The 72,089-nt window shown below is 44.6% G+C and overlaps 1 protein-coding gene and 1 pseudogene across 1 annotated transcript; both read right to left on the bottom strand.

Moving 5' to 3' along the window:
• Positions 1-34,033: 34,033 nt before the first annotated feature.
• Positions 34,034-35,995, bottom strand: LOC115677655 (protein SIEVE ELEMENT OCCLUSION B-like; annotated as a pseudogene).
• Positions 35,996-43,018: 7,023 nt separating this feature from the next.
• Positions 43,019-46,779, bottom strand: LOC115663552 (protein SIEVE ELEMENT OCCLUSION B-like). The gene is made up of 7 exons (XM_030585546.2): positions 46,549-46,779; positions 46,230-46,304; positions 45,443-45,858; positions 45,222-45,313; positions 44,929-45,059; positions 44,273-44,737; positions 43,019-43,792 (listed from the first exon to the last, which is right to left on the bottom strand). Exons 1-7 carry the CDS (start codon positions 46,777-46,779, stop codon positions 43,253-43,255), a joined length of 1,950 nt encoding a protein of 649 aa, XP_030441406.2. The 3' UTR covers positions 43,019-43,252.
• Between the last annotated feature and the right edge of the window lie 25,310 nt (positions 46,780-72,089).

Genomic DNA, 72,089 nt, shown 5'->3' with positions numbered 1-72,089 from the left:
TGGTTTTTATGCAATATTATGTGAGGTGCAGGTGCGTCAGGACTTGAGGTAAGTGCACGAACTCTGTTGGTTGTGATTGGTTGTCGGTTGTGATTGGCTGCCTGCTTAGTGAATTGTGTTGTGATTCACTGCCTAGGGCTTTAGGCTGGTATAGTTGGCCTAGGTCTTTAATTCCCGAGGGGAATTATAGCAGGTAAGTGGGTGGTGTGAATCTTGTGAGTAAGAGTAGTCGAGGTCGAGGTCGAGGTCGAGGTTGTGTAGGTCCGCAAGTTGGAGTTGTGGGGGATTCCAGATGGGATGAGATTTTGAGGGCACTCGAGGAAGTTGGAGTTTTAATGGGAAGGCAGACTGAGCAGTAAAATGCGACTATTGCTACTAATGCTGAGGCCGCTGTTGTCGCCGCCAATGGAAATAACGGGAATGATGGGCATAATAGAAATGTTGGGAATCAAGGTCAAGGGCAAGTTAATGCAATCATAAAGATGCGTCAGCTGGTTGGAAAATATTTGAAATTGAAACCTCTGAAGTTCGATGGTAAATGTGACCCTGAGGCTACATTACTTTGGACAGAGGACTTAGAAAAAGGCTTTTGAGGTATTCGGGTGCACTGATGAGGAGAAAGTGACCCTGGCTATATATCAACTTTAAGGAAATGTAAATGATTGGTAAGAGGGCCCCGAAGTGGGATATTTCAGAGGGCATATTTCCAAGCTGGGGTGTCGTTATCGAGGCCTTCAATGGGAGGTACTTTCAGAGAGTGCGCGAGAACAGAAAATGACAGAGTTTCTTCGGCTTCGCTAAAATTGAATGTCAGTTGATCAGTATGAGATCGAGTTTGTAAGGTTGTCTAAGTACGCACCAAGGATAGTCAATGATCGTGTGGATAGAACAAGGAAGTTCTGGGATGGATTGAAATCGGAACTTTGCAATCAGTTAGTACTCTTGTGTCTTAAGGGATTACAATGAGCTGTATGAGAGGGCTCGATAGTTGAAATGGATATGAGTGATAGGTCTGTCGCTTCTGGATCGTGGTACGCGCCGGTTAGGGACAATAAGAACTTGGGAAGAAGTCTATGACAGAGAATCGGAGATTTGTTCCTCTAGTAAGAAAGAACTTTGGGAAGTCAAACTACGACTCCAACGCCGCATGTCGGTCTTATGGAAAGAGGCATAGGAATGACTATTGCCAAGGTAGAAGTGGAGCATGTTGTGGATGTGGACAGTAAGGTCACCAAGTGAGAAATTGTTGAACCGACAGGTTAGGTTACTAATGCAATCGCAGCGACCGCAGTGGGACATTAAGCGAGAGCTGCCTCGCGGATTTATCGAAATCGACTAAGGACGTAAGGAAAAGTGTATGTTGTGGCCGAGAAGGAAGTGAAGGATGTGCCTTGAAAGTCTAGATGCGTTGTGAAATGGTATTGGGTACAATAGGAGATGATTTTGAAGTTATTACTTGAATGGTCATGTAAGACTTATAATCACTTATGGTGAATAGGTGCAATCATTTTGAAGATTTCTGAATTACTGATGATATTTTTGGACTGGTTTGGAAGGATGAGTATTGCTTAGAAATTTCAGATTTTGTAAAGAACCGGGGTGATTTAATTTGGGAGACTGTTGGATTGAAATTGGAGGGATTAAGCCTCGTCTTTGAGGTGTGGAAAGATAACTATCTTGTGATTAACTCGTTGGTTAAGGAGTCAAGGCTAGAGGACATAGCCGAAGTGTGTAATCTTCCTGATGTCTTTCCTCGGGAATTGCCTAATTGCCACCGATAGAGAAGTGGAGTTTGTGGGTGAATTAGCCCGGGGATAGAACCGATCTTGAAAGTGCCCTATAGGATGTCACTGTCGGAATTGAAGGAATTGAAGGTCCAAACGCAGGAGTTATTGGATAAAGGTTTTATTCGCCGAGTGCGTCTCCATGGGGAGCGCCAGTGTTGTTCGTGAGGAAAAAGGACGGATCCTTGAGGTTGTGCATTGACTACAGACAATTGAACCAGGTGACCATTAAGAATAAGTATCCGTTGCCAAGGATAGATGACATGTTTGATCAGTTGCAAGGTGCATCGATATTTTCAAAGATCGACTTGAGGACGGATTACCACCAATTGAGGATTAAGGAGGATATACCGAAAACGGCATTTAGGACGAGATATGGGCACTGTGAGTTTACAGTAATGCCATTTGGACTAACTAATGCCCCCGCTGCTTTCATGGATTTAATGAATCGGGTATTCAAGGAATTTTTAGATCAGTTTGTGATCGTGTTCATAGATGATATTCTGGTGTATTCAAAGAGTTTCGAGGAACATGAGGTACATTTGGAAAGAGTTCTACGGACGTTAAGGGAGCATGCACTGTATGCTAAGTTTAGCAAGTGCGAGTTTTGGCTGAACCGTGTAGCGTTTCTTGGGCACATAATTTCCGGAGAAGGAATCTCCGTGGATCCGGGAAAGATTGAGGCAAGATGGATTGGCCGAGACCGACGACGATTCATCGAGGTTCAAGCTTCTTAGGACCGGCGGAGTTACTATAGACGCATTTGTGGAAAGATTCTCGGCAATAGCCACTCCATTGACAAGGTTGCTTAAGAAGGAGACTAAGTTTGAATGGACGGAAAAGCGCAAAGAGAGTTTTCGGGAATTGAATATGAGCCAAAGGCGTTGAATGGAATTGCTAAAGGACTATGATTGTGATATATTGTATCATCCCTAAAAGCCAACCGGGTAGCGGATGCCTTGAGTCGGAAATCAAGCATCGCACATTTATTGGTCAAAGAGTGAATTTTATTGGAGGGAGCGCGGAACTCAGAATTTAAGTTCGAGGTAGGACACCTCTCTAGTCTGATGGCGACATTAAGGATTGAACCGGAAGTACAAGCCAAGATTAAGGCGTTGCAGTCTATGGACCCTGAGATTCAGAAGATTTTGGAGATGGATGCACTAAGAGGAAACCGGACTTCCAAGTGTCCGAGGACGGAATTCTTAAGTTTCGAGGACGTTATGCGTGCCCGATGATTGGGGACTTAAGGAAGAGATTTTGTCGAAGGCTCATAGGAGCAATTACAGTATCCACCGGGGCAAAGACTAAGATGTACCGGAACCTTCGTCAACACTATTGGTGGAATGGAATGAAAGTAGACGTAGCCAAGCATGTGGCCAAGTGTTTGACGTGCCAACAAGTGAAGGCACAACATTGTAAGCCTGATGGAATGTTGCAACCGTTGGAAATCCCAGAATGGAAATGGGAACATATCACAATGGATTTTGTAACGGGACTGCCGAGAAGCCAGAGGGGACATGATTCTATTTGGGTGATAGTAGATAGATTGACGAAGTCAGCGCACTTCCTGGCGGTGCGAAAGGACTTCGAGCTAGAAAGGCTGGCAGAGTTATATGTGCGACAGGTTGTTCGTCTTCATGGAGTAATGGTATCAATCACTTCGGACCGTGATCCCCGGTTTACTGCGAATTTTTGAAAAAGTCTGCAATCGGCCATGGGGACTAAGTTGCAATTCAGCACGGCCTATCTTCCGCAGACGGATGGCCAGTCTGAGAGGACTATTCAGACATTAGAGGATATGCTGAGGGCGTGTGTGTTAGACTTTCAGGGCAAGTGGGAAGAACAGTTGCATTTGGTGGAATTTGCCTCCAATAATAACTACCAGCAGAGTATCAGAATGGCACCGTTTGAGGCACTATATGGCAGGGCGTACAGAACACCATTGTGTTGGGATGAAGTGGGGGAAAGAAGTATAACGGGTCCAGAGTTAGTTCAGCAATCGGTGAAAACAGTAAAGGCTATCCGGGAAATGTTGAGAACAGCCCAGAGTCGTCAGAAAAGTTACGCAGACCGAAGGCGAAGGCCGTTAGAGTTTCAGATTGGCGACCATGTATTTCTTAAGATCTCGCTAATGAGGGGACTATCTCGGTTTGGCAAGAAAGGGAAACTAAGTCCAAGGTATATAGACCCGTTCGAGGTTTTGGAAAGGATTGGGACGTTGGCCTACCGTCTCGCCTTGCCGCCGAATTTGTCGCAAGTACATAACGTTTCCCACGTGTCGATGTTGAGGAAGTACGAACCGGATCCGACCCACGTGCTGAATCATGTGGTAATAGACGTGGACGACAGGGTGTCGTACGTGGAGAAGCCAGTTCGGATCGAGGACAGGAAGGAACAGGTTTTGAGGAGCAAGACGATTCCGTTGGTTAAAGTTATCTGGGAACATCACGGGACGGAAGGTGCCACATGGGAAAGCGAGGAGGCGAGGCGACAACAGTACCCCCCAATTGTTTGAGTAGTCAGGTTTGGATTGTAAATTTCGAGGACGAAATTTTTGTAAGGGGGGAAGAGTTGTGACATCCCGAATTTCGGCCCATTTTTGGGGTTTTATAAAACGCGTAATTTGTCAGTGTGCTTATAGTAAAATCTCGCCCGGGAACTGATCACTCCCGGTTATCATTTTAAATTAGAGATTTCGCTAGAATCGCACTCGATCGAATTTGGTCGTTATTTAGAGCCCAAACTTTGGTGTCGAATTTCTCGGAGTTCCGAGACGAATTTAATTGGACGGTGTCGATATTATTGTGGCCAGCATCGCTATTGCCAGAAATATGTGAAAAGTGGATTTTTGACCGGGTACGAATTTGGACTGGTAGACCTCCCTCGTGGTGTGTTTTGGCATATTTTATTTTGGCCATTTTCCTATATTATAATTAGGATTTTCGTGGACCGTGGGATAGTTTTCGGGTTCGAATCGTGACCGTTGGATCGCGATCATTGCTCTCTCTCTCTCTCTCTCTCTCTCTCTCTCTCTGCCGCGCCTGCGCATGTCTGCCCATGCTTGTAGACGTCCCCTCTCCCTTCTTTTCCGCTCACGTCTCCTCCTTCTCTCTCTCTTCTTTTCTTTTCTTTTCTTTTCTTTTTCTTTTATTCCTCTTCTTCTTCGTCTCTTCCGCCCCCGACTCCTGCTTCTTCCACTCTGGCTTCCTGCTTGCTGCTCGACCGCCAAAGCTCGCCCCTGCCCGGCTGCTCGCCGCGCCCCGACCACCGCCGGCCGCCCGCCCGGCGCCACCGCCCCGCCACCGCCGCGCGGGTGACGCCACGACCCCCCACTCTCCTTCTCCCCGCCCCCGTTTTCCTTTCGCTGGACCGAACCCGCCTTGCCCGGCTCAGCCATCGCCGCGTCCGAAGAGGCCAGCTCCGCCGAGCCGCCGACTAGCTCGTCCGCCGCCTCGCCACCGTGCCGCCTCCGGCCGCCGTGCGACCATCCCCCTTCCCCGTTTCTCTCCTTCCCCGAGCTCTTTTTTCCCCCGTCCGGCTCCGCCTCATCTAGCCGCCGCGCTGCGTTCCCCCGCCGCCGCTGCCCGTCCGCCACCACTCGCCTCTCGCCACGCCGTCCGCCCCCAGCCCGCCGAGCCCGCCTGGTTCGCCCAACGCTGCCCAGCTCGGCCTTAGGCCGGATCGCCTCGATCATGGCCGAGCCTCTGCCGCTCGATCGCCGCCGCCGGCCAATGCCCGGCCGGCCGGCCCATTCAGCAAGGCGACCCGGCCATGCAGATTCCACCAGGCCAGCCCAGTCCCAGGCAGCCCAGCCCTAGCCGTGCCCGGCACGTGCCCGAGCTCGCCCGGCGAGTCCGGGACGTGCCCAACTCCTCTCGGCCGTGCGCCGTGTCGGCGCCCATTAGGCCGGCTCGTCGCTCGTCCCGCTCGGCCCTTGGCCCGTTCCGTTCGGCCCGTCGCCCGTCGCCGTCATGGGCGCATTGCCCAGTTTCAGCCGGCCCGTCACCCGGCACGCCGCCCGTCCCATTCCCTTCGCGCGCCCGGCACGTCGATCGGCCACCGCGCCAAGCGCACTGGTACACCGTCCGGCCACTGTGCCCGCGTTGGCGGCCACCGCGCCCGATTGGCAGCGCCCGCCCAGTGATCCGTCTCTTTTCACCGGGCCATTTTGGGCCCGAGCCGAGCGTTTCCGGGCCAAACTTAGGTAAGTGACTTCCTAAACCCTACCTAGTACTTTGGGTATTTTTAGACTTGATTAGGATGTGATTAGTATCGGGTTAGGAATTAATTTAGGCGTGGGCTAATTAGATTGAGTGTTCTTAATTGGTGAATTATTGTGGCGATAATTGTGCGGCTGATTTAGTGATTGACTGAGATAAATATGCCTGACTGAATTGTCGTGGCGCTTGTGGGTGAATTGGATTAATTGAATGTGCCGACTTGAATGTTGGGTCGGTGGGCCGATGTCGGGAGCATGAATTGAGTTGACTGATGTGGCGTGCTAGATTGACATTGGTGAATGGGTGGTGATTGAAATTGATTTATATGACTAAGAGCATGGTGAATTTTGTATTGTGGTGCATGTGCATGAGAAAAGCCCTGGATCGATCGGAGGGCTGAGCCTGAGGCGTGTTTACGCGGGCTGTGAAAGGTGAGTTAGACCTGAGGCGTAGGTTACGCGGGTCATTGGAAAGGGAAAAATGTCCTGAGGCGTGGTTACGCGGGACTGAGCCCGGCTTGATCTCAGGGCTGCCAACCTGAGGCGTGGTTACGCGGGTATGGCTAGAAAGGCAAGTAATGACCTGAGGCGTGGTTACGCGGGTCGAGAGAAATGTCCTGAGGCGTGGTTACGCGGGACTGAGCCCGGCTTGATCTGAGGGCTGCCAACTTGAGGCGTGGTTACGCGGGTGTGGCTAGAAAGGCAAGTAATGACCTGAGGCGTGGTTACGCGGGTCGAGAAAAATGTCCTGAGGCGTGGTTACGCGGGACCGAGCCCGGCTTGATCTAAGGGTGAGCCTGAGGCGCGATGCGCGGGCGTGAGATTGGACTGAGGCGCGCGTGGCGCGGCAGGTGTGAAAGGACCCGGGAGGTCGTGGAAAGTTGTTCGGCCACGTATGCGAGTTGAGTGTGATTGAATTGATTGACGGCGATTGAATGTGTGATTGAATTGGTTGGATTGATTGAGTGCTAGTGTGGTTGGTGCTTGAGTGATTGTGATATGTTATTAGACTATTAATATTGCATTGTCACGTTTAACTAACGTGCAGAGCATGCGTTTGATGGCGAGGTAAGTACAATGACGTGAATTTTATATGTTTTGGGGTACATTGCATGTACGACTTGTCTGGGTACGCATTGGCCTACGTGGGGTATAGGGGGTTGCTTATTGAGACTCGTTCTCACGGTTATTATATAACCATTTCAGATCCGCGATCATGAGTGACTGGAGACGCTGCAAGGGTATCTCGGAGATCAAGTACGGGTCAAGTTGCCCCATATTTTTGTGTGCCCCTCTTTTGTATAGCGAAGTAGGATATCCAACCACTACTCCGTTTTACTGTTGTGTATTTGGAATTATTGTTTTGTGCTATCCCTTCGTCATATTTTACTGCCTGGGTTGTTTTATTTCGCTTCCGCTTGCGTAGTTCGTTTGGGTCGGCGACGCGTCTGGGACGTCGCGTTCAATACGACCGTGGAAGGGTGTCGCGAGCCCGTTGGGGTTCGGGCGTGACATCCTGTTGATCCGGTATCAGAGCAAGGTCAGCTCGATCCAAGTGGTCGAAACCTGGAGTGATAAGGAGCGATGACTTTGGGGTAGTCAGTTAGGGAGTCTTGTGTGTCATGCGTATCCCAGACTGTATGATTGTGATTGCTGAGTGGTTTTTATGCAATATTATGTGAGGTGCAGGTGCGTCAGGACTTGAGGTAAGTGCACGAACTCTGTTGGTTGTGATTGGTTGTCGGTTGTGATTGGCTGCCTGCTTAGTGAATTGTGTTGAGATTCACTGCCTAGGGCTTTAGACTGGTATAGTTGGCCTAGGTCTTTAATTCCCGAGGGGAATTATAGCAGGTAAGTGGGTGGTGTGAATCTTGTGAGTAAGAGTAGTCGAGGTCGAGGTCGAGGTCGAGGTCGAGGTTGTGTAGGTCCGCAAGTTGGAGTTGTGGGGGATTCCAGATGGGATGAGATTTTGAGGGCACTCGAGGAAGTTGGAGTTTTAATGGGAAGGCAGACTGAGCAGTAAAATGCGACTATTGCTACTAATGCTGAGGCCGCTGTTGTCGCCGCCAATGGAAATAACGGGAATGATGGGCATAATAGAAATGTTGGGAATCAAGGTCAAGGGCAAGTTAATGCAATCATAAAGATGCGTCAGCTGGTTGGAAAATATTTGAAATTGAAACCTCTGAAGTTCGATGGCAAATGTGACCCTGAGGCTACATTACTTTGGACAGAGGACTTACAAAAAGGCTTTTGAGGTATTCGGGTGCACTGATGAGGAGAAAGTGACCCTGGCTATATATCAACTTTAAGGAAAAGTAAATGATTGGTAAGAGGGCCCCGAAGTGGGATATTTCATAGGGCATATTTCCAAGCTGGGGTGTCGTTATCGAGGCCTTCAATGGGAGGTACTTTCAGAGAGTGCGCGAGAACAGAAAATGACAGAGTTTCTTCGGCTTCGCTAAAATTGAATGTCAGTTGATCAGTATGAGATCGAGTTTGTAAGGTTGTCTAAGTACGCACCAAGGATAGTCAATGATCGTGTGGATAGAACAAGGAAGTTCTGGGATGGATTGAAATCGGAACTTTGCAATCAGTTAGTACTCTTGTGTCTTAAGGGATTACAATGAGCTGTATGAGAGGGCTCGATAGTTGAAATGGATATGAGTGACAGGGCTGTCGCTTCTGGATCGTGGTACGCGCCGGTTAGGGACAATAAGAACTTGGGAAGAAGTCTATGACAGAGAATCGGAGATTTGTTCCTCTAGTAAGAAAGAACTTTGGGAAGTCAAACTACGACTCCAACGCCGCATGTCGGTCTTATGGAAAGAGGCATAGGAATGACTATTGCCAAGGTAGAAGTGGAGCATGTTGTGGATGTGGACAGTAAGGTCACCAAGTGAGAAATTGTTGAACCGATAGGTTAGGTTACTAATGCAATCGCAGCGACCGCAGGTAGGACATTAAGCGAGAGCTGCCTCGCAGATTTATCAGAATCGACTAAGGACGTAAGGAAAAGTGTATGTTGTGGCTGAGAAGGAAGTGAAGGATGTGCCTTGAAAGTCTAGATGCGTTGTGAAATGGTATTGGGTACAATAGGAGATGATTTTGAAGTTATTACTTGAATGGTCATGTAAGACTTATAATCACTTATGGTGAATAGGTGCAATCATTTTGAAGATTTCTGAATTACTGATGATATTTTTGGACTGGTTTGGAAGGATGAGTATTGCTTAGAAATTTCAGATTTTGTAAAGAACCGGGGTGATTTAATTTGGGAGACTGTTGGATTGAAATTGGAGGGATTAAGCCTCGTCTTTGAGGTGTGGAAAGATAACTATCTTGTGATTAACTCGTTGGTTAAGGAGTCAAGGCTAGAGGACATAGCCGAAGTGTGTAATCTTCCTGATGTCTTTCCTCAGGAATTGCCGGAATTGCCACCTGATAGAGAAGTGGAGTTTGTGGGTGAATTAGCCCCAGGGATAGAACCGATCTTGAAAGTGCCCTATAGGATGTCACTGTCGGAATTGAAGGAATTGAAGGTCCAAACGCAGGAGTTATTGGATAAAGGTTTTATTCGCCGAGTGCGTCTCCATGGGGAGCGCCAGTGTTGTTCGTGAGGAAAAAGGACGGATCCTTGAGGTTGTGCATTGACTACAGACAATTGAACCAGGTGACCATTAAGAATAAGTATCCGTTGCCAAGGATAGATGACATGTTTGATCAGTTGCAAGGTGCATCGATATTTTCAAAGATCGACTTGAGGACGGATTACCACCAATTGAGGATTAAGGAGGATATACCGAAAACGGCATTTAGGACGAGATATGGGCACTGTGAGTTTACAGTAATGCCATTTGGACTAACTAATGCCCCCGCTGCTTTCATGGATTTAATGAATCGGGTATTCAAGGAATTTTTAGATCAGTTTGTGATCGTGTTCATAGATGATATTCTGGTGTATTCAAAGAGTTTCGAGGAACATGAGGTACATTTGGAAAGAGTTCTACGGACGTTAAGGGAGCATGCACTGTATGCTAAGTTTAGCAAGTGCGAGTTTTGGCTGAACCGTGTAGCGTTTCTTGGGCACATAATTTCCGGAGAAGGAATCTCCGTGGATCCGGGAAAGATTGAGGCAGTGATGGATTGGCCGAGACCGACGACAGTTACTGAGGTTCGAAGCTTCTTAGGACTGGCAGGTTACTATAGACGATTTGTGGAAAGATTCTCGGCAATAGCCACTCCATTGACAAGGTTGCTTAAGAAGGAGACTAAGTTTGAATGGACGGAAAAGCGCAAAGAGAGTTTTCAGGAATTGAATATGAGCCAAAGGCGTTGAATGGAATTGCTAAAGGACTATGATTGTGATATATTGTATCATCCCGGTAAAGCCAACCGGGTAGCGGATGCCTTGAGTCGGAAATCAAGCATCGCACATTTATTGGTCAAAGAGTGAATTTTATTGGAGGGAGCGCGGAACTCAGAATTTAAGTTCGAGGTAGGACACCTCTCTAGTCTGATGGCGACATTAAGGATTGAACCGGAAGTACAAGCCAAGATTAAGGCGTTGCAGTCTATGGACCCTGAGATTCAGAAGATTTTGGAGATGGATGCACTAAGAGGAAACCGGACTTCCAAGTGTCCGAGGACGGAATTCTTAAGTTTCGAGGACGTTATGCGTGCCCGATGATTGGGGACTTAAGGAAGAGATTTTGTCGAAGGCTCATAGGAGCAATTACAGTATCCACCGGGGCAGCACTAAGATGTACCAGAACCTTCGTCAACACTATTGGTGGAATGGAATGAAAGTAGACGTAGCCAAGCATGTGGCCAAGTGTTTGACGTGCCAACAAGTGAAGGCACAACATTGTAAGCCTGATGGAATGTTGCAACCGTTGGAAATCCCGAGAATGGAAATGGGAACATATCACAATGGATTTTGTAACGGACTGCGAGAAGCCGAGGGGACATGATTCTATTTGGGTGATAGTAGATAGATTGACGAAGTCAGCGCACTTCCTGGCGGTGCGAAAGGACTTCGAGCTAGAAAGGCTGGCAGAGTTATATGTGCGACAGGTTGTTCGTCTTCATGGAGTAATGGTATCAATCACTTCGGACCGTGATCCCCGGTTTACTGCGAATTTTTGAAAAAGTCTGCAATCGGCCATGGGGACTAAGTTGCAATTCAGCACGGCCTATCTTCCGCAGACGGATGGCCAGTCTGAGAGGACTATTCAGACATTAGAGGATATGCTGAGGGCGTGTGTGTTAGACTTTCAGGGCAAGTGGGAAGAACAGTTGCATTTGGTGGAATTTGCCTCCAATAATAACTACCAGCAGAGTATCAGAATGGCACCGTTTGAGGCACTATATGGCGGGCGTACGAGAACACCATTGTGTTGGGATGAAGTGGGGAAAGAAGTATAACGGGTCCAGAGTTAGTTCAGCAATCGGTGAAAACAGTAAAGGCTATCCGGGAAATGTTGAGAACAGCCCAGAGTCGTCAGAAAAGTTACGCAGACCGAAGGCGAAGGCCGTTAGAGTTTCAGATTGGCGACCATGTATTTCTTAAGATCTCGCTAATGAGGGGACTATCTCGGTTTGGCAAGAAAGGGAAACTAAGTCCAAGGTATATAGACCCGTTCGAGGTTTTGGAAAGGATTGGGACGTTGGCCTACCGTCTCGCCTTGCCGCCGAATTTGTCGCAAGTACATAACGTTTCCCACGTGTCGATGTTGAGGAAGTACGAACCGGATCCGACCCACGTGCTGAATCATGTGGTAATAGACGTGGACGACGGGGTGTCGTGCGTGGAGAAGCCGGTTCGGATCGAGGACGGGAAGGAACGAGGTTTTGAGGAGCAAGACGATTCCGTTGGTTAAAGTTATCCAGGAACATCACGGGACGGAAGGTGCCACATGGGAAAGCGAGGAGGCGAGCGACAACAGTACCCCCAATTGTTTGAGTAGTCGGGTTTGGATTGTAAATTTCGAGGACGAAATTTTTGTAAGGGGGGAAGAGTTGTGACATCCCGAATTTCGGCCCATTTTTGGGGTTTTATAAAACGCGTAATTTGTCAGTGTGCTTATAGTAAAATCTCGCCCGGGAACTGATCACTCCCGGTTATCATTTTAAATTAGAGATTTCGCTAGAATCGCACTCGATCGAATTTGGTCGTTATTTAGAGCCCAAACTTTGGTGTCGAATTTCTCGGAGTTCCGGGACGAATTTAATTGGACGGTGTCGATATTATTGTGGCCAGCGTCGCTATTGCCAGGAATGTGTGAAAAGTGGATTTTTGACCGGGTACGAATTTGGACTGGTAGACCTCCCTCGTGGTGTGTTTTGGCATATTTTATTTTGGCCATTTTCCTATATTATAATTAGGATTTTCGTGGACCGTGGGATAGTTTTCGGGTTCGAATCGTGACCGTTGGATCGCGATCATTGCTCTCTCTCTCTCTCTCTCTCTCTCTCTCTCTCTCTCTCTCTGCCGCGCCTGCGCATGTCTGCCCATGCTTGTAGACGTCCCCTCTCCCTTCTTTTCCGCTCACGTCTCCTCCTTCTCTCTCTCTTCTTTTCTTTTCTTTTCTTTTCTTTTTCTTTTATTCCTCTTCTTCTTCGTCTCTTCCGCCCCGACTCCCGCTTCTTCCACTCGGCTTCCTCGCTTGCCGCCGACCGCCAAAGCTCGTCCCCACCTGGCTGCTCGCCGCGCCCGACCACCGCCGACCGCCCGCCCTGGCGCCACTGCCCCGCCAAGCCACAAGGCTGCTGACGCCACGACCCCCCCCACTCTCCTTCTCCTTCCCCTGTTTTCCTTCGCCGGACCGAACCCGCCCTTGCCCAGCTCAGCTCATCGCCGCGTCCGACGAGGCCAGGCTCCGCCGAGCCGCCGACTAGCTCGTCCGGCCTCGCCCCGCCGCCGTGCCGCCTCCGGCCGCCGTGCGACCATCCCCCTCTCCCCGTTTCTCTCCTTCCCCGAGCTCCTTTTTCCCCGTCCGGCTCCGCCTCATCCAGCCATTGCTGCGCCGTCGTTCACGGCCGCCGCGCGGCGCCGTTCCGGCCGCCACGCGCCTTGCCGCGTCCGCCACCACTCGGCCCTCGCCCACGCCGCCCGGTCCCTGCGGCCGCCGAGCCACTTTAGTTCGCCCTCTAACGCTGCCTTCCTACGCCTTGTTTGCGGGAGTTGCCCGGTCATGGCCGAGCCTCTTGCCCGCTAAATCGCCGCCGCCGGCCGGCCAACGCGGCCAGGCCGCCCGGCCCATCCGGCCAGCCAGCTGACCTCCGTCCGGCCCGCTGACCCTCCCGGCCAGCCCGGTCCGGGCCGCCGCCTAGTCGTGCCCGGCCAGTGCCCGAGCTCGCCCGGCGAGTCAGCGTGCCCAACTCCTCTCGGCCGTGCGCCGCGTCGCTGCCCATTGGCCGGCTCGTCGCTCGTCCGCTCGGCCCTTGGCCCCGTTCGATTCGGCCCGTCGCCGTCGCCCGGGCGCATTGCCGTTTCGGCCGGCCCGTCGCCGGGCCCGCCCGTCCCAGCTCGCTTGCGCGCCCGAGGCACGTCGATCGGCCACCGCGCCGCGCACCGAGGCACACCGTCCGGCCTTTGTGCCTCGTTGGCCGGCCACCGCGCTGTTGGCCCGCGCCGCGCCCGATCCGTCTTGTTCACCGGGCCATTTTGGGCCCGAGCCGACTTTCCGGGCCAAACTTAGGTAAGTGACTTCCTAAACCCTACCTAGTACTTTGGGTATTTTTAGACTTGTTTAGGATGTGATTAGTATCGGGTTAGGAATTAATTTAGGCGTGGGCTAATTAGATTGAGTGTGCTTAATTGGTGAATTATTGTGGCGATAATTGTGCGGCTGATTTAGTGATTGACTGAGATAAATATGCCTGACTGAATTGTCGTGGCGCTTGTGGGTGAATTGGATTAATTGAATGTGCCGACTTGAATGTTGGGTCGGTGGGCCGATGTCGGGAGCATGAATTGAGTTGACTGATGTGGCGTGCTAGATTGACATTGGTGAATGGGTGGTGATTGAAATTGATTTATATGACTAAGAGCATGGTGAATTTTGTATTGTGGTGCATGTGCATGAGAAAAGCCCGGATCGATCGGAGGGCTGAGCCTGAGGCGTGTTTACGCGGGCTGTGAAAGGTGAGTTAGACCTGAGGCGTAGGTTACGCGGGTCATTGGAAAGGGAAAAATGTCCTGAGGCGTGGTTACGCGGGACTGAGCCCGGCTTGATCTGAGGGCTGCCAACCTGAGGCGTGGTTACGCGGGTGTGGCTAGAAAGGCAAGTAATGACTCGAGGCGTGGTTACGCGGGTCGAGAGAAATGTCTGAGGCGTGGTTACGTGGGACTGAGCCCGGCTTGATCTGAAGGCTGCCAACCTGAGGCGTGGTTACGCGGGTGTGGCTAGAAAGGCAAGTAATGACCTGAGGCGTGGTTACGCGGGTCGAGAGAAATGTCCTGAGGCGTGGTTACGCGGGACCGAGCCCGGCTTGATCTAAGGGCTGAGCCTGAGGCGCAGTGGCGCGGGCTGTGAGATTGGGCCTGAGGCGCAGTGGCGCGGGCAGTGTGAAAGGACCTGGGAGGTCGTGGAAAGTTGTTCGGCCACGTATGCGAGTTGAGTGTGATTGAATTGATTGGACTGGCTGATTGAATGTGTGATTGAATTGGTTGGATTGATTGAGTGCTAGTGTGGTTGGTGCTTGAGTGATTGTGATATGTTATTAGACTATTAATATTGCATTGTCACGTTTAACTAACGTGCAGAGCATGCGTTTGATGGCGAGGTAAGTACAATGACGTGAATTTTATATGTTGTGGGGTAGATTGCATGTACGACTTGTCTGGGTACGCATTGGCCTACGTGGGGTATAGGGGGTTGCTTATTGAGACTCGTTCTCACGGTTATTATATAACCATTTCAGATCCGCGATCATGAGTGACTGGAGACGCTGCAAGGGTATCTCGGAGATCAAGTACGGGTCAAGTTGCCCCATATTTTTGTGTGCCCCTCTTTTGTATAGCGAAGTAGGATATCCAACCACTACTCCGTTTTACTGTTGTGTATTTAGAATTATTGTTTTGTGCTATCCCTTCGTCATATTTTACTGCCTGGGTTGTTTTATTTCGCTTCCGCTTGCGTAGTTCGTTTGGGTCGGCGACGCGTCCTGGGACGTCGCGTTCAATACGACCGTGGAAGGGGTGTCGCGAGCCCGTTGGGGTTCGGGGCGTGACACAGAGTATATTTGTCCTACTGGTATAAGTTTTGGGTTTTTTTATCACAAAAAAAAGTGTTTGGGGTATTTGTGTCACAATGAGCAAGTTTAAGGTTTTTAACGACACAAAAAAGTTTGAGCTATTTGTGTCACAGGGAACATATGTTGAGGTTTTTGTAGTATTAACCCTTTCATAAATATGTCTATCACTCGATCAGCTATTACCGTTCATAACATTTATTTTGTGCTGCGCTGCTTATTTTCTTTTTGGTCGTAATTTGCACTTCGTAATAAACACCATGAACATACGGACTTCGCAATGAATGAATATAATTCAGGACCAATAAGGGATGTGAATTTATATTCATCTGGGGTTGACGTAAAGCTTTATATCTCATATTTAATACGGATCTGAATATATTATTTAACGTGAGAAGAATGCAATGTAATGCTATGATATTTTGGGTTGACATAAAAGTCATGTCGATTATAGTATATCCAGATCTAGCGACACCTAATCAGGCATAATCAAAAGCCATTTGTCTCGCAAAAAATGAATAATTTAAACAACATTTTACTAAAATAATCGTTTGTATCGCTAATAAAGATGAATAAACGAAAAGTACTTTTAGTGTCCATTAACTAATTATTTAAAGTGATTTTTAAGAAATAATTTTCCAAATTATTTATTTTTTGCGAAACAAACGGAGCCTCAGATTCTCCTATCGGTCATCCGTTAATTCAAAGCTTGTTAATTTTCTCGTATATAGATATAGATGAAGTCCAGCCATTTGATCTTAATCTGGTCGACATCATTGCGCCTTTGCAAAGCAAGATATCAATGTCCTAAAAGGCCATTCATATTAAAGTCAACCGCTAATATGATAGATCTAGGTCATTGTTTCATATACCTTGATAAACTTATGTTAATTGTTGAGTCACTGATTATGATTATAAACAAACCGAGAGCATCTTTTCACGAGGTTAACTGTACATTATATTCTATGCGCTCCAAATTTCATCTAGTGGAATTTGATTATTTAAAATAGGGCTCCAACCATGGAGATAAACTCGTGGAGGGAAAAAAAATCCACCTATGGAGTTATTAATTTATCGAATGAATTTGTTAAAAATTTCAATATTAATTTTTTCAATCTGTACCATTTATCACCTGTGGACATATTTGACATTTGAGCTAGAAGTTGGAATAGTTTCAAATAATGTATCCATTATTTAATTAGGCTTCATTTATTTTGCGAAAAATGAATGATTGGTAAAATATTTTCATAAAAATGACTGCCTGTATCACTTAAAATAATTAGTCAATGAAAAATATTTTCATTATCGATAATAATATAGGAATATATTTTCTAAATCATTTTCCCCGAAATAAACGGAACTCAGGGTGCGTTTGTTTCACTATAAACTTCATGATAAAGAATAATACTTTTTCCATGGAAATCATTTATAAGGAAAATATTAAGTTTTTATTTGTTTGGTGGTTTAAGAAAAGTGATTTCCTTTTTGCCAAAAGAGGAAGTCATTTTCCCCCAATCAATCTTGTTGTTTTCAGTTCATGAAAAATGTTTTCCGTAGATCGATCATTTTTTCGTCATCCAAACACTGGAAAGTCAGAAAATAATTTTTTGCGAAACAGTTTTCTTAGACTCCATTTGTTTCACAAAAAATGTGACATTTTTGATAAATGTTATCCAAAAAGTCATTTTCCAAGAAAAAAATAATATATTTCGGTGTTTGGCTGAAACCTAAAAATGAATAGGAAAATATTTTTCTTTGTTTAGAAAATATGATTTGATTTTCTTAGAAAAAACTACCCAAAAAAATTGAATTTTTTGTTACATTTATTTTCTTTCCTCCATCCCTGAACTTACTCTCCAATGCCTCATCTAGGGAAAAGTGTCAAAAAAGTCCTAAACATTTTGCATTGGCACCAATTTAGTCCTAAACCTTTTTTTAGTGTCAATTTAGTCATAAATCTTTTGTTTTTGTGCCAATTCAGTCCTTCTGGCTAATTTTGGGCGGATTTTGGTGATGTGGACACCGGCCAGCCTATGTAGCGCTGACATGGATAATTTTTAATAGAATTTTAATTTTTCTCGATTTTTTAATCATTTTTTGATTTTTTTTCTTTTTCTTTCTTCTTTCTTTAACCTTTTTCCGGTGACTGGCCACCCTGGCCATGGTGGGGTTCCTGGCCTCGCCTGGGCAAGGCTACCGTCGCCCGCCACAAGTGAGGCCCGACCAACCCTCGCCCGGGCAAGGCCATCTCGGTGAGGGGAGCCCTCGCCCAAGCAAGGCCCGCGCGAGGGTCGGCCTCGCCCAAGCCAAATCTGGTGAGGCTGGCCCTCGCCCAGGCCACGGCTCCAAGGCGACGCCTGGCGAGGCTACCGTGGCCTGGGTGAGGGCCAGCCTCACCAGATTTGGCGAGGGGAGCCCTCGCCGGGGCTCGCCGAGGCCGCATCGGGCGTCACCTAACAGGGCGAGGGCAGCTCGCCCAGCCATGGTCGATGGCCGGTCACTGGTCATGGGAGGAAGAAAGCCAAAAAGGAAAAGAACAAAAAAAAGGAAAAATAATCATAAAAATAATTAAATAAAATGTTAAAATATTATTACAAATTGTTTACGTCATCACGGACGGGCCTACGTGACACCACCGGCGTCCACGTCGACAAAATCCAACCAAAATTAGCCGAAAGGACTGAATTGGCACAAAGACAAAAGGTTTATGACTAAATTGGCACAAATGCAATAGGTTTAGGATTTTTTTGACACTTTTCCTCCTCATCCAAATCTTGTTTGACTGCGGCCACAACACTCGCTTGGCCGACCCCACCGCCAAGCCGTGTCACGCCCCGAACCCCTACGAGCTCGCGACATCCCCTGCTCCGGTCGAAATGATGTGACGTCCCAGGAACGTCGCCGACACAATCCAAACATCAGAGCCACATGCGGAAGCGGATATAAAAACCCCGGACAAAAATATGACGACAACGGGGTAGAACACCACAACAATCAAACAACGACATCTTCATACAGCACCAAACATACAAACATCAAATTACAGACATAAATACAGACGAACATACTCCGCCACCGTTTTAACAAAAGATCAAGGTCTGGTTAACTTAACTTCCCTATGGGTCAACCCGATTTACACAACCCCTAAAATACCCTAAGGGGAAACTACTGATCACCATCTTCTGATCTGCTCCTGAATCTCTGGCTTGAGCCTCCGGAAATCTTTTGGGCATCGCCTACGAACTCACCCGCAGCTCCCCTGGGCACCAAAGGCAGTTCCCCGGACTTCCAAAAAGAGGAGGCGGACTTCCCAGGTCTACGACTGGGGGTCTGAAATTGTGGATTATACAACTATGAGACGAATCTCAATAAGTGTACAACCCCAATCCCTACGTAGGCACTCACGTACCGCCAGACGAAACACGCACCACTCACAACGTTCAACCAAATCAACAAACACATACGAACCTACCTGGAACTCATTAAGCACATTGCTGCATGTTAGACAATAAGGTAGCCAACACGTCACAGCAAAACATCACAACCACGCGCATGCCTCGATTATAAGGCAAAACCTACTTGGGCACGTCCCATACCATGCCTAGCCGATTTTTCCCCATAATAGAGCACTACAATACGCGATGCACCCACACTCGCACACGAACTCACACCACACGTCACCTTTCACAATCCTCTCACTCGTCTTGCCAAATCCACTCATTCTCAACCCTTCCACCACTACCGCGCCCGCGTAAAACGCATCAGGCCAACGGTCTTCTGACCTCGTCAGGCATCGTCACCCCGTCGGGCCGGGCATCGTCACCTCGTCAGGGACGACATCGTCCCGCGTAAACGTACACGCCTCAAGACGGAATCCTACACACACTTTCCTTCTACCGCGCCCGCGTAAAACGCATCAGGCCAACGGTTTTCTGACCACGTCAGGCATCGACACCCCGTCGGGCCGGGCATCGTCACCTCGTCAGGGACGGCATCGTCCCGCGTAAATGTACATGCCTCAGGACGGACCCTTTTCCCAACCAATCCTTCATTCCAGTACTTTCGTTCCACTCATACCACACTTACACACGGTCAACAGTCGCACGACCAAACATACACACCTCACACGCATTCGTAGCCACGCACCAATTCACATCTCACGTACACTTCACAAACACGCGTTCTCGTCATACGAATACACCACGCGACCATACGCATTTAACACGCGAATTCAATGTGCATTCACACTACCACACCGCCACACCTCACGGTCACATACACACGTCACACAGCCATGCCATATTCAGCCCAACACATAATCCTGATCCAGCCAACAAATCACAAACAACACAATTGATCAATTAAGCACAATCAAGCCATAACAATCCCACTCAATCACACAAATGAATCCCGATCGATCCACAATATCACTGCCCTATCCAAATCTACTAAACCTCAAATTTTCATTGCCAAATCAGTCCGTAACCAACAAATATCCAGCCTCTAAATCAGTCTCCAAACAGTCACAATAATTCCAATCAATTATACAAATTAACTGCGATCGCTCCACACATCACAGCCATCATCGAACCTACAAATCCTCACCAATTTCTTCTTCAAATCAGTCCCCAAATCAGCCCACGACAACCAAATACCAGCCTTCATCTCAGCCCCCAAAACAGCCACATAAACCCCTAAACCGAACCCTAAACAGTGACCGAAATCCCATCAAAATAAATAGTAAACGAACTCCAAAAATTCTAAAATTTGGATATATCATAAAACACATCTTGGTCGACATTTCTTATGAAGAACACGAAATCCGGTTCAATCTACAACCATGCCTTTTTGTCCCTCGAAATCAGACCAAAATCAGTTCGCTCTAACAGACAATTCTGTCCTCAAAATACATTTATTTCAACACCCAAATCACCTTGAAAAGCTTTGAAATTTTTATATGTTATAACCACAAATGTCCCCAACAATTTTTGTGAAGGAAGTATTTTGAAAATATGCCTGGAAAAATTTATAAAAATTCGAACAGATCCGAAGGTCGGGTGAACAGTAAATCGGGCAGTTTTATTTCGGTCCAAAGATGGACTTCCGAATGGCATCAAATGATTTCTAAAAATTCCCAAATTAAAATATGTTATACTTCAAGATGTTGGGAACAACTTTCATGAAAAACACTTCCTCAAATTCAGGCCACATAAGTCACAGTAAAAATAACAAAAACCAGCGACGCAGCAGCAACCTAACTGGAAATCAGCCAACACACACCACCGAGCAAACCAGCCACTAAATTCACCCTAAACCGAGCCCTAAACAAGCCTAACAATACCCGAGGTCCTAGGCGACATTTGGGGAGGTCACTTACCTAAGAAAGGCGAGACGAACGGGCTCAATTGGAGGCTGAAACGGGCGGAACAGCAGCAGCAGCAACACCGGCGGTGATGGGAGGAAATGAAGATGAAGAGAGTGAGAGAGAGAGAGAGAGAGAGAGAGAGAGATAGAGAGAGAGTGAGAGAGAGAAAAAAAAGCTGATCGTGGGGGTTCTGGCCAGAATGGGGAGGAAGAGAGAGAGAGGAGGGTCAGCTGGTCAAAAATAGTGGCCTAGGGGTGCCACGTGTCGCGATCCTACGCGATTTCCCATTTTGCCCTTGATCCGACGGCCCTTATTTGTCTCTATCCAATAATTGAAGGGCAAAAATGTCCAAAGTCCATTAATGCAGCTGAAATTCTAATTTAATAATTCCCAATTCTCCAGTCCAAAATTCGGAATACCCAGTACCGGGTCCAGGGGCAAAACAGTAATTTTTCCGCCCCGGGCCGAAATTCCATTTTTCGACCGTACTAACCAAAAATGTGAGTGGCCAACATAATATGGCGTAGGATTCGTGAAAATAGCCTCTTAAGCCCTCGAAAATCGACTGCAAAGTTCTGGGAATAAAATAATATTATTTTTCACTTCCGAGCCAAAATTCCAATTTTCGTCTGAAACAACTCCAGATATGCGTGGCCACCCAAAAACGGCATCGGCCTCGAAAAATAACCTCAAACGACCTCAGAATCGACATCGGGGTCCAGAGGGGCAAAATCGTAATTTTTCCGGTCCCGAACCGAAATCCATTTTTTTGCAGAAATGGGTGGCCCCAAGGTTGGCCAAGCCAAAAACATCATCGGCCGCTCAAAATTGTCACTTTCAAAATTCTCGATTCCCGGGCCCGAATTCCAAGAAATGACTAGAATTGAACAATCACGACTTTAGCTTATCTCTGGCTAACGGGTGGCTCATTGGGATTACGCGCTCTCGACCCGTGACCGACACCAAGTCAAATCACGTTTAAGTTTACTCTACCCGGGACGACCTCGGTTGTCATATAATTGCGAGGGTCTGTCACTAGTGCCCTTCGGACACGATCAATCAAATAGACCGGTCTCGGTTGGCTCAAAACATTCCCTCGTCAATCCATATGGTCGAAAATCGAACCAAGGTCGAGTTCTTTGGTCGTGCGAACTCAATCCCGTAATAGCCTTACCCCTAAGGTTAGCATCCCGAGAATGCACGGGTCCCGGGTGAGATCTCACTATAGTGCATTGGTCAAATTCATTTCCTAAATCCCGGGAAAAGGATCGAAAATTCAGACTGTTACAAGCCGCCCCTTCCCCCCCTCCGGACTTGCTTCCCTCTTGCAACCGCGCCCTCAGGGCAAGCGGTGCCGGTGAATGCGCAGATTCGCTACCAAGGATCTAGTAGTTCATGAGTAAGTCGGACGAGAACTACGAATTCCTCACAAGGATTAATGGTTTCTCAAGCTCAAGCCTTGACAGATTTGGCGAGCTCGAGCTCGCCCAAGGCCGCCAAGCAAAGATGAAGAGAAGGCGAGGCAGGGGAGTCATCTTCGAAGAGGCAACAGTCAAAGGAGGGAGCTCCGTGGGGGCAGCGAAGAGTAACACGGGGAAGAGATTGGTGAGGCAACTGGATTTCACAGTGGGCAAAGGCGGCAGGGAGAGAAGACGAAGATGGTGTGATCCAAGCTAGAGGCATGGCGATAGAGAGAAGAGAGAAGAGAGAGAATGGTCTCTAGAACGTGGGAAAATGTTTCCTTGACTAATTTATTTTCTAGGAAAAATTTCACGTAAGGGCATGAAGTGAGATCATTTTCTCAAAATAGGGTTTCAAGTAACTCTTGTCTCAAATAAGGGTATGAAATGATCATTTAGTCTCAAATAAGGGCCCGAGTGAGCATGTGCATCTTACATGCCACTTCGAGCCTTTATTATGAACCAAACACCGAAAAATTTGGAAAAGTTTTTTTGAAAATTTCTCTATTTTTAATGAACCAAATGCCGAAAAATTTAGAAAAGTTTTTCCTGAAAGTTGTTTCCCGTGAAACAAACCGAGCCTTATTTTTAACTAATTTTCATCTGCCTACACTAAGGTTAAATCAAGCTGCCCCTCCGAGACTTACTATCGAGGCCATCCTAGGACGACTTAACAAGATCAACAAATTAAAACAACCAAAATGATTTCTAAAATCACGCATCACCATCTATAAAGAGAATTTCACGGGGCGACTTCCACTCTTAATTCGAGAAGTATAACTACCCACTTTCTCAAATTAATGGTATATAAAACAGGTTGTACAAGCTTCATTTTAAACTGGCATTGTATACTTAGTCTATTCGTCCAGATCCTCCACAAAAGCAGGGATAGTATATCCTCTCAAAATAAAAATTCAAGTAAAGCAATTCATAGTTCAGATTAGTACCAAGGGATGCAAAATGTTCGTTCATCTTGGGTTGACATGGAGGACATTCTGATCTCAATTCCTCAAACGTTGCCCCGATTCGCGGATCTGAATATAAATTATTTTCACGTCCTCCATGAAAAGAAAAGAAAACAAAACAATTCAATGTAATCAAATGGCAAATTTGGGTTGACAATGGAAGTCATGTCAATCCTTAGTCATTCAAGTGCGGAAATTACCAAAAAAATCATAAATCTATTACACTTGTATCAATTCAGTCCTAAACTTGTTAAATTTGGCCAATTTAATCTTAAATCTTTTGACAATCTACCAATTTAATCCTTCTGGCAAATTTTGACCAGAAATTACTAATGTGGACACCAGTTGTCCTACATGGCATGATCGACGCTAACATGAACGATTTTTGTAATTTTTTTTTTATTTTCCTTTTTGTTCTTTGCTTTTTTTTCTTGTGTTGTGCCAAGACTAGGCAAAGGGCTGCCTTGCCTGCAACCGACGAGGACGCGAAGGCCCTCAGCGAAGCCATCATGGCCTCAACGGCCGTGGGGAAGGGCACGAAGGTCCTTGCCCCCTCACTTGTGACCGGTGAGGTTACGACGACCCTAGGTGGGGCCTTCGCAGCCCTGCTGACTGCGGGCAAGAGCACGAAGGCCCTTGCCAGATTTAGCCAAGGAGGGCCTTCGCGACCCCGCCTAGGGTCATCACGGCCTCATCGACCGCAAGTGAGGGTGCAAAGGCCCTTGCCCAATCTAACCAACAAGGGTCATTGGTGACCTCGCCGGGACATGGAAAAAAAAAGGAAAGAAAAAAGGAAAAGAAAAATAAAATATTCAAAACATAATAAATTTTAAAAATTACAAAATTATAAAAATTGATCACGTCGCGTCGGTCGTGCCACATTGGACAACTGGCATCCACATTAGCGATTTCCAGCCAAAGTTGGCTAAAAGACTCAATTGGCAAATTGTCAAAAGATTTATGACTAAATTGGTCACATTGAAAAGTTTAGAACTAAATTTATGTAGGTGTAATATATTTAGAATTTTTTTAGTAATTTTCACCTTTTCTATTATTTACTTGGAGTTTCTGAACTCCCTTTCCCATTATCAACTCCTAACGTCTGTCCAATATTAATACTTAAATGCTCGACATCACTTTGCCCTTGCTTACTTGCGTGATGTCAGCGATCGAGTTTGGTCTTTAGTCGTACAAAAATCACCAAGATCGCATCATCGAATCATGAACGCTGTCATCGTGACAGAGTTGCTACATCACAACACCCTTAAGCCTTACTTATTTATCATTGATTTTGATGCTATTTGTTGGGAGCGCACAACGGAAACCAATATCTTCACCTAGAGAGGTCGCCGAAAGGAAGTTTAAGTCCAAGTCCGTCAACATATTCATTTGGACTCACAAGTGATGTTAATTGAAGCAGAATGGATCAATCAAGGCAGATAATACATAATATTAATATGTATTAATCAAGGAAGATAATACACAATCCTAAAAGATATACAAAATCAAGAGAAATATTTCTCTTACAAAAGAAAATTCACAATATCATGTCTTAATTGTGTATGCGCTACGCATATACGTGGAAACTGGTCATATGTGATCAATGACCTTCCCAAGTACATCGGATGAGTATCACATAATTATTGAATACAAGTAATCAAAACCAGATCAGTTGGTAGCCTAATGGTACGGACTAATATTCATAAATGCAAGATTACAGATTCGAACTGGGCTGCTAAGATCCATGAGTCGCAAATCGTACTGAGTTACAACCTCCTTTGTAGTATCAAAATTCAAACATTTGATAGCAAGTGTGCGGCCTTCGAGAGGGAGAGCAGACAATGCTTGTTGAACATACTACAAACTTAGTACTATAGATTAGTGTATTTTTAAGTCACTATCGAGTTTCTCAATACCTTATTTCGATAAATACGTCTAATTCGATGATTTCTCAATACCTGATTTTGATAAATGTGTCCAATTTGTGTCGAGAATTGCCATCCCTTTATTATCGCTCCATCAGCTATTATCGTCCATAAGATTTGCTTTTTGTGCTTATTTTCTTTCTGGTCATATAACTCAAAGCTTGTTATTTTTCTAGTACATACATGAAGTCCACCCATTTGGGCTTGATCTGGGTGACATCGTCGTGCCTTCGCAAGGCATGACGTCGCTGTTATAGATGCCAAAATCATAAAATATGATAGATACATGACGTCCACCCATTTTAACGAATCTTTTCACGAGGTTAAGTAAGTGTACTTTATTTTTGCCAGTCTTACCGGATTGTACGGCATATTCTATGCGCTCTAATTTTCTTCTAGTGGAATTTGATTTTTGAAATAGGGCTCCAAGTCCAACCATGTGGAGAAACTCGTGGAGATATATAACAAAAAATCTACCTGTGGAACTATTAATTTATCGAATGATTTTGTCAGAATTTTCACTATTAATTATTTCAAGCTTTACTATTTGATCACCTATGGACATATTTGACATTGAGCTAGAAGTTGGAACAGTTTAACGCAATGCATTCATCGTTTTAATTAGGGTGCGTTTGTTTAACTGAGAACTTCATGATAGAGGAAAAATATTTTTAAGAGAAATATTTAAATTTTATTTATTTGGTGATTTAGGGAAAGTGATATCATCCTTGCTAGAATGAGAAGTCATTTTGCCCTAAGTTTGATGTTTTCAGTCCATGAAAAACATTTTCTGTAGAGCGATTCGTTTTCCGTCATTCAAGTACCGGAAATTAGGCAACAATTTTCCATAAAACAGTTTTCCTTCAAATAAATGGACTCATACCACAATCTAAACTTGTTATTTTCAGTCCATGGAAAACACATTCTGTAAAGCGATTAGTTTTCCATCATCTAATTACGGGAAAATCGCAAAACAGTTTTGCAAGAAACACTTTTCGTTCAAACAAATGAACTCATAGTTTTAATTAGTATTCATCCTCCTACCACTAAGGTCAAACCAAACTACCCCTCTAAGACCTACTAATTACTATCGAGATCATCCCAGGACGGCTTAACAAAATCAACAAATCAAAACAATCCAAACGATTTCTGAATTCACGCATCATCATCTCATCCCCCCATTTTTTTTTTTGCTAAAAAATCTCATCCCCCTTATACATGTGAGAATTATAACTACCCAGTTTCTAAAATTAATGGCGCATAAAACTGTTTGTATGAGCTTCGTTTTATACTGGCGGTGTATACTTAGTTTTCTGATTCTTCTAGATCCTCCGCAAAAGCAGGGATAATACTTTCTCTCAAAATAAAAATTCAAATGAAATAATTCATAGTTCAGATCAGGACATTCTGATCACAATATCTCAAACGTTGCCCCCTATTCGCGGATCTGAACATAACTTATTTCAAGTCCTCAATGAACAGAAAAGAAAAGAAAAGAAGTCGATTCAATGTGAATGGCAAATTTGGGTTGAAAATGAAAGTCAAGTCGATCCTTATAGTCTTTCTTTTATAAACTTGGAGTTTCTGAACTCCCTGTCCCTTGATCAATTCCCGAAGTCTTTCCAACAATTAATTCCTAAATGCACGGCATCACTTTGGCCCCGCGTACATGCTATGATGTCGGCGATCAACTTTGGTCTTCAGTCATACAAAAATCACCGTCCATGTGATACACCTGCTGCACATGTCATTTTTCTATCGTTAGTTGAATGTGGTTGATTGTTATCCATCATTGTAAGTGTTATTTCACACAGCAAAAGCCTCATACCTTCTCAACTTGAATCTTGAGACCGAACCATACAGCTGCCATTAGGATTCAGGATTTCATTGCTATGCCACAATGCCCACCTTCACTGTTGGTCTCTTTCGCAAAGGCTGCCCGAGACCAGGTGGGTTACGAGAATTCTTCTTTGAAATGTTCACCACACACAAGAACAAATTGGGGGGGCCACCACCAATCTACCTGTCGGCTTTGGTACCTTCACTTCGGGAGATCGCCAAGAGGGAGCCAGTCAACATATTCAGTTGGACTCATTTTCACTCAAAAGTTTAAGTCAATGAGTTTTGAGTCAACTATAATATATTAACTGCTCTAAGCCAATGAGTTTTGGGTCAACTATGATATATTAACCGCTTAACACTATATCAATTCTCCAATATGGGACTTTTCTAACACAACTCATTTATGTATTTAAAAAATAACCCAATAATTGAAAGCTTGAATTGTTTCTCCAACTAAGGACCGAGAAAAAAAGGGGCTTTCAAAGATTGTAGCTGTGGCTTAGCAAAACAAAATCCTACTGGTGAAATATCTTCTTTCCATCATCTCCGTAGAAATTAAAATCCCTTTATCTAGTGTTGCGATTCCAAACTTGTTTTTGAGTAATTTACGAAAGAAAAGATATGTTAGTAATTGTACTCAAAGGCAATTTCTTATTAAAAATTAGACTAGACATAAGAACAACATTTTGCAGGTACTTTTTTGTTAGATATAGTGTGACATTTCGCAATTTCGCTCACTTGGGATTTATGAAATGAATTATTTTATTAATGTACTCGTAGTTAGTTCTCATCCGGAACTAATCATTCCTGGGATACTAACCATTAGGGAAAGGCTAGTGAGGGATCTAAATTCGTACGACTAAAGAAAATTCGATCGTGAATTGACTTTCGACCATGAAATCGTCGAGGTGATATTTTGAACCACTGTTGGCCGATCCAAGGATAGTTAGGGATCAGTTCGCCACTGTCATAGTAATGGATCGCGGGTGATTCTGTCGGACCACGAAATGACTTGATGAATTATCCTGAACCTATACCGAACGATCGTACCCCTCGGATCTAGTAATTGATCCTCGCGATTTTAATGACAACCGAAGTCGTTACGGTATGAATAAATTGCACGTGACTCGATTTAGTATCAGTCACGGGTTGTAAAGGCGAATTTCCCAAAAGCCACCCGTTAGTCTGAGAAACGCTCGAGTTACGTTATATATATAATTTGAATATTGATTAGAGACCAAACCGAGCATCAGAAAATTTGGAAAGTCACGACAAGGCCTTTGGACGACGTTGTAATTGGAACGTACAACTCTGGATTTCTTTGGATTTTTCAGAAAAGTTCGATTTCGACGAGAAACGGAGAAAGTGACCATTTTACCCTTGGGAATTAATAAAGGGTTAGTTTTATGGGCAAAGGGCATTTTGGTCATTTTACCTTCAAATTTGGAAAAGACAATTTTGCCCTTGGACTTTTTGAGAAATTACAAGATTACCCTTGGATATTTTTGGTAAGATTCGATCTGGGCCGTCGATTTCAAGATTAGATCGAATCTGGACCGTTGGATCAAAATGTGAGAGAAGGGCATTTTGGTAATTTACCACTTTGGGTCAAATTACACTATTTAGGTCCAAATGACCATTCTCTCTCCTCAATTTCTCTCTCTCCCCACCGAAAATCTCCCCCCCTCCACCGTGAGCTCTTCCCCTCCGGCCGACCGTCCCTCCCCTCGCCGATCGCCGCCGTCCGTGCGCCCGCCGGACCGCCGCCGTCCGTGCGCCCGCCGGACCGCCGCCGTGCCGCGTCGTCCACGCCGCCGCACCACCACCAACCCTCACCCGCCGTTCTCTCTCTCCCTCTCTCTCCCCGTGTGGCCATGGGTCTCGGCCAAGGCAAGCCGCGCCCCCGCCGTCGCCGTTCTCGCCGCCAAGCCGCACCGCCGTTCGCCGCCATTCCCGATTAAGTGCCACCGCTTTCCGTTCTAGCCGTGTGAGTCTAGAACTCGGTAAGTCGCGCTCTAAACCCAATTTAGGACTTCGGGTATCGACGGGTGATTTTTGGGTGAAATCGGGTTTAAATTATGTGCGAATTTGCATGATTTAGGAGAGGAATTATGTGGCGGGCCTTAGGATTGAATTTGGAAATTTTTGGTGGAATATTTGAGGACAACAGTGGGCTGTGAGTGGCTGTGCAGTGGGCTGTGATGGGCCGATCGGGACGCAAATTGGATTTTTAGAACTGGTAATTAATGGTGAGAAAGTGTCGTGAAGGACCGGAACTGATTTGACGCCATTTGGTTGGAGAAAAATGGCAAATTGTGTGTTTAACGCGTGTTTGATCTACGACTGAATTGTGGTGATTAAATTGAGTGCGTGGTTGTGTGGTTAAATGATTGAAATATGCCTATTGGGTGCACGCTTGGGCCAGACTGATTTAATTGTTAAAATTGGCCATGTCAAATGCTGAGTGAGCATGGATTGTGTGTAATTGATGCGTGTACGGGCCACATGTGATTAGCCAGTTGAGTGTGGTAAATGCTTGTTGAGCATGTGCACGAGTAAGAAAGAAATGTGGTATGACATGTGTTGTGGAAATTGTTCCGTCCTGAGGCGTGTTCGTTTACGCGGGACGATGCCCGGTATTACCGGAAGACTGCCAGCCTGAGGCGTGTACTTCAACGCGGGTTGCGCAGTAGGTGGTAGATGTTGAGCCTGAGGCGTGTACTTCAACGCGGGCAAGAAACATGGCCTGAGGCGTGTACGTTTACGCGGGCCCGGAAGTGTTGTGGAAAGAGGTCGCAGTGTACCTGAGGCGTGTACTGTAACGCGGGTCACTGGCGAGGCATGTGGAAACGAGATAATGAGAACGAAATGAGTGCATGTCATGAGATTTGTACTTGATTGTGATTGTATGTGATATGCCTGCTATGTGATGATTTGATTTGTGTGATTGTGTTTGTGTAATTATCTGGAGGTACGTGATAGCCTAGGTGGGGTTTAGGGGTGTACTTACTGAGATGTGATCTCATGGTTGTCTCAACCAATATTTTCAGAACCCCGACCTGAGCCATGAATCCTCCGCCACCGCCACCCGAGCGTTTTGGGGTGCCAGTGCACACCGAGAATGAGGTTGCAGAATTTCCGATGGGTGATGGAATGACCTGGATTAAGCATACCACAACGGTTTTCGTAGAAGTAGGATTACCTTTATGGGAGACTCATGTTTATACTGCCTGGTTCTTCCGGGATGTAGATGGGGATGAGTTCGGGCCCGTTAGGGGTTTTGATGTTCCGTTTGATCTCGTTGGGGATTGGGATCCGGCTGCCATACCCCCGATAGATGGAGAATTAACCAGTACAGAGGTTAGCTTAGCGCAATCTAGGATGCATCCCGCACCCGCCGCACAAGGATCTTCGGAGGCTGAGCATGAACCCGAGCCCGAAGCATCGCAACCTGAAGCTGAACCAATGGACATAGATTTAGAACCGATCCCCGAGGAAGAACCAGAGGAAGCAGAGCCCGAAATAGAACCCGAGGTAGAGCCTAATGATGAGTCTGAGGAGTGGGAAGAGCCTGTAGGAGACCCGGAATATATACTCCCTTTTGAGCAATATATGGATCCCAATTTCGTGCTTGCGTACAATTTCTTTGATTTTCTAGCTGAGGAGAATCAGAATGAAGTTCCAGCTGAGTCGGGCGACATCAATCACCCGATTGAGATTGAAGCGGAGACGGAGTCTTCGAAGGAGCAAGCCGATCAGGGAAGTTCAGATTCAGATGGCGATGAGTCAGACTCAGAATGGACGCCGAGTAAGGGGCGTAGGGGCTAGCATTAGGGGTTCAGAATGATAGATTTTGGAGAGTACCATTTTTTAGGTCAGAATGCCAGGTCATCAATCTTTTGTATATCGGTGGTTTTAAATACGGTGTGCAAGTGTATGTGATGGCTGTAAACTATAAATGTTTTATAAGTTTGATAATGAAAATATGTTTATTCTCCCTGACTTTCCCAGTTTATATTGTCCGGGTTGATTGTGGTTTCCGCCGTGCGTTAAATATCTGATGATTGTATTGAGGTCGGCGATAATTCTTGGGATGTCGCATAAATCGACCAGTAAAGGATGACGCGTGCCCGATGGGGTTCGGGGCGTGACATATAGGGTACTCACACAAACTATAAGAGTCTTACTGACAACATCTTTAAGAAAATTGAAAATTGGGGCATAAAACCTATAAGTTATGCAAGGCGTCTACAGATAACCAAATTAGTCTTTATCTCAATATGCACCTATTGGATGCAAATATTCTTACTTCCAAAGCAAACGATATACGAGGTTGAGAAGAGGATTTGACATTTCTTATGGGCTAGTGCTACAGTTAATCATGGATCGCATAGGCTTGTGTATTTTGCTCACCTAAAACGGAAGGAGGATTAGGATTGCTCGAACTAAACATATGAAACAAAGTTTTGCTTGACTGCACGTTGTGGAACCTCATCAATCATCCATCCTCTTCCCTTTGGAGTATTTGGGTTCACAACACAAGATGCAGAGGTACTACAATAATGCAACTTGATATTAGAGGTAGTATGGCTTGGAGTTGATAATGTCTCCTTAAATTACAACCTTTTCTAACCTTAGTTATCTCTCGCTCGAGTACTGTGGCCGAGATATATATGACAAACTTAGACATGGGGGACAGGTTGTGGAGTGGTATAACCTACTTTGGAGCAACAACAATAGCAAACACAATTTTATTGGCTAGCTACTTTGTAGAGATAGACTACAGGCATCAGATTTCATAGCCCGTTGGATGACTTTAGTTGATACCCATTGTAACTTCTGCAGGGCTCGTATAGAAGACAGAACACATCTATTCAACATATGAGGCAGTATCCTTGCACAACATGTGATTAGATATTCATTAGGAGGATGGAATGATTAATGATTAGGGCAATAAAAGGCAAAGATCTGGCGGTAAGACTCCTTAATGTATATTTCCTAGCAACCATATATTGCATTTGGATGGACCGCAACCATAGACGGTTTCTAAACAAGTGAACTGACATCCCTATTATCTTGGCTAAGGTGTGTAAAAATGTAAGAAGTAAAGCAAAACAAAAAAATTAGATCTTCCCAAACAAATGCCATATTAGCTACTACGTGGAGACTTCCGACCTTTATCTTTTTGAAATGTTAGCTCTATTTGTAATGTGGGGATGCTCCTAAGCTGTTGTACTTCATCTTCTCTATAATAATTAATTGTGAATAACGGCAGCGATTGCAGTCTTTAATTGTGGCAGTCACCTCCCCATTTGACTAACATTGTCACCACCCAAAGACAAGGTGACCTTGCAGCAGGGGCGTGAAGTGGTCGCAATAGTCATGGAAGGTGACATCCGAGGAACTTATCATTCATATTTTATCTTTAAGTTGTCAATTCAATATACACCAAATACTCAATCAACTATATATAAATTTACCAAGTACTATATCCTTATAGTTACAGCAAACCAAGGATATAAGTGCAAAAAATCCACCAAATATAATTATATATTTCTCATTTCCGATTATATAATTCCGACGACCAAATAGAGCTGCGAAATTCGCTTGTTATATACTTCAATCGAGGGATAGTGATTACTAACATATTCAACTTTCACGGGCTTTGTTAGCATAACAATCTTTGAGCCACTGTGAGTAACAATATATTGTGAGCTACAAATTTTTGAAAGAGTGGACCCCATAACAATTTATAATTATTTTTTAATTTTTTTATGATTCAGAATAGACTGTTATTCTCACTGTAGATTAAAGACTGTCACTCAATCATTTCTCTTTACTACATTTATAGTGTAGGTTTTTTCAAAATTGAACATATAGATTCTGAAATTAGAGAGGGATTGCTCGGGTGACTCACATAGAAAGTTCTCGGTGGACCATGTATGGACTCCAATCTCAAGGATGTGGTGATAGATGGCGCATTATCGCACCTTGTGTAAGACTCTCTTGGTTTAATTAATTGAAGTATTTAATTATATCATAAAATAAATAACTTGGAAAAAAATAGATTTTTTTAAAACGGTTGTACAAAAATTAATGAATGAAAAATATTTGTATTGTCCATAAAAATATTTAGACATAAATTATTATTGATAATGAAAACATTTTTCATTGGCTAATTATTTCAAATTATACGAACAATCATTTTTAGGAAAATATTTTTTAAATCGTTCATTTTCCGCGAAATAAACGGAGCTTAAAAAATAGTGTTATCACTACACACTAACGAGAAACTAAGTGCTGAATCTATAGTCCAAACGTGTAAAGACTTAAGAAAGGACTTCGATCTACTACGTTCAACACTCTCCATGAAGACAGTAGAGAGCACAAAGCCGTCAAACCCTAATAGTCCTCTCTTACATGTTGAATAATCGGCTGCACAGTTGTAGCATATAAGCCGAGTGCAGGCGATCCATTGGATCGTATGAGTTTAGGCCGGCCTCCACGTGATCCATTCGATCGGCTCCACTGGGCCGAATGCGTCGGGTACAGCCGATTTTCGATTGGAGTCGCTAGGGTTTGCTATCTATGTGCTGTGGCTGCCTTTGGGGATCATGCAAGAATGTGTTGTTGCCGGGGTTCATCGTGGATAACCGGAAAGGACTAAGCCGTGCATGTCGACGTTGAGAGTCTAGGTTCGGCCAAATCCATCAAGCTAAGGGATGAACGGGGCATTGTATAAAATTTCATGAAACAAATCTCGAGTATTTTAAAAGGTTAAATTATTAGATGAAGCGTAATTTGAGATTTAAATGTTTTAACAAATAGAAAAAGGTAATGTAATGAACGGAAATGATCGTAGGAGATGGAAATAACATCAGAAGCTCTCGATGTTATCACAAGAAAGTCTTATTTTTGTGCGCCTCATAAATGTAATCAATGAACCCTAGTAGGATCATAAAGACTTTTATCCGGGGCACCCGGTGTCTGCATGCAGAGTTCATCAAGTTCTGCACAGAACACGTACAACCCAGTTAAAGATCATAAAAACCTTTAGTCATAGCACACCGTGTCAAATCAAAAGCAACATCTACCGCGATAACGCGACCGACCTAAACATTCGTGTTTATTCTGGAGTGCCGAACAAAGGCGTCGGGCAAGATGGCCTCATTGGCTGGTCACCATGGCAGCATTCAAAGGTGACGGCGGTCTTCATAAACTTGATGCACTCCAGTATGTTGCCGGCTCTGGTGCTGCTGTGACAGCTCTCCGGTATGTTGCCGACTCGGCTGCTGCGACAGCACTGTCTCGAAACCCGTGAGTGCCAAACGAAGGCGTTGGGCAAGATGGCCTCATCGGCTTGTCACCATGGCAGCACCCGAAGGTGACGGTGGTCTTCATGTACCGAGAGCACTTGGCGCACTTGATGCACTCCGCTATGTTGCCGAAGACGTTGGGGATATAGAAATGGTGGCAGTGCGGCTTTTTGACGACCTCATCGTAGTACCTTTTGAAGACGGCCTCGAAAGCCGGTGCCTGAGTCACCCACTTCTGGTGCTGCAGCAGCACTGTCTCGAAATCCATGAGACGAGTACTGACGATCACGCTCGACCCTTTTGCAATGACAGCGAACCCACCGCACTACTTGTAGCTGGTGTAGAGTTCAAGCACCTCCTGCGCCAGGGAATCGTAGACGTCTGAACTGGCCTTCATCTTCAAGGACAGGCAGCTCTCGAGGCGGGTTCTCTCTCTTGGTGCTGATGTTGAGGGCCTTATAGGGGCCAAGATAGCCGTTGATCTCGGTCAGGTATTTTTCAATATTTTGAACAGTCTGGAAGTCTTCGGCTGAGCCGTACAAGAATATGAGCTCCTCCCTTTCAAACTGGCCAACAATTAAGACACAGGCCATGTCGAAAGAACAAGATCATAAGTTGATTACGTGAGAAATTTGTTAATCTATCTTGCAAATGATTCCTCTGTGAATTTGATACGTGTGACGTTAGATGTGTCTACATTTGTAGATCGGGTGAATTTTACGTGATGTCTGCAACAATAGACGCTTGTTCTACTTGCTTTTGCCAATGGTGTGCGAGTTTGTGCTTGGTCGAGCATGTTAAAGACTAAACCATTAAATAATCTTATCAGATGAAATTATAATTGAGGCTGTGTCTTCTTTTTTCCCTACTTGGAAGAAGATCTCCAACTAGACTTTGATTGTTTGGTTACGCAACATCGCCTAAATGTAAACCAAAACAAAATATATGCGAGTGATATATGTTAGAAAGTCCAACCCAAAAGCTTAAGCTATTAGGTGGAGAGAGACCACATGAATATAAAGAGCATTTAGAACCCGTTGTCAATCGATGTGGGATAATTCTTCAACACCCCCACTCACGTGCAAGTCGGATTACGAGGAGCACGTGAAATTTTGACATCGCACATTCACATGGAATTTTTACCACGCACATTCGTGAAAGGGATAGCATTGGCTCTGATACCATGTTAGAAAGTCCAACCCAAAAGCTTAAGCTATTAGGTGGAGAGAGATCACATGAATATAAAGAGCATTTAGAACCCGTTGTCAATCGATGTGGGATAATTCTTCAACAATATATTCAAATTTGTAACGCACCGATCAGAAGCGTGAGAGGAGGAAGATCTGACCGACTAGAGATGGATGATGAAAATATGGCCTATATAATCAAAATCATAGTGCATATGTAATTTACGCTTTGTCCGACATCAGGGAAGACCATGTTGTTCACCACGAGCTTGAGCCAGTTGATCCCTTGCCCGTTCCAGAGTTCCTTGCCCTTTGACTCCGCGAAGGGGAAGGCTTCCCGTCCCCAAAGGTGTATCATCGCCATTGCATCCATGTTCACCACCTTCCCCTGCTGGCTCAGCACGACAACCTTAAGTCTGCTGCGTAAATTGTCCCTTCTTCTGGATGAACTTTGCTGCTGGCTCGCTGACCATGGAGTTGCTTGTGTACCAACGCATCTCAGATCTCTTGTCCAGGAACTTCTTCTGCATCGCCTCATTAAGTTCCTCCACGATGGGAACCCACATAATTTTGTAGTTACTACATTGGAAGGTGTACTCACTGTAGATGCCGGTAAGGGTTTCTTGATCTTCATCCGACAAGTGCAAGTCCAAAATAAGCAGCATCACGATCTTATCCTTGAACTTCCCTACCTTTACCTATAACATGTAGTGATCAAACCATGCTGTTATTTTTCCATTTTGCATGACAACAAAAGAACTATTTAAGAATTTCAAATTCAGTTAATTACTAGTAAGTTGATACGCATTCCCTTCTCGGGACATTGATATACAGTAATGATCAGTAATCAAAGGTCACCGAGGATTATTGGGACTGAGAAGCTAACCGTTGTCCTCTTGCAACATTGATAAACTGTCGACATATCGTTCTTAGTGCAAAACAATTGGGCCATAAGCTCCACAATATCAGTACAATGTTCGGTAATTTTCTTAATCTTCTCATATGAAATTTGCTCCGCTACGTAATGTGAATCACTAAGTTTAAGTATATATGGATCTGACAAAACAATCTGGCTGCACAAAAAGGAATCTGGAGGAGATGCATGAACGCTTCATTCCATGATGAAGACAAATAATGATCTCACCGTGCTTCTCTCTGGGATTTTCCACTTCTTTTTTGAAGGACGCATATTTCGCCATGACTGACAGTATTAAAGTCAAATATTTTCACATCATAAATTGTCCTTTATTTGGTATAAACGACATATCACTGTAAATAAACATAATTAATGTATAAACGGAGGTGGTAAGAATATCTTACAACACTCTTCCCTATTTCATTTTTATTTGCTTATTTGCTATTAATTTTTTCCTCTTTTTTTAATTCTTTTTTCCCCTTTCATCATTCTTTAATTAAATTTTATTAAATAGTAAACTATACTAATAGGGAAAATTTCAAATCAGTACCCAAAGTGGGGTCATTTTCTAAAAAAAGGGTTCAAAGTGAATATAGTGTCAAATAAGGGCCTCAAGTGCCTAATCAGTCTCAAATAGGGGCCCAAAGTGCTCAATCAGTCTCAAGTAAGGGCCTGGGTTCGCCAGTCGGTCAAATGCTCCCTGGCCGACGAGCACGTTACTGTTCCGGCGATCAGAATAAGGGCAGTTTCGTCTTTTTCTTTTCTTTTTTTTTCCTTTTTCTGTTTTTTTCTTTTCCTTTTCCTTTTCCTTTTCCTTTTCCTTTTTTGTTTTTTTTGTCCTTTCTTTCCTCTGCCGGCCATAGCCGGGGGCAGCGGAGGTCACCGGCCTCAAGCTGAGGCCGCCCTCGCTAGCGTCGGGCGAGGGTTGCCCTTGCCGGATCTAGCGAGGGTCGCCCTCGCCCGCCAGACACCGGCAAGGGTCGCCCTCACTCGACTCCGGTGAGGGCGGCCCTCGACTGGGCTGGGCAAGTGAGGGCGACCCTCACCAGATCCAGCAAGGGCAACCCTCGTCCTCGCCCAACGCCGGTGAGGGCGGCCCTCGACTGGGCTGGGTGGGCGAGGGCGACCCTCGCCAGCGTCACGGGAGGGCGACCCTTGCCCGCCCAGCCCAGGCGAGGGCGGCCCTTGCCCGACGCTAGCGAGGGCAGCCTCCGCTTGAGGCCGGCGACCTCCGTCGGCCCCGGCTATGGCCGGCGGAAGGAAAAGAAGAAAAAAAAAACAAAAAAGGAAAAGGAAAAGTAAAAAAAAAAAAACAGAAAAAGGGAAAAAAAAAAGACGAAACTGTCTTTGTTCCTATCGTCAAAACAGTAATGTGCTTGCCGGCCGGTGAGCATTTAACTAGCCGGCGAACCCAGGCCCTTACTTGAGACTAATTGGGCACTTCGGGACCTTATTTGAGACTGATTAGACACTTCATGCTCTTATTTGATACTATGTCCACTTTAGGTCCTTTTTTTAGAAAAAGAGCCTACTTAGGGTCCTTAATTGGAATTTTCCCATACTAATGTACCTAAAATACTAAAATGAGTAAAATTTGTAATAAATATAAATACTAAATATATTAATAAATATTGAATTTATATTATTGATAGAAATATTCGAACATATAAATAGGAATAAATAAAAAAGAAATTGCGTTTTTTTTGTTATTTTGAATTTTTTATGTTAACATTAAAATCAAACAATATTTTCTTTTTATTTATTTAAGAAGTTTGTTAATTGAGAAAAATAATTTTTATATTATGGATAATAGAAATTCTATCCATTTTTATCCTACCTCCCAACGGGATAATTTTATCCGAGCTATATCCTTTCTATATCTGACTTTATCTTGTCTTGTGCGGGTACCAAACACAAGATATGATAAATTTTATCATATCCTAAATTTTATCTTGACTACGAAACATAGCTTGGCATAAAATACGTCAAGAAGAAAGCCCATCATAGATTCCCATTTTTTAAACTCAATGGCGAAAGTTGATTTGATACATAGGTCATGTGGACGATGTGATGGGTCAATTACCCAACATGAACCATATAATTGACAAGGGCTTGGCTTTATGAGGCAAGTTTCATAATTTGTCATTTTACAAATTCGAGAACATTATCGTTCTAACTTTATAGGTGTTGAAGCAAACGCGGAAAAGCAAACACAGAACACGAGGATTTACGTGGTTCGATCACAACGTGATCTACGTCCACGGGCGAGGCAAGACAAGATTCCACTATAATCAAAGAGAGTACAGTTTTCAGAAGTCGAAACAACGACAAAAGCTCACGGCTTACAAAACTCTCTGAAAATAAAATTCTCTCTCACTACTTCAATGAGAAAACCTAGCCGCAATATAAATAGTGCTCCCGAAATTTTTCCTCGGGGGCGTAGCCCCCGAACCCCCCAAGACATTGGTTCGCTTGCTCCAACTCGGGCGGACCACCATAGAGATTTATTCACTTGCTACGAGTTGAGCCTATCGGCCCAACTCTCCGCGTCGCGAACTAAATCTCAATTTTCGAGTCGCACAAAAATATGTCGGGTCGGGTGTTGAACCGGACCGAGAACATAAAATTCAAGACATATTTAACAATAGGGAAAATGACATAAGTGGTCCCTGAACTTTGGTCCAATTTACATTGTGGTCCTTGAAATTTAAATTTCTCTAATATGGTTTTCGAACTTTATCCCGATGTGCAAATGTGATCTCCGAACTTTTGGTACATGTTCAATTTAGTCCGTAAACTATATGAAAATATTCAATATTGTCCTTCGAGTAATTCAAGTTTATGAACAATATTGAACAAATTCATAAAGTGTAGGGACTAAATTGAATATGTATCAAAAGTCCAAGGACCACATTGAACAAATTAAAAGTTTAGGGACCACATTGCACATTGGGTTAAAGTTCAAGGACCACATTAAATAAATTGAAAGTTCATGAACTACGTTGCTCATCAGGCCAAAGTTCATTGATCATTTATGTTAATTTTCCTATTTTATATTTTGGGAAAAGGACACCAAAAACCTAAAATTATGCAGATTAGGACACATTTACCCTAAATTTTTTTCTGTGACACCAAAAATCTCAAACTTTTACCTATATGACACAATTACCCTCCGTCAAAGTTCTGACAATGAGAACCATTAAAAATCTACTCACATGGATGCTAGAAAGCAAATAGTATTGACATGACATTCACGTGACCTAAATGAAATAAAAATAATATTTTTTTGACTGACAAATTATCTAACGGAATCTTGACGGAGGATAAATGTGTCAAATTGATACAAGTTTGGGATTTTTTATGTCACAAGAAAAATTTTAGGATAAATGCGTCACAGTGGGTATAGTTTGGGGGTTTTTTGTGACTTTTTTCCTTATATTCATGTTGTCTATTCAATATACACCAGATACTCAATCAATTGTATGTAAATCCCAACATACCGCCCATTACATAATTCAAACCGGGAGATAGTGATTAGTGACATACAACTTTCAACTTTGATAAATATATTTTTCGGTTCAGGTCGGAAAGGACAAGCCATTTAGATATCATGACCAATCATTGTCATATTGTCACTCATGATTTAAGTGTTTCCAAAGACAACAGGCCTCATTCTTAGACTTTCTGAGAGCCTCCAGATACGAGTTGGTTTATATGCTGTCATATGAGAGAGAAATTACGAATTCGATGCCGCTTCTTAGATCCGCTAGTCGCGAACGATACTAAGTTAGGATCTTCTTTGCGGTATCGAAATCCCAACGTTTTATGGTAAATGTGCGACCTTCGAGAGGGAGAGCAGACAATTTAAATATTACATGTTTGTTGAGCATATTGTAAGCTTATCTAGTTTAAATTAGGGTATTTTCTAGTCAAATTTCGAGTTTCTCACCATCTAATTTCTTAAACTTTCTAGTTATCCTATGTCGTCTATCAATGCAAAGCTTGTTATTTTTCTCGTGTATACTTGAAGTCCAGCCAATTGGTCTCAATCTGTTTGCCCTTGCAAAGCATGACATCAGTAGTGAAAAAAAAAAAACTGTCCATCTATGAATCCAAAAATGAGCAAGGGAAAAGGTAAAAATCATCAAAAATTTCAAATTATGCCAACTGAGACACATTTACTATCATCTTTTTTTTAACACCAAAAATCTCAAACTTGTGCCTATATGGACACTGGAAAATAAATAACGTTGACATGGTGCCCACGTTATTTGAGTAAAATAAAAAAACGACATTATTTTGGTTGAAAAATTATCCTACAGAATCTTCACGAAGGGTAAATATGTCACGTAGGTATAAATTTGGAGTTTTTTATGTCACAAGAAAAAGTTTAGGGTAATAGTTTGGGATTTTTATGTTATGAAAAAAGTTCAGGTACGGACTTAGATATGTGTAGTCGATAATCTTTTCAAATATCTTGGATGATTATCACGTGTTAGCAAGTACAACTGATCAAAATAAGATTATTTGGTAGCCTAATGGTATGAATTAGTATTCACAAATGTGAGACTACGAATTCGAACTTGTTCATTAGATTCACGAGTCGCGAATGGTACCGAGTCACGATCTCCTTTGCAGTATCAAAATTCGAACATTTGATAGCAAGTGGAGCCTTCAAGAGGGAGAGCAGACGATGCAAAATATTATATGGTTGTTGAACATACTGTGAACTTATGTATTCTATATTACTGCATTTTCAGGTCACTTTCGAGTTTCTCACTATCTAATTTCGCAAACGTGTCTAATTCTCCTATGGTCGTCCATTAATTCAAAGATTGTTATTTTTCTCGTATGTACATGAAGTCCAGCCAATTGGTCTTGGTATGGGTGACATCATTGTGCCCTCGCACAGCATGACATCGTTGTTTTAAACGTCATTCCTATGGAAAAACACTGCCGATGCGATAGATTTCGATCAAAGTTTTTTGGGAAAATGACACAAACAGTCTCTGAACTTTTGTCCAATGTATAATTTGGTCTTTGAACTTTTGATTTGTTCAATGTAGTTCCTGAACTTTAGCCTAATGTTCAATATGGTCCTTGAACTTGTAATTTATTCAATGTGGTTCTTGAATATTTGGTATTTGTTTAATTTAGTCCCTGAACTATATAAAACTGTTCAATGTAGTCCATTAACTTGAATTAATGGAAGGACTACATTGAATATTTTCATATAGTCCAAGGACTAAATTGAACATGTACCAAAAGTTCTGGGACTGCATTGAATAAATTAAAAGTTCAGGAACTATATTAAACAATTGGCTACAGTTCGGGGATTACACTGAATTCAATGACCAAATTGCATGTTAAATTAAAATTTATAGATTATTTGTGTCATTATCCCATGTTTTTTAAAATACGTTGGTAAACATGTGATAATTGTCTAGTTGCTGATTGTGATAAGAAGACTGACATGCTATCATCTCTTTTCACGAGGTCGAGTGTGCTACGGGGCACATTCTTCGCGCTCCAAATTTCAACTAGTGGAATTTGATCTTTTGAAATAGGGTTCCGACCATGGAGATAAAACTTATGGAGGAAAAGAAATCTCTACCCATGGACATGTTAATTTATCAAATGATTTATCATCTTTTGAGATAATTTTAATTAGCTTTCGCCCACATACTAGTAAGGCTACAGCCAGACTGCCTCTTCGGGACTTAACTCCGGGCACTACCTTAGGACGACTTAACAAGACCAACAAAGTAGAATAATCGAGATAATTTGTGAAATCACGTATCACTATCTCGTCCCCCTTGGAAAATACATAGCCAAATATATATATATATATATATATATATATATATATATATATCCCTAATTTGAGGATGATAACTATTCACTCGCTCACATCAATGATATACGAGACTTCTATAAATCTTGTTTTACGCCGGCGATGTGTACTTATTATTCTTGTTCGTCCAGTTTCTTGACGAAATCAACATTCATATTTTCTCTCAAGATAAAAATTAAAATGAAGCAATTCATTGTTCAGATCATGTTTAAGGGATCCCAAATTTTAATTCATCTTGGGTTGACGTAGAGGTCTTTCTGATCTCAATTTCTCAAACGTTGCCCTATTCACGGATGCGAATATAAATTTATTTCGCGACCCCTTGATGAAAAGAAAAAGGAACGATTCAACGTAATTGGATGGAAAATTTGGGTTGACAATGAAAGTCATGTTGATCCTCAAGTCTTTCTATGTACTTGGAGTTTCTGAACTCCCCGTCCTCGATCGATTCCTCAATCTGTTCCTATGTTAATTCCTAAATGCAGGATGTCAGCCATCTGTTGGATCATGTGAGTTTAGGGTGGAGAGACATTGCCTTTAATCAGGTATTTGCTAAACTCGGTACATTTCATCCAAGCGGAGAAGCTGGAACGGATTTGGCTTGGCTGTGGGTGACTTTCAGGAAAATTACAGTCGGGATCTCCATGCATGAGATGTTTGACCTAATTTTATTTTACTGATGATGGTCGGAATTTGTCGACATGGAGAGCCTAGGTTTGGCCCATCGATATATGTTATGATATCAAGTTACGGGATGAACGGGAGATAGTGCAAAACTCCGTGAAACAACTATCAAATATTTTAAAAGGTTAAACTATTAGATGGAAGAGTAATTTGAGACTTACACATTTTTACAAATAGAAGAAGGAAATGGAATGCATAGAAATTAATCATACGACATGGAAATAACATGAAAAGCTCTCGTTGCAATCACAATCTTAAAATCTTTTATTCATAATACGCGGTGTCCGCGTGCAGAGTACATCAAGTTCTGCGCAGTGCACGTACAGCCCTGTTACAGGCTCCAACCACACATAATCAAAAGCAACATCAAGCCAACAAGGAAAGAAATAAGGTGAAAACGTGACCGAGCTAAACAGTCCGTGTTTATTCTGGAGCGCCAACAGAAGGTGTTGGGCTCGATGCCTCATTGGCTAGTCAATGCGCACCATGGCAGCACTCGAAGGTGACGGCGGTCTTCATGAGCCGAGAGCACACGGTGCACTTGATGCACTCCGGTATGTTGCCAACCATGTTGGGGATATAGAAATGGTGGCAGCGCGACTTCACAATGACCTGCTTGTAGTGCTCTTGGAAGACGGCCTCAAAAGCCTGTTTCTGAGTCACCCTCTTGATCCACGTCTGGTGCTGTGACAGCACCATTGCGAAATCTGTGAGACGAGCGTTGACGACCACGCTCGACCCTCTCGCGACGATGGCGAACCCGCCTTGCTTCTTGTAGCTGGTGTAGAGCTGGAGCAGCTCCTGCGTCTGGGAATCATAGATGTCCGAAGTCACCTGCATCTTTGAGGAAATGCAATTCTCGAGGCGGGTCAGGAATTGCTCTCTCTTCGTGCTGATTCTGATGGCTATGTGGGAGACTGAATAGTTGATCTTCTCCAGGTATTCTTCAATCTCATGGACAGTCTTGGCGTCTTCAGCTGAGTCGTACAAGAATAGGAGGTCCTTCCTTTCAAACTGGCCGACAATCAAACCAGAGGACATGTCAAAAGAACATGAATAAAAATACTTTTAAGTTAGGAAACTTTTAATCTATCTTGCGAATGATTATTGTGCGAATTCAGTACATGTGACGTTAGATGTGTCTAAATTTTTAGATGGAGTGAATTTCACGTGAACTGTAACAGTAGAAGCTCATCCTACTTGCTTTTGTACATAATATGCAAGTTTGTGCTTGGCCGAGCATGTTAAAAAGACTAAAACATCAAATAATCTTTTCAGACGAAATTATAATTGAGGCCGTGTCGGCCTTTGATTGTTCAGTTGTGTTTTGGATATAACCTAAATATAAATCCAACTAAAAATAGATGTGAGTGATATGTCCAGATTTGTAATGCACCAATCAGAAGCCTAGTAGGAGAAAGGTTCTTCTAATTGGAAATGGACGATGAAAATATTGCCCCGATAACTGAATTCCATACTGCAGTTGTTACTTACGCATTGTTCAATAAAAGGGTAGATTGTCTCGTTCACTACGAGCTCGAACCAGTTGATCCCTTGCGTGTTCCAGAGCTCGCAGCCCTTCGACTCTGTGAACGGGAAGGCTTTCCATCCCCAAAGGTGTATTGTCGTCATCGCATCCATGTTCACCACCTTCCCCTGTTGGTTCAGCACGACAACCTTCGTCTGCTGCCTAAATTGCCACTTCTTCTGGATGAACTTTGCTGCCGTCTTGCTGACCATGGAGGTGCATGTGTACCACTCCATCCGAGATCTCATGTCCAGGAACTGCTTCTGCTTCGCCTCATTATGTGCCTCCACGATAGGAACCCACATAATTTCGTAATTATTGCTTTTGAAGTTGTTCGCATGGTAGATGCCGGTAAGGGTGGCTAGATCGTCGTTCAACAAGTTCAAGTCTGAAATAAGCAGCATCACGCTCTTGTTCTTCAATTCCTCCACCTTTACCTATAACATCTAGTGATCAAACCACGCTGCTGTTTTTGCATGTTTTATGCCAACAAACGAACTATCTAAGAATTCAAATGTAGTTAATTGCTTGCAAGTTGATATGCAATCCCTTCTCGTGACATTGATATACAATAATAACTGGTAATCAAAGTCCGTGAAGATTATTGTACTGAGAAGCTAACCGTTGTCCTCTCGGAACATTGATAAACTGTCAATGAATCGTTCTTGGTGCAAAACAGTGCGGCCATAAGCTCCACAATATCAGTACAAGAATTGGAAACTTCCTCAACTTTCTCATATAAATGTTCCTCCTCTGCATAATGTGAATCACTTTAATTTAGGTACTTTTGTTCCAGATATGGATGTGACAAAAATTATCTGTGTGTATACAAAAAGGAATCTGGAGGAGAGGCATGAACGCTTCATTCCATCTATGAGTGAACAATATTTTGTTTGAAAACAGCAATGATCTCACCCTTTTGCTCAAAATCTTGCACTTGTTTCTTGAAGGATTCAGATATTTTCTTGACCTGCTCCAATAAGGCCGACAGATGTTGCTCTAGGAACCTGTAGTCATCAAAAAACCGGTTGAGCATTGATGTGAAACAGTTTGCAAAAGAGAGAGCGAGCGAGCTTGGAATTAATTCCAAGTCTGTTAATAAAGGTAGTTGAAAGCAACGGTAAGGTATAACATACTCATTGCTCTCGCTAATCATGCTCCTGAACAGAACTGAGCAGCCAAGTACACTGACTATGATGTAATAAAAATTGGCTGATATATCAATCGATACCGACATTTCTCCAGAGTCTTTAGAGTAGCTCATAAACTCAACAACACAGTTGATGAAATTCAAAATCTCCTCGATCAGATTAACAAAAACCTTGATCCGACGTGTGATGGAGGACGTGCCAGTTTGTAAGCCTCTCAACCTGGCCATTTCGCATAAAAGGATGTCTGATGCTTGAATTTGAGCGTGACGCCAGTTCTCGACATAGAATATGGATAAAGCTAATAATGTCAGCACAGCCTTGGCATCCCATGAAAAGGATGACAACTCATCCAAAAGCGATTTCATCGTTTGCTCCACATCGTTGGTTTGCAGGGCCCTAATCTGTCGTGGCGCACATAGTTTTTGACATTAAATGTGGGAAGTAACAAGATCGAGAAGAATACCACAGAAAAGGACGCTAAGAATTTAATAAACCCACTGTTTGCTTCTTTTTTCTTGATAGAATGAGCAATTTTAGCGGCATAGAAATGTGCTTTTACTTTAATATAAGTTGTCATCTAAAATTGATCTCTAAGTAATTTTAAAACAATCTAAAATGGTCTGGAGCTTAGAAATGTGCTTTTACTTTAGTATAAGTTGTAATCCAAAATTAATTTCTAAGTAATTTTATAACAATCTAAAAAAGTCTGGAGCTCTCGGATTTGTATATTTCCACTTTCGACAGAGGAATGTCTTTGCTTATATGAGATTACCTTATCATACAGTTTGTTAATGATAGATGACAAAGCAACAGGAATTGTCAAGCTTATGCTCTGGCCTCGGTTACCCTGGAAAAACGAATTCACTTGTAAGTCCCAACCGTGGAATATTATGAACATAAGAGCATGTAAACATTGTGTATCTTTATAAACTTTGGCTGGACAAGAGTAAAATATGAAATTAATTTGAGGAGGAAAGGCATTTTGCCACGAAAAACTATTGCGCATTAAGATCCAGCCAACTAACCATGTAAACAAGTATATGGAAAAGAGACTATAGCATGAAGTTGAACTTGCTTGTCCACTACTTTACCTTTGCCCGAGTGTTGTCAGCAACATCATTGGCAAAGTCCATAGCTTGATTGACGATTTGCTCGACGAGGCTCAGGTAATACTTGACATTAACTTGTTCTGTGGTAGAGCTTGGCTGGATGGTGACGATCTTCATGAAGTCGTTGTTGCTGGTTTTGAGGAGGTCAAGCAATCCGGTCATGAAGCCATTGTTTCCTGCCACCTCGGTCACGGGGTCACTGTTTCCGGCCATGGCCTTCATTCTGTCCACCCCGTTCGTGAGGCTAATTTTTTCAGTCAGCTTGGTCGTGAGGCTAATGTTTTCGATCAACTCGGTCACGGAGTCATTGTTTCCGGCCATTTTCGGACGCAGGGAAAGGGAAAAAGGAACGAGTGAAGCAGAGAAAGTTTAAGGGTTTCAATGGAGGGAGTGAAGTGAAGGAGGAAGGCTTGTGTGGAGCAAACTGGAGGTCCCTTGTGACCTATTTATAACAATCCGAGGCCACAACACGACAACTTAGGAGCTGGCAAGAACGATTAATTAACGAGTCGTATCGGAGAGATATATATTCTGCCAGCGAAGAGACATGTGCACAACATTTTAAGGACGTTTAATTAACATTGTAACTGAGGGAGTGCGTTACTAGTCAGAAAAACCCAAAGTGGGTGGAGAGTGCTATATAAACATATGGTGAGATCTGGTGTAATAGTGAATTAAGGAATTTTACGTATCAGATACTTAGCGTGGCAATAATACATTAAGAAGCAAGGCCAGCATATCCGGGAGTTTTTGAAGCTCATTCGCAAAAGTTGATTTGGGATGGCAGGTCACGGGGACAATGTAATCAATCAGTCACTTACACTACACGAGCCGCATAATTGACGGGTGCTTTGATTTCGTGAGACATTTTAAGTAATTATCGTTTTGATTTTCAAACGGGATGCATGTCGTAGGCCATGATTGAACCATACAAATCAATTTGTTTCCGCTTATTTTTATTTTTATTTTGCCCTCTGGTGCTTGTTCATACTGTGCATTGCATACTTTTGCATTCCTCGATGATTTCTTTGTTGGAGATGTGTTTCGAGTTTGAGCCCCATGAATGAAATCCGACCCAAATTGAAGTGTGTGGCTATTCGACCCCTATAAGAAATGTCTAGAGTAGACCCAATCTTGGAGGAGGCAAAAATTATGGAAACATATCCCGCCTTGAATTTTTAATCCTGTTTTTAGCTGGCCAAGCATTTTAGAGTTATGTGGAACCGTTTCAACTTCTAGCTCAATGTCAAATTTGCCCATAGGTTACAAGACAGAAAGTGTCGAAAAATTAATATTGAAAAAAATGATAAACCATTTGATAAATTAACATCTCCATAAGTAAAGATTTCTTTCCTCCATAAGTTTTATCCCCATGGTTGGATCCCTATTTCAACTAATCAAATTCCACTAGTTGAAATTTGGGGCGCTAAGTATATGCCATATAATCCGGTAGCACACTTAACCTCGTGAAAAGATACTATGTCAGTTTTATAATCATAATCAAGGACTAAACAATCAACATATGTTTACCAACGTATTTTAAAATATTGACCTAGATCTATCGGATCGGCAGGTGATTTTCCATAGGGATGGCATTTAAAACAATGATGTCATGCTTGCAAGGCCACGATGATGTCACACAGATCGAGACCAATTGGCTGGACTTCATGTGTATACGTGAAAAATAATAAGCTTTGAATGAATCGGCGACCATAGGAGAATTAGACACGTTTGTGAAATTAGATAGTGAGAAACTCGAAAGCGACCAGAAAATGCACTAATTTAAAATACATAAGTCTACAGTATGTTCAACAACCGCATAATATTTTGCAGTTGCTATCAAATGTTCGAGTTTTCATACTGCAGAGGTGATCGTGACTCGGTACCATTCGCGATCCATAAATCTAATGAACAAGTTCGAATTTGTAATCTCGCATTGATGAATACTAGTATGCACCATTAGTCTACCAAATGATCTTATTTTGATCACTTGCATTCGATAATAAGCGATAATCCTCCGAGGTAATTTGAAAGATTATCGATTACATGTGACTAGTTCTCACGCATGTACGTAGTGCGTGCATACATGCACAACTACTTTTGAGATAATCTTGTAAATAAGGTTTGTTAGATCGATCCATGTCACACCCCGAACACCATCGAGCTCACGACATCCACCACTGGTCAATTTATGCGACAACCCAGGAATTATCGCCGACCTCAAATATAATCATCAGAGATTTAAATTCACAACGGAAACCACAATTAACCCGGACAATTAAACTGGGGAGAATATTCAAGGAGAATACACATACTTCTTTTCATTACCCACTTATAAAATATTTACAGATTACAACCACCATAAGCACCAGCACACTGCAAGTAAACCACCAGTACACCAAAAAGATCATTGACCTGGTATTCTGACTTCAAAAATGGTACTCATCCAAAACACCTATTCCGAGCCCCTATACTAATCCCTACGCCCCTTGCTAGGCGTCCATTCTGAGTGTGACTCATTATCACCGGAGTCTGAGCTTCCCTGATACGATTGCTCTCCCGAAGACTCCGGCTCCGCCTCAATCACAATCGGATGATCAATGTCACCTGACGCAGCTGGAACAGCGTTCTGGTACTCCTCGGCTAGGAAATCAAAGAAATTATATTCTGGCACGAAATTGGGATCCATGTATTCCTCAAACGGGAGTATATACTCCGGGTTTCCTACAGGCTCTTTCGACTCCTCAGACTCGCCATCAGGTTCTACCTCGGGCTCCACCTCTTCTGGTTCCTCCTCCTCTGGTTCCTCCTCGGGGATTGGTTCTAAGTCTATGTCCATCGGGTCATCCTCAGCTTGCGATGCTTCGGGCTCGGGCTCATACTCAGCCTCCGAAGATCCCTGAGCGGCGGGTGCTGGATGCATCCCAGACTGCGCTACGCTAACCTCCGTACTGGTCAACTCTCCATCAATCGGGGGTACGGCAGTCGGGTCCCAATCCCCAACAAGATCAAACGGAACATCGAATCCTCTAACGGGCCCGAACTCAGCCCCGTCTGCATCCCGGAAGAACCAGACAGTATAAACGTGGGTCTCCCAAAGAGGTAATCCTACTTCTACGAAGACGGTTGGGGTATGCTTGATCTAGGTCATTCCATCCCCCATAGGAAATTCTGTAACTTCATTCTCGGTGTGCACTGGTACCCCAAAATGTTCTGGTGGCGGTGGCGGTGGGTTCATGGCTCAGGTCGGGGTTCTGAAAATATTGGTTGAAACAACCATGAGAACACTTCTCAGCAAGTTCACCCCTAAACCCCACCTAGGCTATCACGTACCTCCAGACAATTTCACAAACACAATTACACACATACCATTATCACATAGCAGGCACATCAGCACAATCACAAACATGCACAATTCTCATGTCATGCACTCATTCCGTTCTCATCATATCTCATCCACATTCCTCGCCAGTGACCCGCGTACACGTACACGCCTTAGGTACACTGCGACCTCTTTCCACAACATTTCCAGGCCCGCGTAAACGTACACGCCTCAGGCCATGTTTCTTGTCCGCGTAAACGTACACACCTCAGGCTCAACACCTACCACCTACTGCACAACCCGCGTTGAAGTACACGCCTCAGGCTAGCAGTCTTCCGGTAATACCGGGCATCGTCCCGCGTAAACGTACACGCCTCAGGACGTCACAATTTCCACGAATTCATGTCATACCACATCCACTTTCTTACTCAGGCATATGCTCAACAAGCAATTACCACACATAACTGGCCAATCACACGTGGCCCATGCACGCATCAATTATACACAAACCATGCTCACTTAGCAGTCAACACGGCCAATTTTAATAATTAAAACAATCTGGCCCAAACGTGCACATCATTAACATAATTCAATTAGGCAATTGCACAATTGCACACTCAATTTCACCACCCGAACTCACTATAATTCAAACGCAAATAAAACACAGAAATCGCTATTTTTCTCCCACCAAACGACGCCAAATCCATTCCGATCCTTCACGGAACTTTTTCACCATAAATTCTCGATTTTAAAAATCCAACTTGCGTCCCGATCGGCCCATCACAGCCCCATGAACAGTAGTCCACAGCCCACAGTTGTCCTCAAAATTCCAATAAAAATTTTCCGAAATTCAATCCTAGGCCCGCCAATTGATTTCACTCCCGAATCATAACATTTCGCACATAATCTAAACCCGATTTCACCCAAAAATCATCCGTCAATACCCAATACCCTAGGTCGGGTTTAGAGTGCGACTTACCCGCGTTCTATGCTATCGCGGCTAGAACGGAAAGCGGCGGCACTTAATCGGGAACGGCGGCGACGGCGTACGGCTTCCAGCGGCGGCGATCGGCTTGGGCGGTGGCCGGCTGGCTCCCTTGGCCGAGACCCACGGCCACACGGAGAGGAGAAGAGAGTGTCACGCCCCGAACCCCTCAAAGCGCGATCAACCCACGTACCGGTTGATTTTGATGCGACGTCCCAGGACGCGTCGCTGACCCAACTCCCAAAACAGAGCATAAGGCACATGCGGAAGCAATAATTACAACACCCGTACAAAACAATACATGACCAAGGGTAGCAGGAACGACGAATAATTAAAAGCCTAATAATCAAGACTTGCATTGAACTTCAAAACATATACAATATCCACGATACACCAATACAAATCTCCAAACAAAAGTGGGTCGACGGCCACTATTAACAAAATGACTAAGTGGCCAAGGGGGCAGTCTAAGGTGGTGCTACAATCAAAGGGTTACCGGCCTGACCTAAGGGAGGCTAAGACTGATCCTAGGAAACTTAATCGGGATCGGATCCTGATGACACAGACTCAGCCTCGATTATCTCATCTTCCGAATCCTTCTGCTCGACCTCGCCAACCTATTCGGAATCCTGCTCTATGGGCTCCGGATCCTTATATTGATCGGGTACACCAGGTATCCTCTAACAGGGATCTGAAAAACGGGGTTTAAACTACTATGAGACGAATCTCAGTGAGTAGGCCTCCTAAACTGAAACTAGGCCAACATGCACCTCCCGACAATCAATCAACACAACAATCGACAATGATGTCAATCAAATGACCTAGGCCCTTGAGCCCGGATCGCTTACCTTGCTGACCCTGCAGGTTAAATAGTTCGATATAATAATCACGGCACATACGTGGCACACATTTTCACACGTACGCCATACGCATGCTCATACTCAAAGTGTTCATCTCGCATGCCATTCACCGAGTCTTGCATACTCGCATACTGGCCCATGCATTCTTATGCATGCAAATGTCATCATCATGCCATGTTTCATTCTGGCTCACACTGCACACTGACTCATGCTCCATTATTATTATTCATTACGACTCGAGTCATCACAATTCCCGGCCTGGTGCGTCTAGCCTGCTACAAAGTGCATGAGGCGCAACACTGATCTCCCCACGAACCAGAGCCCGCATAAAACGCATCAGGATGGTCGTCTTCCGGACGTACCAGGCATCGTCCTGCTTCAAAGTGCATGAGGACGGCACACCTCGCGTAACACGCATCAGGGCGAAATGTGATCACACATACACACAGCCAGTTATTATCTGAACCTCGCGTAACACGCATCAGGGCAATTAGGTGATCACATGCTCATGTCAGGCACGCATTCTCGCACAATCTCATCTCATGCCCCATTCTCGACATACACAATGCGTGGCTATGCAATGTCGTACAATGCAACATGAGCATTCAATTTCAGCACGGCATTTCAACAAACATGCCAAATCAACGTGCTCAAATAGCCAATCAATTGCCCATACTTATTCGCATAACATGCGCACTTGGCTAACTAGTACCATGTGGCCCAAAACATAATTCATGCACTTGGGCAATAACATTCACATCAATGATTGGCCAATCACACACCGCATTGCTTGAACATGCAGTCAGGCGACATGGCATTAAACAATTGAGCACGACAATCAATAAGCTAGTCAACCCGGGCATACCCGGCAATTCAGTCAATAAATCTCCAATTTAATGACACCAATCCGAATATCCATTATTAGGGACAGCCACTATTCACCCTATTATCGACCTCCAATTCGCCACTAGATCGCCACAATAATCCATCAAATTAATCGCGATCTCACCCTAACCTCGAACTATCAATATCAATTCTCCTCAAATCGTACCACTAATAAACTAAACCGGGTCCGTCTAAAAATGTACACTGTCCTAGACCGGGTTTAGAAGGTTATACTCACATTGTCGATTTTAAATCCGGTCACGCCTCAATGTGGACAGCCACCAATCAGTCCGAGAGAGATAAAAACCGAGAGTGAACAAAATCGGGTCCAAACTGGGCAGTTACACAGTGACCGAAATCCATTTGAAATAAATAGTAAATCAATTCCAAAAATTCTGAAATTTGGATATGTTGTACAAAACATGTCGATGAACATTTTCCATGCAGAACTCGAAACCCAGTTCTAACCGTAAACACCTCGTTTTGACACTCAAAGTCAGACGAAATCCGGTTCGCTCGGACAGCCCCTCAGGCCATCAAAATACAACTCATTCGGTACCCAAATCATTTTGGAAAATCTTGAACTTTTTATATGTTATACCCACCAATGTCCCCAACAATTTTTGTGAAAATAGGCCTGAAAAAATTTATAAAAATTCGAACAGACCCGAAGGTCGGGTGAACAGTAAATCGGGCAGTTTTATTTCGGTCCAAAGATGGACTTCCGAATGGCATCAAATGATTTCCAAAAATTTCCAAATTAAAATATGTTATACTTAAAGATGTAGGGAACAATTTTCATGAAGAACACTTCTTCAAATTCTGCCCACACAAGTCACACCAAATATAACAAAATCCGGCGACGCAATAGTAACCGTACCAGAAATCAACAAATATGCTTCACCAAGCAAACCAAGCTCAACAAACCACTAATCCAATTATCCACAGCCTTTAAACCATCCCTAAATCATCACCTTAGGCCATTAAAGTCACCACAACTTCAGCCCCAAATCAGCCCACACTAATTAACCCCTAAAATACTCTAATAACCCCTAAACTTGTCCAAAGTGCACACAAGCCTAATTAAGGGTTAGGGTTTCCACTCACTTGGATTCCTAAGCTCCTTACAAGGCTGAACAAGTGGGGAAAATGGATGAACTGAGCCGATTCCACGGCGGCGGCGACGGACGGCCTCCACGGCAGCGCAAACGGCGGTGGCTTGCAGACGGCAATCCACGGTGAGGGCTACTCACGCGGCTGAGGAAAGGGAAGAAAGAGAGATGAGACTGCTGGTGGTGGCGAGGTGGTGCGGCGGCGATGGCACGGCGGCGCGGCGGAGCTCCTCCGGCGAGGGCCTCTCACGGCCAAATAAAGAAGAAAATGAAGGAGAAGAAGGAAAGGAAAATGAAGGAGAATTGGCGTGGGAAAGGGAGTGCACGGCTGATGGGGGAGGAAAATGGGAGGAGAGAGAGTGGTCAAAGGGGTCTTATGGGTCAAAAAGGTGTGCCACGTGTCACGATCCTAGCCCTTTGACCATTTTGCCCTTGATCTAACTGTCCATAATTAGCCCAATCTAATAATTGAGGGGCAAATGGGTAATTCATTAATTCTAATTCCTTATTCACTTATTTTAATCCTCAATTATTGCCCAAAATTATCCAAAATTCGGAATACCCAGTATAGCGTCCAGGGGCAAAACGGTAATTTTCCGGTCCCGGGTCGAAATTCCATTTTTCGACCGTACCAACCCAAAATGTGTGTGGCCACTCAAAAATGACGTCGACCTCGCAAAATAGTCGCAAACACCCATAGAATTTCAACATCGAAGTTCGGGTTCAATTTGGCGATCAAAATTGCTCACTATAGAATTTTAGAGCCTCTCACTGACGGGTGGCTGTTTAGGGGTTACGCGTATCGACCTAGGGTCACTCGAGTCGTGACGGTCTCGATTACCGGGAGAACACAAGGAATTATTGGTTATTCCAGGGGTCATGATCGTTCGATTCAGGTTCGGGATTTGTTCGCCATTCGTACTCTCGGTCAAGCGGAATCACCCGTGATCCGATCGTACGTCGTTGGCCAAACCAAATCCGTTACCTTCCTAGGATCGGCCCACACTGGCCCAAAATACTTCCCTACCGTTTCTCGAAATCTGCACTTGATTCGCGATCGGGTCCCCGGTCCACGTACCATTTTCCTAGTTAGCCTTTCCCATTGGTCAGTATCCCGCGAGGGGCCGGCTCCGGGCGAGACGTACTAAAATCAGATGAGAAATAATATCCACTTCGGCAGATCCCGGAAATGGGTCGAAATTCAGGATATTACAACTCTTCCCCCTTATAAAAATTTCGTCCTCGAAATTTGTACTATAAACTTATCTCATCAACGACTGGGGGTTTGACGTCATATGGCCTCTTTGCTTTTCCCAAACGGCACCTTCTGTCCGTTGGTGTTCCCATACACTTTGACCACTAGGACTGTCTTATTATGTGACCCATGATCCTTTCTGTCCTCAAGCTACACTTGCCTCTCTAAGTACGACGCTTCGTCGTCCACGTCTGTCTTCTCTTAACTTGGGCCCTATTTGGTTCATATTTTGTCCACCTCGACCCGTGGAATACGTCATACACTTAGGACAGATTAGGTGGCGAGGCAATTCGCTAGATCACATTTCCACTCCTTTCCCGAATATCGAATAGTCTGACACATATCGGCTTAACTTGCTTTCTTGCCATATCAGGGAAATCTTTTCATAGGGAACACTTGGGCTGACACTTGATTCCCAATCTCAAGCTCTAAAAGTCATCGTCTCCGATCGTGTAATTTTTTCTGACGACTCTACTTATCTGTCCGACTCAAAGTCCCTTTCGCCCTGCCAAAAGGTACGCAAGCCTAATCGGTCTATCAACTGTTATTCCGATGGAATTGAGTCTTCTCTGGCTTCACATTGATCCCGTTACAACATCCTTGAGATCATGTCACATTTCCATTCAGAAATTTTCAACGGTCATAATAGCCCTCTAGGCTTACCATGCTATGTCCTCACTTATAGGCACGTCAAACACCTGGCCACACACTTGACCATATTTACCCTCATTCTATTCCACCAGTAATGTTGCCGCAAGTCCTGACACATCTTAGTGCTACTTGGGTGGACACTATACTTACTGCGGAAATTTCCATTCAAATTTTTCCTCCTCGAGATTCACCTCATCGGGTACACACAATCATTCCTAGAACCTCAAAATTTTTATCCCCGAATATATGGAAATCCGACTTCCTCTTATCGGCATCCACCTCAATGACTCTTCGTATCTTGTGATCCACATAATGCCATTCCTTGTTCTGGACTTAATTTTCCAACTAATCCTTGAGGCGGTCAACAGATTCTACATCCGGTTCACCTCAAATTTAACTTCCGAGTCCCTGAGCCTTCCCAACAAGGTTCATTCCTTGATCACCCTATACACCCCAATCGACTCACGACTTAGTGTATCGGTTACTCGTCCAACCTTTCCATGGCGATACAGGGTGTTGTAGTCAATTTTTCCGTCATGCGTCGGCTAATTCTTTTCACGTGAACTCAACTGGCACGACGCATAATTTGCTACTCTACCGTGTTGCATCCACACACACCCAAGTCTTCTTAATGAAGCATCACTATAGACCTCGAATCCTCCCGGTTCAGGTTGAATATTCAATACCGGGGCAATCATCAGCCTACGCTTCAGCTCTTGGGAACTCCGTTCACAGTGATCATTCCATTCAAACGGATTTCCTTTTCAATCAGTCGTGCCCATAGCACGGCTATCGACGAGAATCTTCCACAAAACATCGATAATTGTCAGCCAAATCTACGACACTTCAAACCTCAGTTATCGGCATCAGTCCTGACCACTTAGTTATTACCTCGACCTTAGTCGGGTCCGCGAAAGTTCCATCTTCCAAGATTATACGTTCAGGGGACGCGATTCCATCGAGCCAAAGTTCGCACTTGTCATACCTGGCATGGAGTGCGTGTTCTCTCAAAGTTCGTAATACCTCAGCCAGACTTGCTTTTTGCTCCTAGGCTCCTCGAGTCTCCCAATACATCATCAATGAAAACCGTTACGAACTAATCCCATAATTCTTGGAACACTCGGTTCATTAGGTCCACAGAAGCAGCGAGGCATTTCTTAGACCAATGGGCATTACTATGAATGCGTAGTACCCATACCTCGTTTGTTAAACCGTCGTAATTATATCTCCCTTTCATATCCTTAACTGAAAATTCTAGTCCGTAACACAATCTTAGGAACATTTTCCTTTCGGAGTCTCCATTGGTGACATCAAGTCCGTGGTTCAATATCGGAGAACACTGAGGTCCTTACAATTGATCAGATAGATCATCGATCCTCGGCAGTAGGTACTTACTATTTACCATTGACTGCTTCAACTGCCAGTAGTTTATGTACCATCTCGATGTCCCGTTCGTTTTCCTCATACATAATACAGGAATTCCCTACGGGGGCATACTAGGGCGAATAAAATTTTACCCACGAGTCCTTACATCTGGACTTTCAATTCCTTTAATTTCCAATAGGGACATTCAATACTATCTCCTCGAAATCAGTTCCACTCCGGGGCCAATTCTTTCACGATTCCACTTCCCGTTCTAGTGACAACCCGGCAGTTTCTAAGGAAGGACCTCGGAAGGTTACACACCTCATTTATTCTTCCAACTTTAATTCCGTTATAGTCGGGTCAACCACATTCACCCTGTATCCTTTGCAACTATTATCTAGATATCTAGTCACCTCAAGCGAGGGCATTCAAGGAATCGAGATTCCTCCTCGACTTTCCTGAAGATCAAACCTAAGACATCTAACCGGGTTGAACTGGATCGTCCTATAGTTGCAATCCATAATGGCTTTCCGTCTTATTAGCCAATCCATTCCAATTTTCAAATCAAAATTGTACCTGACCAACACTGTCAGGTCGATACTCTTTTCTCTACTCTCAGTCACTATCTCATAGTTATGACGCCCCAACGACATCAACACCTTATCATTCGAAAAGGGGTTCGTTATACCAAGCGTGGGTGCAAGCACTATAAGCTTAGTCCCAACCAATCGAACAAATTCTCCAAGTTTCCACCCTTACTGTAGATCATCAAAACGATTCGGTTAATGGTTCGGCTTTCTAATATCCTTCCTAACCGGTGGGACGAATCGCCCGTTTCCCTGCCATCTGCTTCTTCCCGAAGCGGCGGTTATCCTTAATTCGAGCAAATCACTATCCAGAAGTAGTTGCACTTTCCAACTGATCTCGCTCTATTACTTGAGCTCATTCATACACTTCCCCATCATCCCTGATGTTTCGTGAGATCATTAGGCTTCGAAGATCCGACTTTTGTCCGTCTCGGAATTTTCGAACCTTGTCCTGTGGATTCTCAACCAACCAAGCGGACTCCGTTTCATATCGCTCCACAGTCATCTGCCCTCGGCAAAATCACATAAACTCCGTCAGTCCCCTTTCTTGGGCATTTTCTGGGAAATATTTTTCCCCATAGAATTTCTCAATAAACATGGCCCAAGTTTGGACTGTACTCATCGGGGATATCCTATCCCTGGTGGTCTTCCACTCATTCTTTGCGCCCATCTACGGTTAATACACAGCCAATATTACTTTCTCAGCCTCGGTGTACCCCAAAATGTCAAAGGCTTTCTCAACTTTTGCTATCCATCTCGGTGCAGCCTTGGGTCACCCTTACTATTGAACTTAAGAAAGTTCCACTCGAGAGATTATTCCACCAGTTGATGCACTCGCCTATTGGCCACTATGTAAGCTTAACCCTACTGGCATTATTTCCATTCATAGTAGTAATCACTGCTATATCACGGGTCATGGCCTATATCATGGCCTATATCACTCAACTGCTCTTGGGCTTCCTTACCCCTCATTTTGTCATCCTTGCAATCTCACTGATCACCTACCTGCTATAACCCCCTAAGGGATTAGAGACTTAAACCAATCTAACCGGTCTAAGGTCCTAGGCAGGTATCACAACACAGTCAAGCAACCAGCATGCGGCCTAGCACAAACAATACAAGACCTCCATCAAAGAGGTACACGTACTCACCTCAGATCCTGCCGCACCTGCATTTCACAGGTCAAATCACACTAAACAACCAAGACACAGATAGTCAGGAGGTACATTTAGCACACGAGGTCACCCTACTATCTACCCAAGGTCATTGCTCCTTATCACTCCAAGCTTCGACCCAATTGGATCGAGCTATCCTTGCTCTGATACCAAATCAAACGGGGATGTCACGCCCCGAACCCCTCGAAGCGCGATCAACCCACGTACCGGTCGATTTTGATGCGATGTCCCAGGACGCGTCACTGACCCAACTCCCAAAACAGAGCATAAGGCACATGCGGAAGCAATAATTACAACACCCGTACAAAACAATACATGACCAAGGGTAGCAGGAACGACGAACAATTAAAAGCCTAATAATCAAGACTTGCATTGAACTTCAAAACATATACAATGTCCACGATACACCAATACAAATCTCCAAACAAAAGCGGGTCGACGGTCACTACTAACAAAATGACTAAATGGCCAAGGGGGCAGTCTAAGGTGGGGCTACAATCAAAGGGTTACCGGCCCGACCTAAGGGAGGCTAAGACTGATCCTAGGAAACTTAATCGGGATCGGATCCTGATGACACGGATTCAGCCTCGATTATCTCATCTTCCGAATCCTTCTGCTGGACTTCGCCAACCTGTTCGGGATCTTGCTCTATGGGCTCCGGATCCTTATATTGATCGGGTACACCAGGTATCCTCTAACAGGGGTCTGAAAAACGGGGTTTAAACAACTATGAGACGAATCTCAGTGAGTAGGCCTCCTAAACCGAAACTAGGCTAACATGCACCTCCCGACAAGCAATCAACACAACAACCGACAATGATGTCAATCAAATGACCTAGGCCCTTGAGCCCGGATCGCTTACCTTGCTGACTCTGCAGGTTAAATAGTTCGATATAATAATCACGGCACATACGTGGCACACATTTTCCCACGTACGCCATACGCATGCTCATACTCAAAGTGTTCATCTCGCATGCCATTCACCGAGTCTTGCATACTCGCACACTGGCCCATGCATTCTTATGCGTGCAAATGTCATCATCATGCCATGTTTCATTCTGGCTCACACTGCACACTGGCTCATGCTCCATTATTATTATTCATTACGACTCGAGTCATCACAATTCCCGGCCCGGTGCGTCTAGCCTGCTACAAAGTGCATGAGGCACAACACCGATCTGGCCCAGTGTCTCTAGCCTGCTACAAAGTGCATGAGGCGCAACACTGATCTCCCCATGAACCAGAGCCCGCGTAAAACGCATCAGGATGGTCTTCTTCCGGACGTACCGGGCATCGTCCTGCTTCAAAGTGCATGAGGACGGTGCACCCCGCGTAACACGCATCAGGGCGAAATGTGATCACACATACATACAGCCAGTTATTATCTGAACCCTGCGTAACACGCATCAGGGCAATTAGGTGATCACATGCTCATGTCAGGCACGCATTCTCGCACAATCTCATTTCATGCCCCATTCTCGACATACACAATGCGTCGCTATGCAATGTCGTACAATGCAACATGAGCATTCAATTTCAGCACGGCATTTCAACAAACATGCCAAATCAACGTGCTCAAATAGCCAATCAATTGCCCATACTTATTCGCATAACATGCGCACTTGGCCAACTAGTACCATGTGGTTCAAAACATAATTCACGCACTTGGGCAATAACATTCACATCAATGATTGGCCAATCACACACCGCATTGCTTGAACACGCAGTCAGGCGGCATGGCATTAAACAATTGAGCACGACAATCAATAAGCCAGTCAACCCGGGCATACCCGGCAATTCAGCCAATAAATCTCCAATTTAATGACACCAATCCGAATATCCATTATTGGGGACAGCCACTATTCACCCTATTATCGACCTCCAATTCGCCACTAGATCGCCACAATAATCCATCAAATTAATCGCGATCTCACCTTAGCCTCGAACTATCAATATCAATTCTCCTCAAATCGTACCACTAATAAACTAAACCGGGTCCGTCTAAAAATGTACACTGTCCTAGACCGGGTTTAGAAGGTTATACTCACATTGTCGATTTTAAATCCGGTCACGCCTCAATGTGGACAGCCACCAATCAGTCCGAGAGAGATAAAAACCGAGAGTGAACAAAATCGGGTCCAAACTGGGCAGTTACACACTGACCGAAATCCATTTGAAATAAATAGTAAATCAATTCCAAAAATTCTGAAATTTGGATATGTTGTACAAAACATCTCGATGAACATTTTCCATGAAGAACTAGAAACCCAGTTCTAACCATAAACACCTCGTTTTGACACTCAAAGTCAGACGAAATCCGGTTCGCTCGGACAGCCCCTCAGGCCATCAAAATACAACTCATTCGGTACCCAAATCATTTTGGAAAACCTTGAAATTTTTATATGTTATATCCACCAATGTCCCCAATAAATTTTGTGAAGGAAGTATTTTGAAAATAGGCTTGAAAAAAATTTATCAAAATTCGAACAGACCCGAAGGTCGGGTGAACAGTAAATCGGGCAGTTTTATTTCGGTCCAAAGATGGACTTCCGAATGGCATCAAATGATTTCAAAAAATTCTCAAATTAAAATATGTTATACTTAAAGATGTAGGGAACAATTTTCATGAAGAACACTTCTTCAAATTCTGCCCACACAAGTCACACCAAATATAACAAAATCCGGCGACGCAACAGTAACCGTACCGGAAATCAACAAATATGCATCACCAAGCAAACCAAGCTCAACAAACCACTAATCCAATTATCCACAGCCTTTAAACCATCCCTAAATCATCACCTTAGGCCATTAAAGTCACCACAACTTCAGCCCCAAATCAGCCCACACTAATTAACCCCTAAAATACCCTAATAACCCCTAAACTTGTCCAAAGTGCACACAAGCCTAATTAAGGGTTAGGGTTTCCACTCACTTGGATTCCTAAGCTCCTTACAAGGCTGAACAAGTGGGGAAAATGGGTGGGCTGAGCCGATTCCACGGCGGCGCAAGCGGCGGCGACGGACGGCCTCCACGGCGGCGCAAACGGCGGTGGCTTGCAGACGGCGATCCACGGTGGGGGCTGCTCACGCGGCTGAGGAAAGGGAAGAAAGAGAGATGAGACTGCTGGTGGGGGCGAGGTGGTGCGGCGGCGACGGCACGGCGGCGCGACGGAGCTCCTCCGGCGAGGGCCTCTCACGACCAAACAAAGAAGAAAATGAAGGAGAAGAAGGAAAGGAAAATGAAAGAGAAATGGCGTGGGAAAGGGAGTGCACGGCTGATGGGGGAGGAAAATGGGAGGAGAGAGAGTGGTCAAAGGGGTCTTATGGGTCAAAAAGGTGTGCCACGTGTCGCGATCCTAGCCCTTGGACCATTTTGCCCTTGATCTAACGGTCCATAATTAGCCCAATCTAATAATTGAAGGGCAAATGGGTAATTCAATAATTTCAATTCCTTATTCACTTATTTTAATCCTCAATTATTGCCCAAAATTATCCAAAATTCGAAATACCCAGTATAGGGTCCAGGGGCAAAACGGTAATTTTCCGGTCCCGGGTCGAAATTCCATTTTTCGACCGTACCAACCCCAAATGTGTGTGGCCACTCAAAAATGACGTCGACCTCGCAAAATTGTTGTAAACACCCATAGAATTTCGATATCGAAGTTCGGGTCCAATTTGGCGATCAAAATTGCTCACTATAGAATTTTAGAGCCTCTCACTGATGGGTGGCTGTTTAGGGGTTATGCGTATCGACCTAGGGTCACTCGAGTCGTGACGGTCTCGATTACTGGGAGAACGCAAGGAATTATTGGTTATTCCAAGGGTCACGATCGTTCAGTTCAGGGTCGGGATTTGTTCGCCACTCGTACTCTCGGTCGAGCGGAATCACCCGCGATCTGATCGTACGTCGTTGGCCAAACCAAATCCGTTACCATCCTAGGATCGGCCCACACTGGCCCAAAATACTGCCCTGCCGTTTCTCGAAATCTGCACCTGATTCGCGATCGGGTCCCCGGTCCACGTACCGTTTTCCTAGTTAGCCTTTCCCATTGGTCAGTATCTCGCGAGGGGCCAGCTCCGGGCGAGACGTACTAAATCAGATGAGAAATAATATCCACTTCGGCGGATCCCGGAAATGGGTCGAAATTCAGGATGTTACAAAGAGAGAGAGACGGACGGCGTGGGGCTGGCGGTGGCGCGGCGGTGAGGACGGCGCGGCACGGCGGCGGTCCGGCGGTGCGGCGGCGACGGCGGGAGGGAGAGATGGCCGGAGGGAGGAGCTCACGGTGGGGGGGTTTCACGGGGAGAGGAGGAAGCCGTACGGGAGGGGGAGAGAGAGAGAGGAGAGAGAAAGGGTCTTGTATACCTAAATAATGTAATTTGACCAAAACGGTAAATTAACAAAACTACCTCGTCTAATCTTTTTGATCCAACGGTCCAGATTCGATCTAATCTTGAAACCGACGGCCCAGATCGAATCTTACCAAAAATATCCAAGGGCACTCTTGTAATTTCTCAAAAAGTCCAAGGGCAAAATTGTCTTTTCTAACTTTTAGGGCAAAATTACCAAAATGCCTTTTGCCCATAAAACATGCCCTTTGTTAATCCTTAGGGGTAAAATGGTCTGTTTCTCTGTTTCTCGCCGAAATCGAACTTTTCTGAAAAATCCGAAGAAATCCAGAGATGTACGTTCCAATTACAACGTCGTCCAAAGGCCCTGCCGTGACTTTCCGAATTTTCTGACGCTCGATTTGGTCTCTACTCAATATTCCAATTAAATATTCATAACGTAACTCGAGCGTTTCTCAGACCAACGGGTGGCTTTTAGGAAATTCGCCTGTACGACTCGTGACTGATACTAAATCGAGTACGTACAATTTATTCAGACCGTAATGGCTTCGGTTGTCATTAAAATCGCGAGGATCAATTGCTAGATCCGAGGGGCACGATCGTTTGGTATAAGTTCAGGATCATTCGTCAAGTCATTTCGCGGTCCAACGGAATCACCCGCGATCCACTACTATGACAGTGGCGAGCTGACCCCTAACTATCCTTGGATCGGCCAACAGTGGCTCAAAATATCACCTCGACGATTTTACAGTCGAAAGTCCATTCACGATTGAATTATCTTTAGTCGTACGAATTTTACATCCCTAATTAGCCTTTCCCTACTGGTTAGTATCCCAGGAATGATCAGTTCCGGGTGAGAACTAGCTACGAGAACACTAATAAAATAATTCATTTCATAAATCCCAAATGAGCGAAATCTCGGAATATCACAATCTTCCCCCCTTACAAAAATTTCATCCTCGAAATTTACAAATCTCACCACTACCCAATATTTACAATTCCTATTACTGCTCAAACAACTGGGGGTATTGACGTTGCATCACCTCTTCACTTTCCCAAGTTGCACCTTCAGTCCCGTGGTGCTCCCAAATAACTTTGACCATCGGGATTGTCTTGTTCCTCAAAACTCGCTCCTTACGATCTTCAATTCTTACCGGTCTCTCGACATAAGACACTTTGTCATCAACTTCGATCTCCTCATAATTCGGTACATGTGTCGGGTCCGGTTCATATTTCCTTAACATCGATACGTGGAATACATTATGCACTTGCGATAGATTTGGCGGTAACGCAAGGCGATAGGCTAAATCCCCAATTCTTTCCAATACCTCAAATGGTCCCACGTACCTCGGACTCAACTTTCCCTTTTTACCAAACCTGGATAGTCCCCTCATGGGCGATACCTTAAGAAAAACGTGATCCCCGACTTGAAACTCCAATGGTCTTCGCCTTCTGTCTGCATAACTCTTTTGACGGCTCTGTGTTGTCCTCAGCCTTTCACGAATGATCTTAACTGCCTCAATTGACTGCTCGACTAGCTCTGGCCCAGTTATAGTCCTTTCTCCCACTTCATCCCAACACATGGGCGTTCTACAAGCTCTACCATAAAGTGCTTCAAAAGGCGCCATTCCAATGCTCTGCTGGAAACTATTATTATATGCAAACTCTACCAAGGGTAGTTGTTCTTCCCACTTACCCTGGAAATCCAGCATACACGCCCTGAGCATATCCTCTAGAGTCTGGATCGTCCTCTCAGACTGGCCTTCTGTCTGAGGATGGTAAGCTGTACTGAACTGCAACTTGGATCCTAACGCCGTCTGCAGACTTTTCCAGAAACTGGCGGTAAATCTAGGATCACGATCTGAGGTTATTGACACTGGTACCCCATGAAGACGAACTATCTGCTGCACGTACAACTCAGCATACCGATCTAATGCGAAATCCTTTCGCACAGCCAAAAAGTGTGCCTACTTAGTCAATCTGTCGACAATCACCCAAATAGTGTCATGGCCTCTTTGGCTCCTTGGCAATCCCGTCACAAAATCCATAGTTACGTGCTCCCAGTTCCACTCTGGAATTTCTAAAGGTCGCAACAATCCCCCGGGTTTACAATGTTGCGCTTTCACTTGCTGACACGTCAAGCACTTAGCCACGTGTTTAGCGATATCTGCCTTCATACCATTCCACCAATAATATTGCCTCAAATTCCGATACATTTTAGTACCGCCCGGATGAATACTGTAACTGCTACGATGTGCTTCAGACAGAATCTCTTCCTTAAGTTTCGCATCGTCAGGCACACATAAACGTCCACGAAACTTTAATATCCCGTCTTCAGACACTTGAAAATCTGACTTTCTCTTGGCATCTTCCATCTTTACCATCTTTTGAATTTCCTGATCCGAAGATTGCAACATCTTGATCTTAGCCTGAATTTCCGGTTCAATCCTAAGCGTAGCCAACAAGCTCGAGACTTGACTCACTTCGAATCTGAACTCCGAGTCTCGTACTTTTTCCAACAGTGTCCACTCCTTGACCATCAAATATGCTATACTCGATTTACGACTCAAAGCATCGGCTATCCGGTTAGCCTTTCCAGGGTGATAAAGAATCTCACAGTCGTAATCCTTCAATAACTCCATCCACCGACGCTGCCTCATGTTTAACTCCTTTTGGGAAAACAAATACTTGAGGCTCTGATGGTCTGTATAAATCTGAAACTTCTCTCCGCATAAATAATGTCGCCAAATCTTCAGGGCGAACACAATTGCGGCCAATTCCAAGTCATGCGTCGGATAATTCAACTCATGCGGTCTTAACTGCCTTGGCGCATAGGCTACTACTTGTCCATGTTGCATGAGTACACATCCCAATCCTTTCAACGACGCATTACTATATATCTCATATCCTCCGGGTCTTGACGGAATAGTCAACATTGGTGCCGTTGTCAATCTATGCTTCAATTCTTGGAAACTCCTCTTACATTTGTCGGTCCATTCAAACCTTGTTTCCTTTTTCAACAAATGCGTCAGCGGCATTGCTATTGCCGAAAATCCTTCCACAAAACGACGATAGTATCCAGCCAAACCCAGAAAACTCCGAACCTCGGTTACCGTCGTTGGTCTAGGCCACTTCATCACAGCTTCGATCTTCGTCGGGTCAACTGAAATTCCTTCCCCAGAGATTACATGACCGAAAAAAGCTACTCGACTGAGCCAGAATTCGCACTTGCTAAACTTAACATATAGCGCATTCTCCCTTAAAGTCTGCAACACTCGATTCAAGTGAAATTCATGTTCCTCTAGGCTCTTCGAGTAAACCAATATATCGTCTATGAACACAATCACAAATTGATCTAAAAATTCCTTAAACACCCGATTCATCAGATCCATAAAGGCAGCGGGGGCGTTCGTTAATCTGAGCGGCATTACTGTAAATTCATAATGTCCATACCTCGTTCTGAACGCTGTCTTCGGAATATCCTCCGTCTTAATCCTCAACTGATGATATCCCGTTCTCAAGTCAATTTTAGAGAACACCGAAGCCCCTTGTAACTGATCAAACAAATCATCAATCCTCGGCAAGGGATATTTATTTTTAATCGTCACCTGATTCAGCTGCCTGTAATCTATACACAATCTCAACGATCCATCTTTCTTCCTTACAAATAACACTGGCGCTCCCCACGGAGACGCACTGGAACGAATAAACCCCTTGTCTAATAATTCTTGCATCTGCACCTTTAACTCCTTTAATTCTGACAACGACATCCTATAAGGTGCCTTCGAGATTGACTCAGTTCCAGGTGCTAACTCGATTACAAATTCTACCTCCCTTGCTGGTGGCAGTCCCGGGAATTCCTGAGGGAACACATCGGGATACTCGCACACCACAGCTATATCCTCAAGCCTCAATTCTTCAACCGTTGAATCAACTACTGCCGCTAGGAACCCTTGACAACCTTCACTCAACAATTTTGTCATTTCTAGCGACGAAATCCATGGAATCGAGGGTCCTCCTCGACTTCCCACAAATTTAAATTCCGGATGTCCAACGGGATTAAATTGGATCACCCTACTATTACAATCCATCATAGCCCTCTGCTTAGACAGCCAATCCATACCCACGTTTACATCAAAATCGTACATATCTAGAACCGCTAAGTCGATCATTTCCTCCCTTACCCCAATCACAATCTTACAGTTTGGGCAACCCAACGAGACCAGCATCTTATCATTTAAGGGAGTTGTCACACATAATACCACATCAAGCAATTGCGGTTCCAAACCAATTAAATCAACAAACTGTTTCGATACGAAAGAATGCGACGCTCCAGGATCAAATAAAGCATACGCAGCATGGTTGCACAGAGAAATCGTACCTGTGACAACCCCTGGTGCGTTCTCAGCTTCTCTTCTGGCCATGGCATACACTCGTCCTTGTGCCGGTGGCCTATTCTGATTTGCTGTCTGGGCCGCTCCAGCCTGATTCCCATTCCGAGGTGGCGGCAATGCAGGTGGCCTATTCTGTCTGGGATTGGAGCAATTCCTTATATGATGACCGAATCCCCCATATCCAAAACACGCTCCACCTCGGGTTGGACAAGGTCCACTCCCGTGTCTACCTCCACAATTTCTACACGGTCCATTAAAATTCCTGACTGGTTTCCCAATATTCCTTTTAACAGAAGGAGTAAAACGTCTATTATCTATCATCGGCCTCTTCCCAGGATTACGATTATCCCTACCTGGGTTAAACCTCGACTCAGAAGTGACGGCCCTATCCATCTGATCTCGCTCTAGAATCTGGGCCTTATCAAACATTTCCTCATAAGTTCCCAAATTTACCAGTAACAACTGGCTACGGATATCAACCCTCAATTCGTCCCGAAATCTTCGCGCCTTGTCATCAGGGTGCTCTACCATTCTCGGCGCAAACTTCGATAATCTAGCAAATTCTGCCTCATATTGATCCACCGTCATTTGACCCTGGCGGAGTCTCATAAACTCTGCTAGCTTCTTCTCCCTAGCATTTGCCGAGAAATATTTTTCATAGAACTTCTCAGTAAAAACAGCCCAAGTCCGGTCTGTACCTTCCGGAAATATTCTATCTTTGGTGGCCTTCCACCAATCGTTCGCGTTATCCTGCAACTGGTAAACCGCCAGAGTTACTCTTTCATTATCGGTACACTCTAGCACCTCAAAAGCCTTCTCGAGCTCCTCTACCCATCGAGGTGCAGCCTCAGGATCATCTTTCCCAGAAAACTTAGGCGGTTTTAACTTCATAAACTGCTCTGCCAGTTGATGAATTGGCCTATTCATATTCATTTGCCCCTGCCCCTGGTTCTCATTATTATTGACAGCAGCAGCGGCCTCAGCGGCCTCGGCAGCTTGGGCAATCGGAGCAGCTCATAGAACTTCTCAGTAAAAACAGCCTAAGTCCGGTCTGTACCTTCCGGAAATATTCTATCTTTGGTGGCCTTCCACCAATCGTTTGCGTTATCCTGCAACTGGTAAACCGCCAGAGTTACTCTTTCATTATCGGTACACTCTAGCACCTCAAAAGCCTTCTCGAGCTCCTCTACCCATCAAGGTGCAGCCTCAGGATCACCTTTTCCAGAAAACTTAGGCGGTTTTAACTTCATAAACTGCTCTACCAGTTGATGCATTGGCCTATTCATATTCATTTGCCCCTGCCCCTGGTTCTCATTATTATTGACAGCAGCAGCGGCCTCAGCAGCTTGGGCAATCGGAGCAGCTCTTTCCTAAGTCTGCTGTTCTAACAGATTTCCGATCCGTTCTAAGGTTCTCATAACGGCTTCCATTCTAGGATCCTCAACAGGTCTAGCTTCCACTCTGGGTTCCGTTGTAGCTCCAGCATCGACCACAAGATTTTCGATCGCTCCTGCACCCATTCCGAGGTCCTCTACAGCTCTAGCTCGAGCACGACCTCGACCTCTTGTTCCCCTTCCAGCGCCCCTTCTTGGGACTCTTCCTACGCCTCTTCCTTCACTGCTCATTATCGTAATTCTACCACTCTCCTACCTGCTATAATTCCATTTAGGAATTAGTACTCTAGGCCAACTAGATTAATCTGATTCTAAGCAGTGAATTAGCACAATAATTCACTCAACAGGCAACCCCTCACTACCAATCACGAGATCACAATCACAAAGGTTCGAACACTTACCTCAGGTCCAGACGCACCTGCATTTCCATCATCACAACAATTAATTCATTCAATCAATCACAACAACCAGTCTGGAGGCACGTGTAGCTTATTCCACCTTACAACTCGTTAAAGTCTCCCTTAATTCTACCCCAAGGTTTCTGCTCCTTATCACTCCAAACTTCGACCAGTCTAGATCGAGCTAACCTTGCTCTGATACCAATTCATACGGAGATGTCACGCCCCAAACACCATCGAGCTCACGACATCCACCACTGGTCGATTTATGTGACAACCCTGGAATTATCGCCGACCTCAAATATAATCATCAGAGATTTAAATTCACAACGGAAATCACAATTAACCCGGACAATTAAACTGGGGAGAATAGTCAGGGAGAATACACATACTTCTTTTCATTACCCACTTATAAAATATTTACAGATTACAACCACCATAAACACCAGCACACTGCAAGTAAACCACCAGTACACCAAAAAGATCATTGACCTGGTATTCTGACTTCAAAAATGGTACTCATCTAAAACACCTATTCCGAGCCCCTATACTAATCCCTACGCCCCTTGCTAGGCGTCCATTCTGAGTCTGACTCATCATCACCGGAGTCTGAGCTTCCCTGATCCGATTGCTCCCCCGAAGACTCCGGCTCCGCCTCAATCACAATCGGATGATCAATGTCACCCGACTCAGCTGGAACAGCGTTCTGGTACTCCTCGGCTAGGAAATCAAAGAAATTATATTCTGGCACGAAATTGGGATCCATGTATTCCTCAAACGGGAGTATATACTCCGGGTTTCCTACAGGCTCTTTCGACTCCTCAGACTCGCCATCAGGTTCTACCTCGGGCTCCACCTCTTCTGGTTCCTCCTCCTCTGGTTCCTCCTCGGGGATTGGTTCTAAGTCTATGTCTATCGGGTCATCCTCAGCTTGCGATGCTTCGGGCTCGGGCTCATACTTAGCCTCCGAAGATCCCTGAACGACGGGTGCTGGATGCATCCCAGACTGCGCTATGCTAACCTCCGTACTGGTCAACTCTCCATCAATCGGGGGTACGGCAGTCGGGTTCCAATCCCCAACAAGATCAAACGGAACATCGAATCCTCTAACGGGCCCGAACTGAGCCCCGTCTGCATCCCGGAAGAACCAGACAGTATAAACGTGGGTCTCCCAAAGAGGTAATCCTACTTCTACGAAGACGGTTGTGGTATGCTTGATCCAGGTCATTCCATCCCCCATAGGAAATTCTGTAACTTCATTCTCGGCGTGCACTGGTACCCCAAAACGTTCTGGTGGCGGTGGCGGTGGGTTCATGGCTTAGGTCGGGGTTCTGAAAATATTGGTTGAAACAACCATGAGAACACTTCTCAGCAAGTTCACCCCTAAACCCCACCTAGGCTATCACGTACCTCCAGACAATTTCACAAACACAATTACACACATACCATTATCACATAGCAGGCACATCAGCACAATCACAAGCATGCACAATTCTCATGTCATGCACTCATTCCGTTCTCATCATATCTCATCCACATTCCTCGCCAGTGACCCGTATACACGTACACGCCTTAGGTACACTGCGACCTCTTTCCACAACATTTCCAGGCCCGCGTAAACGTACACGCCTCAGGCTCAACACCTACCACCTACTGCACAACCCGCGTTGAAGTACACGCCTCAGGCTAGCAGTCTTCCGGTAATACCGGGCATCGTCCCACGTAAACGTACACGCCTCAGGACGTCACAATTTCCACGAATTCATGTCATACCACATCCACTTTCTTACTCAGGCATATGCTCAACAAGCAATTACCACACACAACTGGCCAATCACACGTGGCCCATGCACGCATCAATTATACACAAACCATGCTCACTCAGCAGTCAACACGGCCAATTTTAATAATTAAAACAATCTGGCCCAAACGTGCACATGATTAACATAATTCAATCTGCCAATTGCACAATTGCACACTCAATTTCACCACCCGAACTCACTATAATTCAAACGCACATAAAACACAGAAATCGCTATTTTTCTCCCACCAAACGACGCCAAATCCATTCCGGTCCTTCACGGAACTTTTTCACCATAAATTCTCGGTTCTAAAAATCCAACTTGCATCCCGATCGGCCCATCACAGCCCCATGAACAGTATTCCACAGCCCACTGTTGTCCTCAAAATTCCAATAAAAATTTTCCGAAATTCAATCCTAGGCCCGCCAATTGATTTCACTCCCGAATCATAACATTTCGCACATAATCTAAACCTGATTTCACCCAAAAATCATCCGTCAATACCCAATACCCTAGGTCGGGTTTAGAGCGCGACTTACCCGCGTTCTAGGCTATCGCGGCTAGAACAGAAAGCGGCGGCAATTAATCGGGAACGGCGGCGACGGCGTACGACTTCCGGCGGCGGCGATCGGCTTGGGCGGTGGCTGGCTGGCTCCCTTGGCCGAGACCCACGGCCACACGGGGAGGAGAAGAGAGAGAGAGAGACGGACGGCGTAGGGCTGGCGGTGGCGCGGCGGTGAGGACGGCGCAGCACGGCGGTGCGGCGGCGACGGCGGGAGGGAGAGATGGCCGGAGGGAGGAGCTCACGGTGGAGGGGTTTCACGGGGAGAGGGGGAAGCCGAACGGGAGGGGGAGAGAGAGAGAGGAGAGAGAAAGGGTCTTGTATACCTAAATAATGTAATTTGACCAAAACGGTAAATTACCAAAACTACCTCGTCTAATCTTTTTGATCCAACGGTCCGATTCGATCTAATCTTGAAACCGACGGC

This window comes from Syzygium oleosum, unplaced genomic scaffold (assembly GCF_021117445.2).
Source record: "Syzygium oleosum isolate NSW1041296 unplaced genomic scaffold, Sole_v2.1 Sole_v2.01, whole genome shotgun sequence".
NCBI lineage: Eukaryota > Viridiplantae > Streptophyta > Magnoliopsida > Myrtales > Myrtaceae > Syzygium > Syzygium oleosum.
The sequence above is the reverse complement of the archived record's forward strand: the minus strand, read 5'-3'. Positions and strand labels throughout refer to the sequence as shown.

What these genes read in the sequence shown, in the direction of transcription:
- LOC115663552 (XM_030585546.2), bottom strand. Translation starts at nt 46,779, where the DNA reads ATGGCCGGAAACAGTGACCCCGTGACCGAGGTGGCAGGAAACAATGGC. An exon ending in TTAACAAACTGTATGATAAG is followed by an intron (nt 45,859 to 46,229) that starts GTAATCTCATAT and finishes GCGCCACGACAG; the next exon opens with ATTAGGGCCCTGCAAACCAA. An exon ending in ACCCTTTTATTGAACAATGC is followed by an intron (nt 43,793 to 44,272) that starts GTAAGTAACAAC and finishes ATTGTCGGCCAG; the next exon opens with TTTGAAAGGAAGGACCTCCT.